General features: G+C 40.4%; 1 long non-coding RNA gene across 1 annotated transcript; it reads right to left on the minus strand.

Moving 5' to 3' along the window:
- Positions 1-7,997: 7,997 nt before the first annotated feature.
- Positions 7,998-35,117, minus strand: LOC126184217 (uncharacterized). The gene is made up of 3 exons (XR_007536828.1): positions 34,941-35,117; positions 34,771-34,866; positions 7,998-8,640 (listed from the first exon to the last, which is right to left on the minus strand). It is a non-coding gene; the product is annotated as an uncharacterized LOC126184217 (long non-coding RNA).
- Positions 35,118-72,089: the final 36,972 nt, after the last annotated feature.

The raw sequence follows: 72,089 nt of genomic DNA on the forward strand, positions 1-72,089 counted from the left end.
ATGGTCAAGTGTTGTTTTTCTGCTGGCAAGTTTTAGGGTTGTCATTTGACCGTCGTGATCAGACAGACCATTTGTTACTGCCCGCGTCATCACTTCATTATAACTTGTGGGATCTAGGAAGATTATCAATCAGGGTCTTGCTGTGCCCATATACTCTTGTTGGGAATGAGATCATGGGAAGCAGATTGAAGGTTAACAGTAGTGATTCTAATAGTTTCTGGTTGTTATTTTTTGTGAGTAAGCTTATGTTAAAGTCACCACATATGATGACATTACTATTGTTTCTACAAAGTTTAGTAAGAACTGTTTCTATCTGAGAGAGAAATTTTTGAATGTCTCCCATAGGTGACCTGTAAACTGTTACTATGATCAGGAACTGTGTTTCAAGCTCTAATTTGACTGCACAACATTCAAAGTGCTGTTCAATACAGTATTTAGATACATCTGTAACTTGTGACCTAATAGTATTCTGTGTGCAGATTGCCACTCTGCCTTGTCTTAAGTTGCTCTGACAGTAAGAAGAATCAATTTTATAACTATTTAAATGTGATTAATTTCTGTGGCTTCCAAGTGATGTTCAGTTAAGCAGAGCACATCAGGAATAATTCCGCCTGTGTCAGATGTTTCTTGCAGTGAAAGCAGCAGCTCTTCTTTTTTATACAAAAGACTTCTTATATTCTGATGAAATATTTTTAAACAATATAGCTTATCAATTGTATTTTTAACTGGTTCCTTAATGTCAGTTTTTACACACAAGTTAAATTATCAAAAGGTACAACATTTACACTGTGTTCTCTTCTGTTCTTTAGCCTAAAAAAGATCTTGAAAAAAAATCACTATTTTTCTTTTCTGTGGTTGGCGATGAAACAAATTTTGTCATTACTGTTGAATTTGTAGTAAAACTGTTGCCTGTGCTTCTTTCAATTAGTTTTTGTGCTAGGAACCTTTTCCCAAGATGGTTCAAATGAAGCCCATGTAAGGTATGGAATCTTCGACCAACACCACTTACATCTAGAACATTTAAATTTTTAAACTGTTTACATACATTTGAGAGCTGTTCATTTGCAAGTTTGATCTCTCTGTTCACACAAGATGACTGACGTAAGCCGTACCTCTATGGAATGTTTACATATATTACATTTGTGTGTCCTAGATAACACAAGCACTTCTTTAGTTCTTGGCAGGCTACTGATGTTTCATTGCAGTACACATCATTAGAGCTGCCGAGTAGTACAATGAAATCCTTGGATGACAACTTACCAATTTCTTCTGAATGTATATACTTACATATTTGAGAGAGAGATGCTCCAGGCTTGACAAATCCTGTTGCCTTCACAGTTTCAGCAGTTTCATTTATACGAGAAGCAATCTCTCGACCATGACTATCAGCAAGAATCACAAGCTTCCTCGGAATACCATAATGCAATTTATGTTGACAGATGGTTTTCAGGACAGGGACAGCAGCATCACACAGAACTTTAAGATCTCCTTGTTGAAGCTCAGAAGCGGTAGTGCTTCCAGGAAGAGTTACTGCAGCATTCGATGATTGAGAATGTTCTGTATGAGCTTCAAGAGCATCGTCATTACTGTCTACATCGAGCACTTCAAATCTGTTTGTTAGAGGGATATTTGCGGCCCTGCTTAGTATATTAGTAGGCCTACACGTATTACACTTTTAATACTTTAATTGCATACCTGAAAAAACATACATTACTGACAATCTGCAGCTGTATGACATATCTTCATATTAATTTGCTGACTTGAATTCTTTAACATCAACTGTATTGGGTATAGATGCACTAACTATTAGTGAAATATGAAAAGTTGTACTGGACTGGGACTCAAACCTGGATCTCCCACTTATCGCAAGTATTTGCCATAACCATTTCAGCTATTCACGCGTGTTCCCCACACTGACCCAAGCCTCCATGTATAACTCTGAGTATATTCTATGCCATAGTCCTGTATTTTTATCACCTAATGTTTGCCAACATTATGAACTTTATTCCCACTCAGGGAGAATGAAACTGTAAGGAATCATGATGAATGTTACTATCGCCATGTACTGCTCTACACTTGTAATGCCTTACTTGGGTGTCTGAAAGACCATACATTACTGATGATCCACAGAGGTACGAGATAATTCTAAATTTATTCACTGAATGTGAAATCTTTGACATCAGCTGTATTAGGTATAGATGTAGCACCTATTACTGGCATATAAAAATTTGTGCTGGACCAATACTCAAACCAAGATTTATAACTTATCGCGAGCAGTTGCCTTAACAACTTCGGCTATCTGTGCATTATCCCTGGACTCACTCAAGCCTCAATGCTTCACCTTGCCTACATCTTATGCCATACTCATATATTCAGCACCTAAAACTCACCAACATTATAATGTCCATTCTTACAGACATGCAAGTGAAGTATTAGAAGCCTATATAACAATGACAGTAGTGGTATTGATTCCATATAGTCTTATTCTCCCTGTGTGGGGATCCAGTTCATAATGCTGATATGCACTGTGTGATAAATACAGGTCCTATGTCATAGGAAGAACACATTGTGATTTATGGAGGCTTGGGTCAGTCTGGGGTATGTACACGGCAGCTGAAGTGGTTAGGGTGATGACTCATGATAAGTGAGAGATCCAGGTTTAAGTCACACCAGAAAAAATTTTCATATGTTACTTACAGGTAGTACATCTATACCTAAAACAGCTGATGGCAAAGAATTTGCTGACAGCAAATAATTTTTTATATAGTGTAGCATTATGACCATGTTGTTATTGCTGTTCATGGTGTTGAGAAAAGTGAGAGGATGAAACATTGTGCTTGCTCATAATTTACTCTGTTTGAGCAGAAAAAAAGTTGGATTATTACTCTCCTCCTCTTGTTGGCCCAATGTTAGGGAAGCAAACTTTTGAACCACCAGAATCTTAACCAGTTTCCTTCTAGTTTAATGCAGCTACCTAAGAGTGTGGTGACACAATTAGTCAAAAACTATCTATGAAGCAATCATGTGTAAAATATCTTTGTTTTTAGACTCTCTGTCTCACTGTAAGTAATGGAAATGATATACGATGATAGTGAGGAAAGACAGAATAACGTACAATGTGAATTTGATCGTTGTTTCTTGGCAAGTTTCATTTGAGTAATTTATGTTGGAGTGTTTAACGTATTTCTCATTTGGTGCTAATAATGTATGTGTCTTCAATACCAATGAGTCCTTACTTTACTTGTTGGTTCATATATAAGAATGCAGGCTTTCTCCACGAATCTTGATGATAAAATCTTCTTGTATTGACAGCTGAGTCAATGCGTTGCTCTACAGCAATGTTTCAGCAAGTTTCTTACTTGCCATCTTCAGGTGAAGTATCAGGTTCAGGTCTCGTCCGGATCTTTATAGCCACTGCACCACAAGCAGTTATTATGCAATCAGTGTAAGTGGCTTCAACTCCTGTTCCTTCTGTGTTACCAAATGATGGGTAATTGTGTCTAGTGCACAGCATTAGATGCAGTTATCCATCATTTGGGAACAGAAAATTTACTGATTAGTTGCATCACATCTTCAGCACCAGGAAGCAGAATTGTCATTCTGCTGTTCATGCCACACCATCCGGACCTGTGGTGCAAACTATTGGAACTTTTGTTTTCTGCCCATAGTGTATGTGATGAAAATCTACAAGTTTTTCAGACCATCAGTTCTATAAACACTCAACCTCTTTTGCTATTAGTCACACACAGCATTACAAGCATTCTGTGTTCATGTACATACACCTTTAAGACCATGTGCTTTGCCATGTCTGAAAATCAAGAGATCTACAAAAGCCAAGGCTGTTTGTGATAAATCACCACTTGAATTCTGACACCAGTCACTGAATCTAAGGGTTCTGAGGCCATGCAAAACCAAGTGTGGTGCAAAAAGTGGTTCAAATAGCTCTGAGCACTATGGGACTTAACTGCTGAGGTCATCAGTCCCCTAGAACTTAGAACTACTTAAACCTAACTAACCTAAGGACATCACACACATCCATGCCTGAGGCAGGATTCGAACCTGCGACCATAGTGGTTGCGCGGTTCCAGACTGTAGCGCCTAGAACTGCTCGGCCACTCCAGCCAGCCAAGTGTGGTGCAGCCAGTGGCCTTTTGCTACAAGAAGTTCTTTGACTTCAAATAACACTATGGAATTGGATTCCCAGTTGCTGAAAGCTGACCAATTTTGTTACATGTTGATGCAGGTGGGGGCCCACAAACTGGTGATGGCATCACAGGTTTAGTTACTTCAGACACAATTGGAGGGCAACAGCTCTCACAATCAAAATGATTTCACTCACTCCAGCATGACCTGAATGCTCTCCCAAGAAACAGTTCAATCATACTACAAAAACAGTGTCAACTCACAAAAGCCACGACACAGTAGCTGGTGGAACTCACATTGTGAGGTGAGCAAACAGTTATGTACGTGGTGTTGGTATCACTTATTCAGACTGTGAACAAGAAAATGCACAACTCCTTGCAGTTACCCAAGTGACAGCAGTGGCTGAGAACATGCTCAACTGTTCACTCTGATTTGAAGTGCCCTACCACCAAAGTCAAAGTACACAACATGTCTACAGCTTCATGTGATCTGGAGTCAACTTTTGCCAATCCAACTGAAAGAGATGAATGCCTGCCCAGTACCAGTAATGTGAATTTCTCAGAAACAATGAATCGACAGTCAGTTATGAGCAGTCTTGGTGGGTCATCTCCCTTGTATGCCAAGAACACTTGCGTTTTGCAAACTTACTTCATCAATTCTGGATCAGATGTCTGTTTTCTGCTGGCAAAACTAGAAAACTGAGCAATTAATTCCTGTGCCACTGCAGCTAATAACTCAAAAATTCCTACTTTTTGCAAATATAATGAATTGGTGAATTTGAATTGCAAGAAACAATTTCAGCAGACTTTCCTGACTGGTGATGTCACCGAGCCCATTCTCAGTGCTGATTTTTTGCACCATTCTGGAAAGCTCAGATTCACATGGATGGTAAGAATGTTATATTGACATACAGATTTATCCAAGAGAAAAATGGATGGATCCTCACCGCTTTGCTGTGACTCTCATGCTCTGAACACATATACAACTCCAAACGGTTACCCTGAGCCTCACATACAGAACTTTACAGGGGCATGAGCAGGTGCCCATATATTCAGCATGATTGATTTCAAGAAGGACTACCACCATATTCCTGTGGTACCTGCGCACATACTGAAAACAGCCACCATTACCCCATTAGGACTATTTGAGTACATCAGGATGCCATGTGGTCTCATGAATATTGGCCAGATGTGACAACCCTTCATCAGTGAAGTGGTCTGCCCTGCTGATTTGCATATTTGGATGACATGTTAGTTTTCTCAAAACCTTTGTCATAACATGACAGGCATCTACAAATGATTTTTGATAGATTTTTAAAGAATGAGTTACGGATCAACAATGACATATGTGTTCTCATGGAGACAAAAATGGAATTCTTAGGCCATTTGGTTATCCATTCTGGCATCACACCTTAAGAGCATAAACTAAATATGATTCAGTCTGTACCTATTCTAGATACATTCTTACAGCTACTCCATTTTCTGGGCATGGCAAACATCTGTAGATGCCATCTTTATCATGCAGTGACCTCCGAGGCACCTCTCACTTCTGCATTGTCAGGACCAAATTCAAGAGGACAACACAACATCACTTGGACTCCCCAAATATTACAGACATTTGACAAGGTCAAATCCTTTTAGCACCCCAAGTCTATTCTGCTACTCTCACCATTGTGGTAGGCGCTAACCTGACAGTCACAGGGGTGACACTTCACCAGCAAATAGGAGGCATGTGGCAACCACTTGGCTTTCTTCCTCACAAACTGTCTGAGATGCAACCTAAATAGAGAGTTATCAACAGGGAACTGTTAGCTATGTACAAAGCCATTAAGCATTTCAGGCTGGATGTGGAGGCACAAACCTTCAAAGTTTTTACTGGTGATAAACCCATTTCTTATACTTTCAAAACACTGCATGAATCCTTTGCACAAAGAGAATTTTGAAAACTGGAATTTACCAGTCAGTTTACAATAACATCCACCATTTAAGGGGGTGGGGATAATGTTGTGGCTCATAATTTTTCCAGAATTGAAGCAGTTTCTGCAAACTCTGAGCAGCTGGTACAGATTGCTGTCATGGAATTACAAGAGCTTAAGACTTCTTGGTTGCAGCTACAGAACCTTCTAATGGATAATTCCTTAGTATGGTGTGAAACTTTTGAAATGCAAATTCCGCCTTTTGTTCTGCTGGTTTTTCCAAAGCAGGTTTTCTATTCTATCCACGGATTCACACTTCTACTGCTGATTGCACAATCTGAATGGTGACCAATAGATATGCATGGCCAGGCATCAAACATGACAGCAGATCGTGGGTAAGACTGGCATGGGTTGCATAAATATGTATTGTATCCATCTTGGATTATTATATTGTAGTTAATGACATTTTTTTCAAGTTTATATTATTGTTATTGTGATAACACTGATGACACCAATTGCCTCAATTGCCTGAAAAAATGCTCAAAGGTGGAATAAAACATTTGTATTCATTTATTTGTATTTGCTAAATGGCTAGGGTGGGGCACCTCATCTGGAACCTATTGGTTCTTTCTGTGAGCCCACACAACAGTTTGCACACATCAATATCAACTTGGTAGGACCTCTCACTCCTCTACAAGGTTCAGAATAATTTTTTTTTCAGCTAAATGCTGCACGGAAGCAGTGCCTGTTATGGGCATTTCAGCAAGTAATGGGATAGTAGAATGACAGCATCATACTTTGAAAATGTTCCCTCATGTGCCATTGCTCTTCATGGCTATCTGCCCTGCCACTGGTGTTACTGAGACTACCGTTGCATGCTGCAACTAAACCCAACATTAGAGGTCCTACAATGGAGTTCATGTATTGTGAATCATTCAGACTTCCTTCAGAAATTTTCAAACAGCAACACGACCGCTCACTGCAGGACCCTTCATTCTTATTGTAACAAGTCAAGAATATCATATCCAAATTTAGTCCTTCTCTGGCATCCTGGTATTTGGACCCTGATATCTTCATATACAAGGATATACGTTCATATTCTCATTTTCTGTTACATACTGACTCTGTCAATGTTTCATTGCAAGCATCTTACATGGGTTCTTATCCCATACTGTTATGGAACAAACTCATTGTGATGAAGATGGTTAATGACAAATCCACTACAGTGCTCTTGGAACATGTCAAACTGCCCTAACTGCTACAAGAGGACAACGCATTGAGCTGGGTTCCCTACCATCACCCAACACCTACAGTCCATGACAATGCTGCCACCAGGAATATGCCATCACCAGACCAGCCTGCATCTGACACTCAACCAGCTTCTCTAGTTTTACTATCAACCTGCTCTAGGACTGCTGGAGTTGCGTGACACAAATAGCCATTCATTCCACCAGGAAATCTACTCAGTGAGGACCGAGGGGGGGGGGGGGGGGGGGCTAAAAACTATCTCTAAAGCAGTCAAGTGTCAAATGCCTTGCTTTTTAGACTCTCTGTCTTCCTGCCTTGTGGGCTGGCATGTTCTGTTTGAGCAATTTCTATTCTAATGTCTCATGCATATCCCACCATGTGTTAACAAAGTGTGTCTTTAATACCAACCAGTACTTACTGTACTTATCGTGGGTTGATGTTTCCCACAAGACTATTAGAATGCTCCACTAAAGACACAGATACAGCATAAAATGAAAATAGGTTTTCTGAGTGACTAGCAAAAGAAAATCTAAAGATTAAGTAAAAATATTAAATAAGAATAGTTCAATTTTGAATTTCCTGATTCTATATAATGTAACTGCATGAGTGCCTACTTAGAATAACCCAGTATCTGCAGCAGTAATACACAGTGACATGAAAATACTTCTGAACTGAAAATCTCTGTAAAGTTTTTTGCTTTATTACTTCCTTTTATAAACATTTCACTTGTTCAAATAAACATAAAGATATTAGATAAGCTATATTGGCAAAAAATTTACCAGCAGCCTATGATTAAATCCAGGTAATTACTGTTCAAAGATACAAATATTAACAGGAATAATAATAATAATAATAATAATAATAATAATAAGCTACAGAAGTTATAGTTTTTAGTTATTCTTATTTCATTCAGAAATTCGTGCTGATCTCCTTAGAATGAATGGATGAATACCTTAATAGTAATTTCTATATTTTCTAAGAGGCTTTATATTTCTGTAGTTTTGAAACATACAAACCTAAACTGTGTCTTTTCACATTTGCCCTCAATTTAAAGAGATTTTTACTATAATTCCACCATGATATGACAGTTTTGGCTCATATGATGCAGTAAACACTGGAACATTGCTCACATCTTAATTAATATTTACTAATACATATGTTTTATTATTACTATTATTATATTTATATTTTCAACATCACTCTTTATTAAGAATTACATATTCACATGTAAATGATTCAGGTAATTACACCTTCTTGTATTTTGGTAATCTGTTAATTGCAGACTTTCTCAAATGCTGCATTTCATCTGCAATACAGTATTCAACACACAGCACCTAAAAACATGTAAATCCAATGAATTTGTGTCAAAATACATCATCCAGTGCAAAATACATTTTGGAATGGATACATAAAATTAAGCACATAAGTCAAAGGTTCATCATATATGTACAGCAGTCCATCAGAAGATAAAATGGGGTAGCTTTCTAACAACCAGTCACATGTACACATTTTGAGGAAATTCTATCAAGTCCTCATCCCCTTTCCTCACCTCATATAATATGTAATCCAAGATACCACAAATATTGGAACAGAGAAAGGGGATGATAGAAGGGCAGGTGCAGTTATATATGACAGACAACTATTTGGTGCCAGGTAAGTCTGGACAGGTAAGAAATGTTTAAAAAAATTGAGTTACTGATGAAGAAACATAGGGAAAACATAGGTAATTGGTATAGATCTCTAGGTGCACATCATACGGTTTCATCATTGGTAAAGCAGTATAGGGTAAGATGGAAAATACATCTTTGCATAAATAGTTCAAAGTTTACTACCTATTATGAACACTACTTAAAATTAATGACTGTCATATGGAGTCATTAGTCTTCAATTGGGTGTCTCTGCAGGTGGCAGATAGGGGAATGTTTGAAGATATGTTTTGTACCAGGGAAATAAATGCCCAGGGTGGACCAAAACTAGCAATTATATACACATTTGGAATGGGGTGCCAAAAGCAATACGGGACAAAGCAGGAGTTTCAAGTATGATAAAGAAAAAGTGATTACTAGAGAATATTCAGTCATGCATGATGTAAAAGATCAGGAGAAAGGTGGTTTCTGGACAACTCTCTGAGAGACTACAGAAAAATTTACAGGAAGAAAGGCACTGATTATTATGGGAGACATAAATGCAAGAGTAGGATTCAAGGATTCATGTAGAATAGTGATAAACATGAAGAAGCAGTATATAATGACAATGGAAAATGACTGATAGGAATTTGTGAAATATCTGATCAAAACATTGCCAACATTTTCTGAACACAAATACATTCACAAATATAATTGGTAGTAACAGCTTATAGAGGAGCCCATTGTGGTTCAGACCACTATTTACTAAAACTGAAATTTTATGGCTACGGAAAACAATAAGAAAACATAATATTAGTGCTATAAAAATGAATTACAGAAGGATGACAATAAATATTTACAAAATATCAACAAGTACATTATAAAAGTATAATAACATTATTTGCTACAAAAATGGGGAGGATATTGGATGAGTCCTTTGAAGGAGATACAAAAGAAATGTATGAATACATAATGACCAATGTTAAAAACATAGCAGCAGAGGTGCTGGGCATACAGGAAAACAACCACAAGCAAAAAGCAGAATTGTGGTCAGAAGAAACAGAAACAGCAATAAAAGAAAAAAAGGAATGCATCCACTCAGTGACTGAATGATAAATCAGAAAAAGTAAGAACAAATTATAACGAAAATAGAATGAGGCTGTTGTTGTGATGCTGACTGCTGCTGCTTAGAACAGCATTGCTCCCTGCAGTGTGGAGGCTGCAGGTGCATGGGTGTGAGATCATCTCTTACCCTGTGATCTAACTGATGGCAGTCAAGGAGGAGAAGAAGCAACAGTGGATACATCACACCACACTTTTATCTGATTTCCTGCTGCCCTAAGTACTTCAAAAGACTGAGCACTGTTCAGAACATCTGTGAGAGAGGGATTTCCCAATTGTAATACATGTTCACAAACTTCCCATTCAGGGGCAGATGTATTATAGCATCACGAACCACTGAAGCAGCATATGAGTCCTGGTGGGCCTCAGTAACAAACTGATAATGATTGCTAAGCCCATGAAGTTCTGCTGCCTTAGATCTGTACAGCTGTTGCAGCCACTTTTGACAAAGGTAGAACTCAACAACATGAGTACATTTGCAGTGATGATTATAGAGTAATTGACACAGTTCATCAGACTAGAGACTGGTAGGTTCCCACAGAGAAGTTAGCTAACACAAAATATGATAAACGAGGAGAAATCAATGACAAAAATAAAGCCTTACACAAGCTGGTGTTGGTGATTCCACAAGCTTGAAATGTTACAGGAGGTGTCTTTGATATGCAACTCAGTCTTCTGCAGAACCATCAAACAGAGGAAACAGTGGGGGCTGCATCAACAACAGTGAAACGGTAGCACTTAAACAATGCTGCCAAATTGTTTAGTGACAAGGCAAGATCATGCTGCTGGTCAGTGAAAGCTCTGTTGTTCAACAAGAGACTGAAGAATTTCTTCCACTGACATGTTGGCTGTATATTGAACCAAAGAAATGAAATGCATGGAGTAGAACACCATCCAACTCACCAGGTATGGTGTAACATTGTACAGACACAATACCAGAAGTAAAACCAGCCTAGTTTTATTCTGTTTTGACATAAAGAAATTCACAGTAACAGTGGATGAAGTATAGAACCATACAAAGTCTCATAACTATAGAACACATCAGTATACAGTCTTGTAGGTGAGCTTGCAATAAGCAAGTAAATATCAGTAAGGCCAAGGGCCTGGCGTGCCAGGCTTATGTTGAGTTACTATGCACATGACACAGTGCAGTCTCTTGAGGTTGTGAGGGCCACCTCCCTAGGCTGGCCAAGGAGGCACATGTATTGTGCACTTTTTGAATATGTGCACCCACACTTTAGGGTTACAACACAAGTATAGACAATATTTTCACATTGCAACAGAAAATTCTCTCAAACTGAAATTGACCATTTGCCTTCCCTATGACACTTTTCACGTGCTTGTCCCATCTCATATTGCTTTGCAACATTATGTCCAGATATTTAAATGACTTGACTGTGTCAAGCAGGACACTAGTAATACTGTATTGAAACATTATAGGTTTGTTCTTCCTACTCACCCGCATTAACTTACATTTTTCCACATTTAGAACTAGCTGCCATTCATCACACCAAATAGAAATTTTGCCTAAGTTGTCTTGCATCTTCATATAGTCACTCAACTTTGACACCTAACTGTACACCATGGTATCATCAGCAAACAACCGTAGATTGTTGCCCAGTCTGTCTGCCAAATCATTTATGTATATAGAGAACAATGGTGGTCCTACCAGGCTTCCCTGGGACATTCCTGACAATACTCTTGTCTCTGATGAACACTTGCCATCAAGGACGACATACAGTGTTCCATTATTCAAGAAGTCTTCAAGTCACTTACATATCTGTGAACTTATTCCATATGCTCATACCTTCATTAACAGCCTGCAATGGGGCACCGTGTCAAATGGTTTCTGGAAATCTGGAAATATGGAATCTGCCTGTATCCTTTCATCCATGATTCTCAGTATCTCACATGAGAAAAGGGCAAGCTCAGTTTCGCATGAGTGATGCTTTCCAAAATCATGCTTACTGATGGACATAAGCTCCTCAGTCTCAAGAAAGTTTATTATATTTGAACTGAGAATATATTCAAGGATTCTACAGCAAATGCCGTACATACACTTTGTAGAATCAAACTGGGATATCATCTGGGCTTGGTGATTTATTTGTTTTCAAATCTTTCAGTTTTTTCTGTATACCAGTTATACTTATTTCTGTGTCATCCATATGGGAGTCCAATGGTCAAATATGGTATGTTTGTATGGTTCTCCTGTGTGAACAATTTCTTGAATGTAAAATTTAAAACTTCAGCTTTCGTTTTGCTATCTTCGACTGCCACATTAGACTGGTCAATAAGGGACTAAGTAGAAACCTTAGAACCACTTAGCTATTTTACATATGAGCAAAATTTTCTTTGGTTCTCTGCCAGGTCTTTTGCTAAAGTGGGACAGTGGTAGCTGTTGTGTGCTTCGAGCATAGATCTTTTCACAGATGCCCAGATCTCTACAACCTTCTATTGTTGTCATTTGTGCATCCACTTCTGAATCTAGAGTACAACAGCCTCTGCTTCCTCAGCATCTGCTGAATTTTGTTACTAAACTGTACACATCCCAGTATATACTTGGCAGGTTAAAGTTACCTCCAACTAGAATTGCATGATCTGGGTATTAACTTCCTATTGATCATAGACTTTCTTTGAAAGACTCTAAAACTGTCACAGCAGAATTGGATGACTGGTAAAAAAATTCCAACAATTAACTTAGTTTCACCTACACCTTTTATATGTGACCAGATGACTTCATTGCCACCTCAACTTTGACCTCAATAGAGACAATATTTTTGGTAAGTGCAATGAACACTCCCACTCCTATGGCCCCTAATCTGTCTTCCCAATATATGTTCCACAACTTGCTTAACATCTCAGAGCCTTCTACTTTGGGTTTCAGCCAGCTCTCAGTCCAAAGAAGAATTTTAGTGTGAGAACTTTCCTGGAGGGCAGTAAATTAGGGGACTTTATTACAAATACTTTGACAGTTTACTGATAAAATTGTGACAGTCAAAGTTTTTTTATTCTGAAGGTCATTTGACTCCCCTTGCTGTGAACGGACTGACAAGTGTCCATCAGAGCATCTCAAACTACAGTCTACCCTAAAAAACCCTCTTGTCCACTCCACAAGTAGTCTGCTAACCAAGTAGCTGCTTCCTTTTTGTAGTGCAAGAGGAATCCTAAGAATCCACACATGATTATGCAGGTCTAGAAATCTGCACCCAAGACAGTCACAGAGTCAATGAAGCCTTTGGTTGAGACCCCCCACTTGGCTCCAAACCAAAGGACTACAATCACCTCTGGGATTGATGCTGCATATTGCAAGCTCTGCTTGTGTGCCACGCATAAGGCGAACATGTTACCACCCGCCACTCACCCTGCTGTGTGAGCAGATCCACCATCTCAGGTCCATTAGGAGATGCCACAGAAGTAGAGCCTATGGGAAAAGCAAGTCACACCTGAGGTGTCACATGAGATATGCCAGATTCTGTACCACTGCTACACCCCAAGGTAGCAGCCTGAAGGTGACCGACCATAGCCAACAGCACATTCAGCCGTTCACAAACTGAAGCCAGTTTCTCCTATGTCTGCACACAGCATGCACACATCCTATCTATCCTAGAAAGATTAATTTGCAAATTAAACATCATCAGACAGAATATCTTACTAATCATGTGGATGAACTGTACATAGAAGAGAAAAAATCAAATATATCAACAATTTTTACTACCTGGGGGTCCATTTTAGAAAAAGAGGGAAATTTGAATTTAGAGATTAATACAAGAATTAGTACTGGAAGCAAGGTTATTGGGATGCTCAATTCAATCTAATGGAGCAGAAATGTGATGAACAGGAAATAAGGCTCTTATTCAAGTCAATATTAGAGATTACAGTCCTACATGGATCAGAGACCTGGACAATTAATCAGAGACATATACACAAGCTGAAAGCATTAGAGATTGATTTCTGGAGCTCTGCAAGAATCTCAAGGAAAGACCCTATAAGGAACACTGAAGTAATGAGGGTAATGGAAGTGGAAGAAGGAATGTGTGATGTGAGGATCAAAGAAAATTACAATGGTATGGGCATGTAAGAAGACTGGATGAAACAAGAACAACAGTAATGATCCTGGGGTGGGAAACTGATGTATTAGGAAGAAGAGGATGACTGATGACTACCTTGCTTCAAAATGTACTTAGACAATGAGATTTGGTACAGAAGAAGAGGATACACAAGACTGAACCACCTGAAGGAACATTTTGAAGAGGTATTCCTTGGTATTTGTGTAATACTCATTGCAATAAGTTCCAAGTGAACTGTTATATTGAAGATAATCATCTGTATTAAGGAAAGTCTCAAAAATAAGAAAGTAATATGATGGGTATTAAAACTGGATTATGAAAAAGATTCATTTTTGAAGCTACATTTTGTTTATTTAGACAACAAAACAAACTGTGAAACACAACTAGCTTTTATTCACACAAAGAAATGAGTGCTATTAACAGAGATCTCAAACTGATTCCATATTTCTAGATTTGCAGAGGCTTTTGATGCCATTTCTCACTAGACACCTCTAATCAAATTGCATGCCTATACAATACCGCTTCAGATGTGAGACTGGATCCTCTCAGAAAAGTCACAGTCTGTATTAATCAATGGAAAGTTATTTAGTAAAACAGAAGTGATATCTGTCACTCCCCAAGGAAGCATTATAGTTTCTCTGCTGTTCCTAGATTACATAAAAAATTTAGCCCTCTTAGATTGTCTGCAGATGATGCTGTCACTTACCATCTACTAAAGTCATCAGAAGATCAAAACCAATTGCAAATTGGAAAGAACATTTTAAACAGGTATTTTGCGACTGTTCAAAAATGCATTAAAACATTAATTTAAAGAATTATCAGGAAATAAGGGACACAATTGTTGAAATTCATTAACAATAATGGTGCCACATGCTGTACTACAGAACATACTCATCCCAAATTTTCTATCAAACACATTATCTCTATGGAAACTTCAAAAGTGTATCCTCTAAAGACCTTGAAGTTATAGGCAAAGTTCTGGGGAAGTGAATAGACCCCCGCCCTTCAAAATCAGACACAGACACACAGACACACACACACGCACAGACTCACTCACACGCACAGACTCACACACACAATGAGACTCACTCACATGCACAGACTCACACACACAATGAGACTCACTCACACGCACAGACACACACACACAATGAGACTCACACACACAATGAGACTCACACACACAATGAGACTCACACACACAATGAGACTCACACACACAATGAGACTCACACACACAATGAGACTCACACACACACATCCAGACTCACACACACACATCCAGACTCACACACACACATCCAGACTCACACACACACATCCAGACTCACACACACACATCCAGACTCACACACACACATCCAGACTCACACACACACATCCAGACTCACACACACACATCCAGACTCACACACACACATCCAGACTCACACACACACATCCAGACTCACACACACACATCCAGACTCACACACACACATCCAGACTCACACACACACATCCAGACTCACACACACACATCCAGACTCACACACACACATCCAGACTCACACACACACATCCAGACTCACACACACACATCCAGACTCACACACACACATCCAGACTCACACACACACATCCAGACTCACACACACACATCCAGACTCACACACACACATCCAGACTCACACACACATCCAGACTCACACACACATCCAGACTCACACACACATCCAGACTCACACACACATCCAGACTCACACACACATCCAGACTCACACACACATCCAGACTCACACACACATCCAGACTCACACACACATCCAGACTCACACACACATCCAGACTCACACACACATCCAGACTCACACACACATCCAGACTCACACACACATCCAGACACACACACACAGACTCACTCACACACACACAGACTCACTCACACACACACAGACACACTCACACACACACAGACACACTCACACACACACAGACACACTCACACACACACAGACACACTCACACACACACAGACACACTCACACACAGACACACTCACACACAGACACACTCACACAGACACACACACAGACAGACACACACACACACACACACACAGACACACACACACACAGACACACACACACACACACACACACACACACACACACACACACACACACACACACACACAGACACACACACACACACACACACACACACACACACACTCTACACTTCTCAGAGACCAAGAGTACCTGTTATTTGAGTGATGTGTTCCCCTTCATACATAGCTTCCATCTAAAGTGCCTTTTGTATCTTGAGATGCAACATTTACGTAGGTAAAGAACAGTTGTCTTAAGGGTTTCATGACACTCTAGGACCTTCACATAATGTAAGAATGCTCAGATCTAATCTATGGGCTAGTATCTTCTGCCATGCATAACAACTCTCCTTAAACCAAAAATATTCCTGTCCTTAACAATTAATTTGCCACAGTATTTTTATTACAATCTGAAATCACAGAGTACCAAATAACTCAACATTTGTAGATACTTTTTGCACTTTTTGAAATGATATAATATAAGTATGTAGAAGAACCTTCAGCTGCATTCCACCACTCACCAAACATATGTTACAGTTAGTCGATGCACTATACACCAACCTCTGATTATGGGGTGTATCCAAATTGATGGCCAAGAGCCAAGAGATGCCTCACATGGTTTCATCACTTTCAGCTCTGTCACAACTTGAGTATTTTTATTTTCTACTAAAGGCAGATCTTCATATGAAAGCAGCCGTGTTACTACAGCTGATCAGCATGTTATACATCCAGTTTCACCCATCATTTGTCCAGCTGTATGAACAAGCACATACAACAGGTTTTTAGAGTAGACCAATTAAAAATACTGCTCAATATCACAATCATAAAATCAACCATTGCATTTGAATTTCTCCAAGCAGCAGCAGATCCCCTGCACTCTGTAAGGGTAAATAGTATCTGCAGAATAAATTACACTGCAATGATAACTCATATCATCCGTCATTATGCTCTTTCCTTCCCTGTATTGCAGTGCCTTTGTGTATTACTTTTATCATTATTTGCAATTACACTACATTTTATATCTTTTACTTTACTGTTCTGGCTATTTGTATTGTTGGTCCACCTCTTATTCTTCATCTGGCTCACAACTTCAACTGTTTTTATTTTTTCTATTTTCTTTCCATTGGGTCACTTTGTGATGTGTCTTTCTTTAGTATACGGGGTTCTTGTCTTATATGAACAGTCCACATCAGCACAAATTTCTCTCTTTGACACCACCTCACTCCTCTTCTGCCCTTTCTTATGCATTCTTTTTATAATAATGACCATTTTATTCTCCCCCTAATAAACTGTTAGAGCTTCTGTATGCAGTATACATACCTTGACCTTAGTGGATTATGTATTGTGACATACAAAATCACTACTTTCTTATAAAGAACAACAAATTTGATGCTACAGTCTCTCTCTACTGCTTTATTTGTGGTTGCTGATAGCAACAATATTAGGGAGACTAGTGTACTTCCCTTATCACAATAGTCTGTGAAATGGATAATTTATTCACTGCGTTTGATGCTTGTAATCTCCCCTGTCCTTCATTCTTCCATCTATTGTCCACATTAAACAATGGCCAGTGCAAGTAATTAAGTCTTCTATGAAGCTTTTAGAGGAGCAAAGGGCTCCAGTTCTTCTTGTCTAGGGGTCGGATTCTTGAAGCTGAAAATCTAACATCAGGTCCTCATGGTTGGTTTGAACTAAATGAATTGGAAGATTGTCGTTGCACAATTTTTTACATAAATATATTTTAGACTGATTTATTCACATTTTAGAATAGCATAGAGTATTAATGAAGCCAAAATTATATTGTTCACACCTATTATTCAAAATTATGCCTAATCACATCAGAGGCAAGCTTATGATTCCCTCGCTCTTCAGAAATAACAACATTCCAAAAGGTTTACAATTTTTGTTAACAAATGAATTCCTACTAGTTTTGTTACATTATTAATTTCAATTATTATTTCAAAAATGAATCCAGAAACAAACATAGCAAACAGTACAAGATTGTGTATTTAATAATAGAAATTTTAAATGTGGAAATGATTCATAATTTTAAATGTTCTTAAAAAATAATTTTAACAGTACATTCAGAACTAGTACTTGTCAATTATAACATCAAAACTAACATATTTTGTAAAGTAATTCCCTTACATAAATTTTAACTTGAAATAGAGCATATTGTGTATAAAATTATATGAAAGTTTTCAGAAAATCAACTGAGATAATACTGACCTGTCCAAAATTTGAAAAATAATACTGGTATCGACAACTACTGTTGAGGAGAAGTAATGCTGGAGTGGGCTGTCCCATTACATGCTGTGCCATGGATTACTATGTAATTAAGTATCATTCTCTGTTTTGAATTTAGTAAGATCCCAATGACTGATTTGATATGGACAGGAAGTTTATTGAACACTTTTATACTTGAATAATTATCTTCTTTCTGTACCATGCTGAGATTTTTTAAATCTTTGTGAAGATCATGTTTTCTTCTTGTATTGTGATCATGGTGCACACTATTCATTTTCTAAATTGCATAATTTTTATTCAGGAAGCACAGTAGTGACAAGACGTATTGACAAGGCATGGTGAGGATTCCCAGCTGTTTGAATAAATTTCTGCAAGTATATCTAGGATGCACTCATAATCCTGATAACTCTCTTCTGTGCAACAAAGGCTTCAAATGTAATGTATAGGCCTACTCCATATCACACGAGAAAATGTGTTCAGAATCAAGCCCATTGCAATAGAATTCATGAAAATATCCATATTTTTAACTATAGAGGGAAATGAAACAGAAAATGAGACTATAAAGGGAATGAAAACTTTAATTACCTCATATGAACTAGGGTTCTGTAAAAATACAGACTAATAGAGCAAAAATACATAATAACAAGAGATTAGGAAAAGACGAGTTCCATGACAAGTATGCCAGTTTGAAAAAGCCAGAACATCTGCTTGGAAGAAATGATTAAATTCGACTGTGGAACACCATACAACACAAGGACACATGCTGAATCTCAAACAAAGTGAATTCACTTAAACTTGTATCCAAAAAGGAAAATTCTTTTCCTAAGTGACAATTGTGGGAGACAGTGTTCAAAACTTCTGAATAATATTCTAGAAAAGAATTACCCCATCATTTCATTTCTAAACCCAGGTGCACATTACTCCAAATTACAGAAAAAATTAATGAAGAGATCAAATGTTACAGTAAAACTAACAGTGTAATAACAATTGCTGGCAAAATGACAGCTACAATGAAGAGAAACAATACCTGTTTTGAAAAGTTGTTAATGAAGTGACGCACAACACAGTTTAGATGAAATTAATATTGTGTACAATCCCATACAGATATAATCTTCCAAGCAAAAACAAGTCCACTTATAAAGTAAACATCCAAATAATGAAAGAAGTAGCCAAGCATGGTCATGGTACAGCAACTGACATAAATATCTTCCTCAGCAGAAATGATCATGTAAGTCATGGGTTGCATCTGGTGTCCAAAGGAAAAATAGGTTTGCGTAACAGACAAAGCCAAAGTGATAAGTGAGACAGAGAAAAGTTCTTCTTCAAGAGCAACAAAATTATATATGAAAAGCAAAACAGTCAAAGAACATTTGTCTGAGAATAATGAGCTAAACTGTGAGATCTCCACAGTAGAAATGATGAAACCAAATCAAAATCTAAAATCTGCTGCAGAAGAAGAAACAATATCCCTGAAAATTAATCCTAAAGCAAAACCAGTTATGAAGATCAGCAGCAAATAGCTAGGCTTAATTAGACTGAGCCAAACTGTAACACACTGGGGTGACAAAAGTCATGAGATACCTCTCAATATCATTTCGAACCACCTTTTGCCTGGTGTAGAGCAGTAACTCAATGAGGCATAAACCCAACAAATCTCTGGAAGTCCACTGCACATATATTGACCCATGCTTCCTCTATAGCCACCCATAACAGCAAAAGTACTGCCAGTGCGGGATTGTGTGCACAAACTGATCTCTCGATTCTGTCCCATAAAGGTTTGATGGGATTCATGATGGACAATCTGAGTGGCCAAACAATTCACTCAAATTGTCCAGAATGTTCTTCACACTAATCGCAGATAATTGTGGCCCGGTGGCACTGAGCATTGTCATCCATAAAAATTTCATTGTTGTTTGGGAACATGGTGTTCACAAATGGCTGGAAATGGTCTCCAAGTAGCCAGACATCCAGAGGATCCAGTCCATTTCATGTAAACACAGCTCACAACATTATGGAGCCACCACCAGCTTGTACAATGCCTTGTTGACAACTTGGATCCATAGCTCCATGGCATCTGCACCACACTTGAACCCTACCATCATCTCTTACCAACTGAAATTGGAACTCATCTGACCAAGATATGCTTTTCCAGTTGTCCAGGGTCCAACCAACATGGATTTGAGCCCAGGAGAGATGCTGCAGATGAGATTGTGCTGTTAGAAAAGGCACTCACATTGGTCGTCTGCTGCCATGATCTGTTAACACAGATTCAATCATTATATGTCCCACATCAGTTTCCACAGTTCTTTCATACAGTGTTATTTGTCTGCTGGCACTGAAAACTCTATGCAAATGCTACTGCTCTTGGTTGTTAAGTGAAGGCCAATGGCCACTGTGTTGTCCATGGTGAGAGGTAATGCCTGAAATTTGATATTCTTGGCTCACTCTTGACACTGTAGATCTCAGGATATTGAATTCCCTAATGATTTCTGAAATGGAGTGTTCACAATAAAAGTCTATTAATTCCTGTCATGTGGCCATAATCATGTCGGAAATTTTTTCACATGAATCAGCTGAGTACAAAAGAGAACTCTGCCAATGTGCTGCCTTTTTATTCCTTGCGTACACAATACTACTACCAACTGTATTTGTGCATATTATTAATCCATGACTTCTGTCACCTAAGTGTATATCCACAATCGAAATGAAGACAATCAACAAAAGCCCAAAATCCACTGCAAAAGAAGGGAATGTACAAGGGTGGTTTGAAAAGTTCTCAGCATCACCACTAGAGGTCAGTGTTAGCGCAACAAGTTGTTCATGTGATATTCATTGGACTGTTGTCTGTAAAAACATGCCACATCAGTGCTCTTGGAAGAGAACTGTGGTGGTGATGTAACTCTGTTGTTGTTCTTGCGTAGTGATTTGCGGAGATGGAAAAAAATCGAGGTTCAAGCAGTGATTAAGTACTACATAAAGAAAGGCATCAAAGCAAAGGACATTCATACTGATTTCCAGAATACATTGAGGGACTCTGCTCCTTCATATTCAACTGTTGCCTAGTGGACAAGTGAATTTAAATTTGGTCATGACAGTTTAGATGATGATCCGCGCAGTGGTCGGCCAAGGTGTGTCACTACTCCAGAAATCATTGCAAAAGTGTGCAAAATGATAATGGAGGGTCACCGATTGAAAGTGCATGAAATTTCTCAGGCTTGCCAGATGTCATCTGAAAGGGTATATTACATTTTAACTGAAGAATTAGAAATGAAAAAGTTATCTGCAAGATGGGTGCTGCGACTCTTGACGCACGCCTGCACATACGAGGAGGGACCCAAAAATAACCAGAATTTCTTTCTAGAAAGCATATACTTTATTGTTTTCAAATACAACCTTAACTCCTTCGAAGTACTCTACATTAGCATTAATACACTTGTCCAAACATTCATTCCTGTGTTCAAAGCACCTTTTAAATTCATCCTCTTTGATACCTGCTAGCACTTTCATGAAACTGCATTTTATGTCTTCCACATCCACAAAACGCTTCCCTCTCAAGACTCTTTTCATCTTTGGGAATACAAAGAAGTCTGAGGGTACTAAATCCGGCAAATAGGACATGTGGGTCAAGGTAGCCATCTTCGTTGAGGCCAAAAACTGGCGAACGCTGAGAGCCGTGTGCGCAGGAGCGTTGTTGTGATGCAGGAACCACACGCCATAATCCCACAAAGCTGAACGTTTTTGGGACAAATTTCTGCGAAGCCATTGCATAACCTCCAAATAGAATTGTTGGCTTACTGTCTGGTTTTCAGGGACAAATTCAGAGGGTACGATCTCTTTGATGTCAAAAAACAGATCAACATTTTTTTCACATTTGATTTCACTTGTCGAGCTTGTTTTGGTCGAGGTGAGCCGGGTGACTTCCATTGTGATGACTGTTGTTTACTTTCTGGATCGTACTCATTGCACCACGACTCATCACCCGTAATGATTTTGTTGAAAAAATGTGGATCATCTTTGACCGTGTCCTTCATTTTGAGACAGGCTTGAACGCGATGATCCCTTTGATCTCCAGTAAGAAGCTTCGGCACTAATTTTGCTGCCGCTCTTCACGTCCCCAAATCAATGGTCAAGATGCACTGAATTGAGCTCCAGGGCAACTCGGACAAGTCCTCGAGTTGGCTGATTGTCCTGTGTTGATCTTCACTGATGAGATCACGGATTTTGTTGATGTTGTCTTCGTTCTGAGCAGTTGAAGGTTGACCGAAATGGGGCTGATCTTCAACCACCATTTCTCCCTTTTTAAACCGAGAAAACCATTCATAAACTTGCATTTTACTAAGAGCATGGTCTTTGTAGGCTGTCTGAATCATCGCAACAGTTTCTGATGCGTTCTTGCAGGGCAAGAAACAAAACTTCACTGCCGCATGTTGTTTGTAAGAACTAGCCATTTCCATGTGTCACGTCTGCACTGTACGCACCCTCAAAGAACTGCCAAAGAAATCACATTTCTCACTGTTGGGTGACACCGCATGGCAGAATGACTCAGCAGAGCTCCTACTATAACACTGGTGGTGCAACCTGCTACTTCAAGTACAACATGATGTGCAGCATTACGATTCCGGTTACTTTTGGGTCCCCCCTTGTATGTGCCGTCGCCATGGCAAAATTACACAATCAAAATTGTTTCCACACCCACCTTATTCATGTGATATGGCTCTGTCAGACTTCCATCTCTTCCCAAAGCTGAATATTTTTCTTGGTGGATGAAGATTCACTTCAAATGAAGAGTGGATAGCCGGAGTCGCAGGCCTAGAGGAAACTCATTTTCAAGATGGGAACAAGACACTGGAACATCGTTGGACCAAATGTATTAATCTACAAGTAAACTACATGGAAAAATAAAAGAAGTTTCAGTGATGTAAGTACTTTTTTTCCTATTCTGTTCTGAGAACTTTTCAAACCACCCTCGTATCACAAGAACTTACTCTGAAAAACAAAACTGACAAAGCTGATGAGCAACAGCAAGCAGCAGTTGCACAAAGTAAGAAAGAAAAGCTAAATGAAATGGTGCCTACAAGAACACCACTAAAAAAAATTGCATATCAACATTTGGTCAGAGATTTGTTTGGTACACTCAGGGAAATAAAGAAATTTGAATTTAAAAATTTGTAGCAAGAAATATGAATGATTATCAAATAGAGACTAGAATTTTTTCATTAAAGAAGAAAATAAAGCTCAGAATTCTGCTTCACACTGTACAATACATGAGGAATAAGAAATTAGGGAAATGAAATATGGCCATACATAATGTGCGTAAGTGAACATCAGTTAAAAGAGAATGAAATATGCAGTTGTACTATAAGTGATTATGTTCTTGCAAACTATTTCTGCAGATCAGAATATAAGGGCAGTGGAGTAGGAATAGTGACCAAATACGAATCAAATCCCATCATAAAGCAGTATGAACAATACGTACAAAAATTTACCCAAAAGTAAAGGAAGATTTTGAAATTACAAGTATTGTACCAATGAGTTAAGAGTATTCCATGTGTACCAATCTCCAAGTGTGAAAATGAATATTTTCCTCATAAAATCTCCAGTGTACTAGAAAAACAAAATGGAAGAGTGTGCGATGTGTGGTAATGCAGGTGCTGGGTTTGACATCCAGTTGATCATACAGCTGGTGAATACTCTCCTGCTTGATCTCTTCATGTAGTTCTGTCAGAGTTGTTGGTTGACAAGTTGCACGAGTCATTTCTCATCCATCATATCCCACATGTGCTTGGTTGGAAACAAGTCTGGATATCCTGATGGCCAGGGAAGTTGCTGGACATCCTGCAGCACATGTTGAGTTTCATGGAAAATGTGTGGGTGAGCATTATCCTGTTGGTACAACACATAACATTCCTGTTGCATGAACGGCAAAAGAATGGATCTAACAAAATTCTACACATATGAAGCACTGGTAAGCATTGCCTCTAGAAACACTGATGGTGAGTGAGAGTTGTGGCTTATTGCACCAGGGACCATAACGCCTGGGGTAGGAACAGTGTGTCTTGGATGAATGCACGCCACGAGACGGCGCTCACGATGCTTACATCATCCACACAAATGACCACACTTGCAAGCAATCAGAATGTGCTTTCATTGTTTAAGACCATGGCGTGCCACTCCATCCTACAAGTGATCCTCTGACAGCACCAGTCGAGTTGTGTACACCAATGCTGTGGTGTGAGTACAAGACAGGATAGAGGTGTGTGTGCCACTAGTTCCACAGCTAATAATCTGTTTATAACAGTTCAATTTGACATGTCCAGGCTCACAAGCCCTCTTATCTGTGCTGTGATAATTGTACAATCTGCCACTGCTGTCCTTGCAATACAATGACCCTGGTGGGCATCTGTGCTGTGTGGACAGCCATAACCTTGTCTATGGGTGTGAGAATATTCACAAGCATTGTTGTACAACTGAAACAGCATGTCTGACTTGTATGGTGATTCTCCAAAAGGACCATCTCACCACTTGGAAGGCCACAATTTGACCCCTTTCAAAATGGCTCAGTTGCCTGTAGGAAGCATGAGTGTATCTCCATTGCATGACTACCTGCCTACTTCACACGCTTCTGGCTGTGAGCATTCATTATTAACAGTAGACACATATGACAGGTGGATGACGCTGAAACCATTATCAATGCAACTATTATCCCCCAGGTGGCATATGCTATCATCTGATCAAAATCAACATTGTCTTTTCCGGTGTAATTTTTTTTTTTTCGGCAGTGTGGGTAGCAATGCATATACAATGGTTTGACAAACAGGGCTCTTTGATAATTTTGGTCGTCTGTGTCAAGTATATGGAAAGCTAAACTCACAAACAGAAGATGAAAATACAGAAAGAGATATTAGCCTTTCCAACCAACAAAACAACAATATATTTAAAGGAATGTTTAAAAAAGAACAGTGGGCAGACACTCTTAAAGCTCAGGGAACAGATAAAAAAATACAAGACATTTCTTCGGTATAGTATTTCCAACAACCAAGAGAAAACAGAAATTCTCCAAACCAAGCAGTGGATCATGAAGGAAATAACAAAACTAAAGGCTACTATGCAAGTAATAAAACAGAGGGAAACCACTGAAAACAAGAGACAGTTGATAAGACAACAACAAAGCCAAATTAATTAATGAGATAATTTAAGAATCAAGAAATAAAATGAAAACAGTCTGGGATATAATTAACTCAGAATGGTGACAAAAAATACACACAGAAAACAAATGAAATAGAAAGTATGAAAGTGAGAAACAAAATCATTGCAGATAAAACAGAAATTGCTAACATCCTTAATAATAACTACAAAGATACAGTAGAAAATCTAAAGCATGGTTGTAATAACCTCAGAAGTCACCAGGTCAATGTGACAGATAAATCAAGCCACTAAATGTTCCTGAAACCAATATCTAAAGAGGAAGTCACAAAGATTATAAGAAAGCTTAAGGGAAAAAGTGCTGAACATGACAAAGTGTCAAACTACCTAATCAAGCAGGTGGGTGCAGAACTAACTACATCACTCATTCCAAAGAGGAGTATTTCTTGATCAACTTAAATTAATGAAAGTAGTGCCTGTAAACAAAATTGGAATTGCAGAGCAGTATCCTTAATATGAGGCTTCTTCAAAATATTAAAAATGCTCATGCTCAGTAGACTAACTGCTTATCTGGAAAAGCAAAATATAGCAACTCCAGCACAGTACAGATACCAGAAAGGGAAATCAAAGGAACAGAAACTGAATCATTAAGAGAATTTATCATACAGGCCTTGAACAACATAATGGTAGCGTATGGAGTTTTTCTTGACTCATCCAAGGCATTTTACACAATTAATCGTGAAGTACTAGGAAAGAAACTAGGGAATAGTGCTATTGTAGACAAGCTGTAGACTGGATAACATCATATCTCAGTAAAAGGAGGCAGTATGTAACCATCAACAACATTCACAGGTCAGTAGTTAAAAGCAATAAATATGGAGTCCTCATAGGCCTGCAATGGAACCCATGCTCTTCAGTTTTTTTGTAAATAATATACAAACATATGAAAACAAGATACTGTATGCAGATGATACAACTGTACTAATTCCTTCCAACAATTTTGAAGCACTTGAGAACAACACTTTCATATCAACCACTAACACAGTGCAATGGCTCATGGAAAATGAGTTTATTATTGATCTGAAGACTATGTACATGGTTTTCAACAATAAACAAAGAGCACATAGATATTTTGTAGGTGAAAAAGAACTGGAAGAGCCATTTCAGTTAAGTTTTTATGTATAACAATAGACAGTGAGCTAAATTGGAAGCAGCAGATAAGTACTGTTTCTAATAAGCTAAGCACAGTGGTACCTGTAACGAAACAATTGTCTCAATATGCACACCAAGATCTCTTGTGCACTGTCTATCCAGGACTTTTTGAAGTTGTAAAACACTATGGATTCACAGTATGGGAGAACTCATCTATCACAGGAATGACAAGAATATTCACACAACAGAGGAAAGCCACTCGAATTATACTGAAAATGAATCTTGTGGAAACTGTTTCATAGATCTTATTATTTTGAAATTTCCATCACTTTACACAGGGTGTTTCTGTAAGAGCATGGAAAAACATAACAGGATATAGAGAATGCTCTGCTGAACAATTTGGGGTAGGGAACCTGGGGTCAGGAAAGCCAGTTTAAGGAGATATAGAAGTAAACTTGTGTACCGCTTTGTCAAGCATTACTGATTTCCAGCTTATTTACAACTAATATGTGTAAAGTCCAAGACACCTGGACACTTCCTTTGTTGAGAGCCCTTCCTGGACAAAGTAACAATGCAGACATGATCAAACTGCGGTATTGACCATCTAGGAATGATTGAACTACAGACAACATCACTCTTGTACCTCCTTCCTGGTGGAATGACTGAAACTTATCAGCTGTCTGACCCCCTCCATCTAATAGGTGCTGCTTATGCATGGCTGTTTACATCTTTGGGTGGGTTTAGTGACATCTGTGAACAGTCAAAGCGACTTTGTCTGTGATACAATATCACCAGTCAATCTTCAGGAGTTCTGGGAACAAGGGTGATGCAAAACTTTTATTGATGTGTGTATTTACAATAGAATTTGTATCCATTATTCCCAAAATGAGCTGCATGATGTTGCTCATCAAAATTGTAGCAAAACACTCTGTGAAATAAAAGATAATCATCCACTTTGCGAACTGCTGCAATGAAGTACTGAAGCAGTTCACTAACACGTTTAAGGATTTCAGATGTTTAGAAACATATTATATGTTGTGAACAAAATAGTTAGAAAATACAAAATTCTTACATACACTGTTAGGAGAAAGGGAAAAAAAAATCATTCTAGTTCAGGGTTGGTAATAAACTGAAATACTCTTTTTCAGAGTACATATAGTGACAGTCACATGAATATGAAGTTGGCAGATTCAGGAGGACCATAGTCAGCACCATACAGTTTCTGAATTTTCCACTGTGACTACTGCCTGATTGGAAAGACATAATGTATGTCATAATACGCAGGATCATCATAAATCATGGGTCATGAAATGGACTTGTTTGCAGCTTGACAAGTGTCCACAGAGACAGTGTAACGACATGGGGACCACCACAGAGTGTCAGCATAGGGACCATCGTTGCAGCTTCCCTTGATGTGCAGCAAAGATAGGTTTGTTGACAGTGGTGCACCCAATTACAATACTGGACAGAGGAGTAGCACCAAGTTAAGCAGAGTTCTGGTTCCGCATATAGCATCATGATATATCTATGTGAACGGTCTCTGAGCCAAAGAACCTACACAGATTACATTCATCGTCATCATAATCATCATCACATGGGCCCAGCACTAGGTGTTATGAGACATGATGCCACTGGATTCACAACACTGCCACTTTGACTTAAAAGAAAATGTAATTTGGTCTTTTAAGTCTAATATGCCTGTGCCCTGCCTCTGAGGTTGTCATGATGTTATGTTTCAGCAAGACAACACACAATAACATGTTGCCCATGCTATTCTTAACTACCATGACACAAAGAGTGAACAACTGTTGCAATGAAAAGCATATTCTCCAGACCACTCACCCACTGAAAACATCTGGTCATGGGTATCTGAGAATGTGGCATGCAACTGTGATTGGTGAACTCTAGCACAGACAGAAGCAGCATGAAATGATATACGTGAAGCTGCCAACCACACTCAGTCCAACCTGATGTCCAGATGGATTGGAGCCATTGCTGGAATCCTAGGTGACTGTTGTGTGTATTAAATTTTACATACTGTCCCTGACAGGTCATTCAGTACTGACCAGCTGCTATGTTACCCATTGCCAAAGATATCATTTGGGTGTGGTATGGAGAGGTATTGGTTGATCACATCACTCTCCTGGTGATCACTATCAGTTTTGCAGCCTCTGCAGCCACTACTTGGTACTCAAGCAGCTTCTCAATTGGCATCATGAGGCAGAGTGCACCATTTCAGTTCTGCTACATGCCAAGTAAAAATCACTGTAAGTAGCACAAATTGAACCCGGGTCATCCATATAGCGATGGAAAATTTTACAGCCAATGTTCCCTAAATCACCTACAAATTTACTCATGTGTTCTTCCTACTATGTCAGCCTCTGTAGTTGAGTGGTCAGCATGGCTGACTACCAGGTGGAGGAGTCGGGCTCAATTTCATGTACTGCCAGGGATTTTTCATTGGTGTGAGGACTGAAATAAGGTCCACCCAGCCTTGTGATGCCAACTGAATAAGTGCTTGAATGAGAAGTAGTGCCTTCACGGTCTGCAATACTGCCAATGACAGAGCATAGACTGCTGAACTCATGCCCATAGATACCACAACCAAATGATGTCATTAGCCGTGAATGACATGGCAGTCAGTGTGTTCCACAAGGCCCATCTCAGCCCATTGGGGCAGAGCTTTGCTCGCTTTTTGTTTCCTACTATACTGTGTATGCACAATAAGTAAAATTTTGTTATTTCTGTTCTTTCCCGGTATCAGTATTTTAAGGCCAGCAATGTGATGCATCCCTATTATATGGGCCTACTGAAATGAATTATTGAATTAACTTGTGTTGCATAAAACCAATGCAATGGTGACAAAGGACTCCAAACCTATCAAGAACATACCAGTATATGTTAACTCACTGCTCCAATAAGAGTTTTAATATTGCAAATTACTTATGTAGATATTTTTTTAAAGGCAGTACTATATAATTCAATGAGTCTACGTGATATTTTATGTTATGTTGGGCCAGCAGCATAGTATACATTGGTATAAGACGTTATGTAAATGAATACTCCAAACCAGCTGCAATAAGGTAATATGTTTTCTAATATTTTACAGGGCAGGCCTGTTTCAGCTTATTGCCATTGTCAAGTGACATCTAATGGGAAGTGACGGCCATATTGCATCTATAGTAAAGTCTTTCTGCCATATCTCGGTAAGTATAATAGTTCTTGTAGTTACCAAATGTAGAAATAGTTTTATCAGATATTTTAGCAGTTCAGTTTTGATGGTTCCTTGCTATCTATATATCTTTACTATAGTGAAGACTGTCAAAACTGAATTCATAAAATATCTGACAAAAATGTATTTTTATGTTTCGTAACTACGAGAACTATTATACTTACCAAACATGACAGAGAGACTTCACTATAGGTACAGTACAGTCTCTACTTTCAACGAGATGTAACTTGATAGTGGCAATAAGCCAAAACAGGCTTTTTCATGTCAAATATTAAAAAACATATTACCTTATTACAGTTGGTTTGGAGCATTCACTTCTGTAATGTGTTATAAGTCTACGTGAGTTACTAAATGTAGTGTGATCATCACAGTACCTCCCAACTACATAAAGTTTGTAGTTTTCATGATAGATGTCTATTAGAGCTAAGATTTGTGACTGAGAAAGTACAGAATGGCTGTTGATACATAGAACTAAATTATGAATAAGAAACTTTTGCTCTTTGTACATATTAAGAGCTATACAGTAACATTAATTTAGTACATCTCATCATAGTATGAGCAGACTATTAATTCTCAAACAGTAATGTGCTGGAGCAAACTAAGTACTTGCATGTACAACATTTTGTCATATCATCATTAAGAAGTTGCAGAAGCTGAACATTTTTTCTAGACAGGGAAAGAAGCTCCTATCGGCACAATTAAGTGAAGAAATGGATGTATAGCTATAGACATAAACTACATATACTGTGATGGTAAAGAATAATGGGATGGTGATATGCACATATACAGATGGCAGTAGTGTCACACACACAAGGGCAGTGCATTGGCAAAGCTGTCTCTTGTACTCAGGTGATTAATGTGAAAAGGTTTCTGGCATGATTATAGCTGCCTGACGGGAATTAACACAGCCTGAACATGGAGTGGCAGTTGGGGCTTGATGCATGGTAAATTCCATTTTGTAAATCATGAGGGAATTCAGTATTCCAAGATCCACAGTGTCAAGAGTGTGCTGAGAATGCCAAATTTCAGGCATTACCCCTCACCACAGACAACCCTTCACTTAACGGCCAAGAGCAGCAGCGTTTCCATAGAGTTCTCAGTGCTAACAAACAATTAGCAATGCAAGAAATAACTGCAGAAATCAATGTGGGATGTACGAAAAATATATCTGTTTCAACAGTGTGGTGAAATTTGGCATTAATCAGCTATGGAAGCAGACAGCCAATGTGAGTACCTTTGGTAACAGCATGATATCACCTGCAGCGCCTCTTCTAGGCTCGCAACCATATTCGTTGGACCCTAGATGACTGAAAAACTGTGGCCCAGTCAGATGAGACCCAATTTCAGTTGATAAGAGGTGACGGTAGGGTTTTGAGTGTGGCACGGACCTCACAGAGCTATAGAACCAAGTTGTCAACAAAGCAGTGTGTAAGCTGGTGCTGGCTCAATATTGGCGTGGGCTACATTTAAACTGAATGTACTGGATCCTCTGTTATGTTTGGCTACTTTGAGACCATTGCAGCCATTTATGGCCTTCATGTTCCCAAACAACGATGGAATTTTTATGCATGACAATGCCCCATATCACCAGGCCACAATTGTTTGCAATTGCTTTGGTGAACATTCTGAACAGTTTGAGTAAATGATTTGGCCACCCTGATCACCCAAAATTAAATCCATCAAACATGTATGGAACATAATTGAGAGGTCAGTTCTTGCACAAAATCCTGCATTGGCAATATTTTTGAAATCATGGATGGCTATAGAGGCAGCATGGACAAGAGGAGGTCCGACACAATATTAGAAAGTATCCCATGACTTTTGTCACCTCAGTGTAGATTTATTACATGTCATGAATGGTAATGAATACTGCACCTGGGGTAATGCTTTAAATAACACACAGTTTCATTACTCAATATTAAAGTACTCAGGACAGTTGTTCTGACTGTGTATATACCACTAACAACAGATTTTTCACACTTGATTAGTTAGATGGTGAGATTATTGACAAACTACACAAAAACAGTGTTTTACTTTGTACTGTAAAATATGATGGGCAGTGTAGGGGATATGGAATATAGTTAAACTCAAACTCAAATGAGGGAAATAGTAATAAGTGTTTTGAATCAAAGCATGCTGTAAGAATAGAGAGCTTTGTGCTATTCTGTACTGTAATTTACAACTGAAACAGCAGTGAACACTGTATAGCAAAATCTTTCATTCAGTATAAAAAATATGAGAGACTTCACTACACAAAATATTAAAAACTCCAAAACTAAAGCAAAATGATCAGTACTGCTATTTAACAGACAACAAATGGAGAGCCTAGAACTAATGGAATTCTCTTCAAAACCACCTACCAGTGGAACTCATGAAGTAAAACTGAAATCACTTACAACAAGTTTTAATTTACTCTTCCTGACAGTAGTCCATAAACTAGAGACAAAAATCATTAGTATGTTTGTTTGCATGAACATCTTCAGCTGACCAATAGCAACAGATAAAATCATTAGATATGGCTGCATTACACTTATTCATGGATACGAAAAATTTACCCGAGAATGCAAAGCACAGCTGCTAAAAACATATGAAAAATATTACAGCTCATGACAGAATTCACCATTCTGTCTATAAATACACTTGCAGAAAATTAATGAAATCTTAGCCAAAATGAAAGTTCTACCTCCTCCATCCCTTCCTCCCACCCCTAGCACTCCTAACTTCCTGCAACACATATTCATATTGTTACTTAAAATCCGTCTTGATTGCAAAAAATTTTTTTATTATTCATATGACCGGTTTTGGTTCATTCAGAACCATCTTCAGATCTGATATTTCAGTTACAGGAGTAACCCGTCCAAATCCAGTAACTTTCACATGCTACGTCACATCAACATCAGTGACGTAGAAATAAAAATATCAGATGTGAAGATGGTTCTGAATGAACCGAAACCGGTCATATGAATAATAAAAAAATTTTTTGCAATCAAGACGGATTTTAAGTAACATTACAAAATCACTGATTGCTGTTATCCCATAAGACATTATGTCTGTTTCTGCAAAACATATTCATATTGCAATTAGATATTGACTCAACCTGTTTTTAGCAAAATTCTACAGATTTTGTAGAGGCACAGGAACTGTACGCCTACCTAATGCACCTAAAACAAAGGTTAGATATGTAAAATTATCTAGTGACTATCTTAAAAGTTACGTGCTGATCTGTGTGAGTCTGTTTTTTGCAAAAAGCCTAAGTTGTTATGAAGCTATACATGCATAACAATATCCCCTTCCCACCTGCTATAATTTTAATAATGTCCATTTGAACCCAAACTTCCTGGACACAACATCATAACAAAGTTTCATTGTATATGAATACAACCTTGGGAAAATTCATTTTATATATTGATTGTTTGTCTTTCAGTGTACAAAATACTTGATTTTTTTATGATTGACAGCACAACATTATCCACAACTGTAGATATATTTTAAATGTGTGAACATAATGTAATTTTTAATCGATGTAAATTGAAATTTATACCATAGTTTACATTCCACAGTAAAACAGTAGTCTGGGTAATGAGTCAGCGTTACAGGATGCAGAGAGGCAGAAGGTGTACACTTCTAACAAGAAAATATGTTCTGAGGGACAGAGACACTGAAATTAATCTTTGAAATTATGGCTGTTTTACAAGTTAAAATCAGCCACGTAAAATTTCCTCTCGTACATATTTTCTCATTCCAGAAACACTGACATTTCACATCAAAAGTCCCAAAAAACCAAGTGCACAATTAAAAATCTAAAGATTAAATTCTCGAAGACCAGTAATGTTAGTATCTGCTCAAAATGACGCCAAGGACTCTAGAACTTAGTATTAATGAAGGAAACAGCACAAGGTGCAATTTTAATAATTGTGTAGTTCCACGAATTCTGGTAATGTGTGTAAGAGTGCACTAACGATAAAATCCATAAATACAAGCTTGAGTTCTATTTCGGTAGGCCTGCCCTTTACTCGTTATTTGGAGTCCATACATGATGAAAGCAGTGAAGCGTAAATTATATTTACACGCGCCTCCTGAGCTGTAAGTACCGTACCGACTTAGAGCATGACAAACAGCAGGGAATGCTTTCCCTATCGCAATCATCAGGCTCTCCAAAATTAAGTACCGTACTGTACTAAACCTATGACAGGAACGGAGCAAAATTTATATTCATAAACTTGGAGCCTAACCTATACGATCTCACACTGAGGTTGCTCTAACAGAATGGGTAGGCCTAATAAAACATTTTAATTGTTTTACGCTGAGAAGTAGCAACGAAGTTCAGTTCAAACAAAAGAGAATCCCAGTTCGATTTCCTATGCTATCAGCAATTTTTTGAACCACACCACTTTTCCGGCATGATTATGTACGCTATGTGGTATATTTCTAAGTTCACAATTTTTTATTTTTTGCCTGATTAGCCGATTTTCGTACTAAGTACTAATTTGTTTCTGTGAATACTTGAAGGTTGCTTAATCTTTTCTCGTTAATGAAGAAGTATTGAAGAAAAACTATCTATTCCTAATGACATTTGTTTACGGTAGGTGAGACTTTTCAAAACCACAAAAATCTAAATCACAGTGACGTAGTACTAATAATGAAAGCAGGGAACTACGCAGTTAGCAAAAGCAACGAGTGAGAGCATGACGCTTTAAATAGTATCACCTGTTTTTCATGCTGAAAAGACGTATAAACTAAAGACTTTCATTTCACAGCACAAGGTTATAAACCATTCTAGTAATAATTACCTCTCCACGTCTTGGAGTCCCTGGTCTTCGCTTCGAAACGCAGTGCAGAACACACATCTCCGAAATATTTCGGTACATGTTAAGCAAGTGCTCAAACTGTAAGGAACAAGTTATTCATAAAAAGGAAAAATAAATTACTCTTGTATTTCCAATCGTTTACAGTTACTTACTGGGTCATCTGTGTTTCCAGCCATGGTGAGAACAATTTGTCTGATTTGCTTTCCCGCAGGACTAGAGCACTCTTAACTTATACATACTTCAGCTATTTCTAGAGTAAATTTCATTTTCAGTTTCGTGAAACACAACCTTGTCGGCATACAAGCGACAAGCGTGTGTTACCAGTTGCGCCAAAGATTTTATTAGGTGACACAAGTACTCTCAGATATTCCGTTGGATTTGACGTCACGGGAAGTACCACCAAATCGTCTACAGGCTATAGATTTGCTACATTTCCGCCGCTTTTACGAACTGCATTTCACAATTTGCATTATTGTGTTATGAATCGCACTCTTGGACACAATGTCGAACTTGCCAGTGAGACAGAAATGCACTGCTGTTTGATACAAGAACTGGTGCAGAAAAACATCGCTTTATTGAAACTGAAAATACTATTTCTCTAACACAAATGCAGAAATACAATAGTGGTGTTTAACCAACTAAATCGTCATACAACACATTTTCCGACGAAAATCTAAAACTAAACTTTCTCATCTCTTCCTCAGGTATGCTACCCAAGCAGAGTGTCGGATTTAATACTTATGCCTATCTGTGAGGCCAGTGGCAACGTAAGGCACTTCCTTCGTGAAATCAACGCCGTAGCACAGCTTTGATGACGTCACGCTTTGAATCGGCGGTGAGGCGGCAGATTCGTAAGCATACGTAAATTCAGTTCGACTAGTGTGATTGTGTTTTCGGTTAAAAATATCAGATTAACTGCAACTCATATGGTTTTCCATTCCCAATATTTTAAACTACCGTTAAATGATTTACACAGGAAATTAAGAGCAGCAACATACAATGACAAACCTTATACCGCTCTCTGTTTGTCATACATAGGATACATGTATATTAACTGCTTTGTAATTAGTTTTTGTGATGGTATACGGTTTAATATTGCATACATATACGTGCATACATGTCCACATTAAAAAGAAATGGTAAAATGCACTTGACAAAATATGATATGCAATAAATATATGGAACAGTCGTTAGCATGTCACTATCTCGTGGTCGTGCGGTAGCGTTCTTGCTTCCCACGCCCGGGTTCCCGGGTTCGATTCCCGGCGGGGTCAGGGATTTTCTCTGCCTCGTGAAGGCTGGGTGTTGTGTGCTGTCCTTAGGTTAGTTAGGTTTAAGTAGTTCTAAGTTCTAGGGGACTGATGACCATAGCTGTTAAGTCCCATAGTTCTCAGAGCCATTTGAGCCATTTTTGAGCATGTCACGTAAATGCTGTGGTGTCACCGCCAGACACCACACTTGCTAGGTGGTAGCTTTTAAATCGGCCGCGGTCCGCTAGTATACGACGGACCCGCATGTCGCCACTGTCAGTAATTGCAGACCGAGCGCCACCACACGGCAGGTCTAGAGAGACGTACTAGCACTCTGCCCCAGTTGTACAGCCGACGTTGCTAGCCATGGTTCACTGAGAATTACGCTCTCATTTGCCGAGACGATAGTTAGCATAGCCTTCAGCTACATTTGCTACGACCTAGCAAGGCGCCGTATTCAAGTGATATTGAGATTCTATTAATGTATCATCAAGAGCAATGTTCTACAAATGTGGAATGAAGTTTAAGTATTCCAGAAGCTACGTACTTTTCTATATAGCATTCATTACGTTTCCTGTTTGAGACCTCACGCCAGCCTGCGTGAGTTTAAGCGCGTGCCTTTCGGCTTCCTCTCATTGTGTCTAGGCTGTCTTGTCTAGGCACAACAAATGCCATAAAACTGAAAAACACGGTTTTTCAGGGAAGGTTAACAAGTATTTATTTGTATCGTTATATGACAAATTTGTTTGAAATTATTTTAGTGGCTTACTAACAGGATTCTGTATATCCTTATAATACGTGTACTCTCCAGTTAAGTGGGATGGCAATGAATGTTTTGTCTGGCATTTAACCATAAACAAAATTAATAGGACATATTATATCATTTATATGTACACACTCGCAGCTGCTATGAACTAACAGACAGTAAACGCAAAATAAAGAAGTAACCACACTGATTCCGTCAGTAAGCTACGTTTAAAATCAGAATTGGTACGTCTACCTATATAATAATCCAAATACAAGCTAATTACTTATCCTTTTCTTTGGACTTCTGAGTGTGCGCATTGAAAAATATCAGAAGAGGAGAGGAGAAATATGTAGGTAAATTTGGAAATCAGCTTGTACGGCATTACCGTACAGAAACAACACTGAATGCTGCTTGGATCTGTATAAAACGTTTTGGAAGCTAGAACCCTATTAATAATTACTTCACATCAGGTCAAGTTGCTCTCATTTCCCGAAAAAATGGATCTTCAGGATAATGTCGGATGCAAACTCCTGTGTTCTTTGTAACTACCAGACTTTCCCTTCGAATTTGTTTTCAGCCATTGCTTCTTCTATCCTTCATTAGAAGAAAAAGAAAAATTGGGACATATTTTCCTTTGTAATAATTAGATTTGCGGCAAGTTTATAAGTAATATACCAAAGGAAAATAACAGGAATGTTCATAGAAATCCACGCTAGTCAGCACAATCCACCAGCTCAATGGAACAGCCAATTGTGTTTCCGCCATCGCTGCACTAAGGTCTGAACGAAGACAGTGCGTAAGACGTCGGCGACCGCTGACAGCCTGTGGAGGCCTCGCACAGAAATTGTTCATGTTGTTAAAATTTTAGCTATTTAGTTATTCGTATTTATCTCCGTACGAGCGTAGTAGTATTTATCTGGGATGGTCTGGCAACATTATGAAAGTTAAGCCCGTACTACACGATGCACCTGAGGTGTACATCCACGCAGCAGCGTCTCGAGCACACATGTTTGGATGACTCTGAGCACTATGGGACTTAACATCTATGGTCATCAGTCCCCTAGAACTTAGAACTACTTAAACCTAACTAACCTAAGGACAGCACACAACACCCAGCCATCACGAGGCAGAGAAAATCCCTGACCCCGCCGGGAATCGAACCCGGGAACCCGTGCGTGGGAAGCGAGAACGCTACCGCACGACCACGAGATGCGGGCACACATGTTTGGAACTACAGACAAGTTCAGGTACACCGATTACAGGACACACGCGGGATATATCTGTTGCGAATCTGCGCTTGTGCATTAGACGGCAAGAACGCGCGAAACTCTGGAGTCAGAGACTAGCATATACAAAACTTCTGACTACGTTTCTTTTCATCACTAAGTGAAAAATTGGTTATTTGCTTATTGTAAATAAGTTATTACTCATATTCTGAAACATTTACCATATGCTGTGATTTATTTCATACTTGAAAGGTAAATCAGTATCCAAATACATTTCTTAGCATGTTTATTTGTCTATAAAACGTCATTTATTTTAATGTAATAAGTTTTAGATAAGTATTTCCCAAATGATGTTTATATTTTAACATATTTTATTCTGACATCGTATATCCTATTCTCTCTATACTATAGCTTTAAGTACACTACTGGCCATTAAAATTGCTACACCACGAAGGTGACATGCTAAAGACGCGAAATTTAACCGACAGGAAGAAGATGCTGTGATATGCAAATGATTAGCTTTTCAGAGCATTCACACAAGGTTGGCAACGGTGGCGACACGTACAACGGGCTGACATGAGGAAAGTTTACAGCTGATTTCTCATACACGAACAGCAGTTGACCGGCGTTGCCTGGTGAAACGTTGTTGTGATGCCTGGTGTAAGGAGGAGAAATAAGTACCATCACGTTTCCGACTTTGATAAAGGTCGAATTTTAGCCTACCGCGATTGCGGTTTATGGTATCACGACATTGCTGCTCACGTTGGTCGAGATCCAATGACTGTTAGCAGAATATGGAATCGGTGGGTTCAGGAGGGTAATACGGGACGCCATGTTGGATCCCAACGGCCTCGTATCACTAGCAGTCGAGATGACAGGCATCTTATCCGCATGGCTGTAACGGATCGTGCAGCCACGTCTCGATCCCTGAGTCAGATGGGAACGTTTGCAAGACAACAACCATCTGCACGAACAAAAAAATGGCTCTGAGCACTATGGGACTTAACTTCTGAGGTCCCCCTAGAACTTAGAACTACTTAAACCTAACTAACGTAAGGACATCACACACAACCATGCCCGAGGCAGGATTCGAACCTGCGACCGTAGCGGACGCGCGGTTCCAGACTGTATCGTCTAGAACCGCTCGGCCACTCTGCCCGGCTCTGCACGAACAGTTAGACGACGTTTGCAGCAGCATGGACTATCAGCTCGGAGACCATGGCTGCGGTTACCCCTGACGCTGCATCACAGACAGGAACGCCTGCGATGGTGTACTCAACATCGAAACTGGGTGCACGAATGGCAAAACGTCATTTTTTCGGATGAATCCAGGCTCTTTTTACAGCATCATGATGGCCACATCCGTGTTAGGCGACATCGCGGTGAACGCACATTGGAAGCGTGTATTCGTCATCGCCATACTGGCGTATCATCCGGCATGATAGTATGGGGTGCCATTGGTTACACGTCTCGGTCACCTCTTGTTCGCATTGACGGCACTTTCAACAGTGGAAGTTACATTTCAGATGTGTTACGACCTGTGGCTCTACCCTTCATTCGATCCTTGCGAAACCCTACATTTCAGCAGGATAATGCACGACCGCATGTTGCAGGTCCTGTACGGACCTTTCTGGATACAGAAAATGTTTGATTTCTGCCCTGGCCAGCACATTCTCCAGATCACTCACCAACTGAAAACGTCTGGTCAATGGTGGCCGAGCAACTGGCTCGTCACAATACGCCAGTCACTACTCTTGATGAACTGTGGTATCGTGTTGAAGCTGCATGGACAGCTTTACCTGTACACGCCATCCAAGCTCTGTTTCACTCAATGGCCCAGGCATATCAAGGCCGTTATTACTGCTAGAGGTGGTTATTCTGGGTACTGATTTCTCAGGATCTATGCACTCAAATTGCGTGAAAATATGATCACATGTCAGTTCTAGTATAATATATTTGTCCAATGAATACCTGTTTATCATCTGCATTTCTTCTTGGTGTAGCAATTTTAATTGCCAGTAGTGTATTAAGTACTGTGCTTATCAGCCTACTTAACAAAAAATATGTTTTAGATCATAATGTCTGGAGGATCCTTAAGGGACAGAGACATAGGGACGAAATGGGAATCCGGCGCATCAAAGAGAGGAAGAAACCCTGACACGGTTATACCCAACCAAACTATGAGTTCGAGTATGATGAAATTTCTTAAGAAACCTTCTTGAGGTGTAACTGGTCCAGAGGCCTCTGATGAATCTCTTCTCCAAGTTTCTTTAGTTTTTGAAACGTAACAGCTTCAGGGTCGAATGAATGTTACCCTACTTATATAGCATCAGAATTGTGAAACTGCTGTAATCCAAGATTCTGGGCCGAGTAAAGAGTTCAAAACTGAAAAGATTTGTGACTGAGAAAATCAAGAGCAAACTGTTCATAAAAGAGAATCATTCATAGAATTAAATCCGGGGAAGTGGGTATTTCCAGTAACAGATCCGCAGCGTCATGACTTAATTCAAAACGGTCCCCAAGAAAACCTAGAGATATCTCATGAAAGTTACCTCAAAGACGCAAATAAAAGATTGTTTACTAAATTTCATTTTGCTATAAAATAGAGTAACGGCGAAAAGAAACATCGCAGATGGTTAGCTGACTCCATATCGCAAGATAAAGTTTGTTGCTTTCCATGTAGACCTTTGTCACATTTTCAGCCACAGGTGGTAAAAGAAGGATGTTTTGACTGAAAAGGTCTGAGCAATACATTGCAAAAACATGAACAAACTCAAGGACACATGGAGTGCATGATTAAATGGATGGATTTCTATAAAGGGATAAAATACGGAAATACAGTAGATAAAGAAAACGAGAGACTGATTACTGAATCAGAAAAGTAGTGGTACACTCATTTGAGAGATTTATCGACATTATCAGCTAAGTAGCCTGACACAATCTGACATTTAGTGCTCATGGAGACTCCCTTAACCTGAACAGCAGAAACATTGGAAATTTTCTTGACATATTTAAATTATTATCCAAATATTATTTAACACTTGCAAGGTATTAATAAAAAGCAGCTTTGTCAACATTATCTAAGACACGAAATCAAAAATGAATTAATTACATTAATATCCAAATTTGTTATTACCAAAATTACAAACAGAGTCAAGCAAGCAAAATACTATGCCTTAATGCTCAATAGTACCGGGGATGTGAGCCGTGGGGAACAAAAAGGCAATAATGTTAAGATTTTGGAATTCCTCAACTGGAGAGATAGAGGAACGTTTCGTTAGGTTTATTGTCGTCGCAGAAACAACGGGAGAGTATTTAACAAATGATATTTTTAAGGAACTACAAAATATTGGCCTAGATATCCAAAACAGTCGAGGGCAGGGGCATGATAACGGCGCCAATATTGTTGGCATTAATAACGGTGTCAGAACAAGAATATTCAATATTAATCCACGAGCATTCTTCACTCTGTGCGGATGCCGTTTTTGGAACTTGCTTTTGATAGATGCAGCTAACACTTCTACAACAAATAAAACGTTTTTCGGCTCCATGAATAAATGAAACTTCCTGGCAGATTGAAACTGTGTGCCCGACCGAGACTCGAACTCGGGACCTTTGCCTTTCGCCGGCAAGTGCTCTACCATCTGAGCTACCGAAGCACGACTCACGCCCGCTACTCACAGCTTTACTTCTGCCAGTATCTCATCTCCTACCTTCCAAACTTGACAGAAGCTCTCGGGCGTGAGTCTTGCTTCGGTAGCTCAGATGGTAGAGCACTTGCCCGCGAAAGGCAAAGGTCCCGAGTTCGAGTCTCGGTCGGGCACACAGTTTTAATCTGCCAGGAAGTTTCATATCAGCTCACACTCCGCTGCAGAGTGAAAATCTCATCCTGGAAACATCCATGAATAAAGTTTATGTGCTCTTCACAAAGTCATAGAAGCGCTGGGCTCTAATAAAAACTAAATGAAATGAACGTAATGTAAACTAAGAAATTTGCTGAATTAGTGAAAATTTCAAAATGGCTTCACATCGAGGCTATGATGCCTAGAAGAGTCTTTACATCCTGCCGACATGAGAATAACATAATCCCCGCGTCAGAAGCTTGCTTCTACTTAACCATTTAATAGACTCACATTTTTTCCACCGTGACTAATTTTGTAAGCTAAGCATATCATCCGTTACAGCACACTCCTAGAGCTGGGAAATGTGGCCACAATGGTCTGGTGGAACGAACTATCATAGGTGCAATGCGTGGGTTCAGGCATTTACTTTTAAGAGGCACAAACAGATTTACTTTACCTCTGGTAACCTCAAAAGAAAGATATTATTCAGAATCCGCATTAAACATCACGTTCCTTCATTACCATCTGGGCAGAGCCGGTTTACGTTGGGAAATGACATAGGCGGAAATCATGGTAAACAGAAATACTGTCGCCAGTAAACTTACTTACATTAGAAAATTTTATTTTATTTGATGAACCGATAGCCATTTAAAGGAACAGGGCTCTTATTTTACTTGTACTTGATTAAAATACAGATGTTGAAAAATTTGGTGCTGGACTGTGATTTGAATTCGTATCTCCTATCTTGAGGATCTGAATCCCTCGGAACAGTATAGTTTGGATTTCGTTCCTTTTCCCGAGACTGCAATCTTCTCTAGGTCTCCTCCAAAGGTAAGTAAGTGGGTCAGAATACTGATCCAGTACAAAAATATTCATAGTTTCACTTCAAGCCCTATCATGTGCACACCGGCCTGCTAGTGAAAATTAACATGCATTTTTAATGTCTGTTCATGTGTTGCCAACATTCGCAATAGGTGTCGCTATTTTTGGTCAAACACGACACATCTTACTGTTGGTGAGTAACCAATTGATACTTAAGCTATATTCGTGGATGATAAAGAAGGACGGTAAGTGTGCGGTTCGATTGTCGCTCAGGCACAAAAATTTTTATCCTTATTTTAGATTCAAACACCTAGCAACTGGTAAGAAAAACCAATACATAACATTTGATTTTACTTCGTTAACAATCCGATTACGTGTTGGGTTCGTATCTCTGTCACAGAACTTCACATCATGCGATTCATCTTTAAATGCATGCACACTATGTTACTTCTGAATGGGCTTATATCAGACATCTTTCGCAGTTAGTTAACAGAGACGAAAGGGTCTTGATAGGAGTCCCGGTTTATTACAAAAACTGTGATCCTTTATTTTCAAGTTTAGATTTGGTTACTGACATTGGTGAAAATTTCGGTAATTCATGACTCTTCATGGCTAGTCAGCAATATGATTAGATTAGATTACATTTGATTCGATTAATATTTGTTCCATAGTTGTTCCAGTTTCTTCACAATAATTATTTACTCTCTCTCTCATTCTTTTTTATATTTATTTCTCTCTCTCTCTCTCTCTCTCCCTCTCTCTCTCTCTCTCTCTCTCTCTCTCTCTCTCTCTCTCACACACACACACACACACACACACACACACACACACACACACACACACACACAAACACACTCACACACAAACATTAATTTTTATTTTTATTTGTTTGTTGTGCTCGACTATCAGCCAGGCACCAAAACGTCCATGAATGAGTTTCTTAGTTTTGAGTACACTTACGAAAGAAATATAAAAACAACTATGAGGGTTACTGATATATAATGCTAAGTTTACTGTCAGTTCTGAGTATTATAATTAAATAAGCTCCAGTCCCCAAACCTAGTTACAGAAATGCGAATCAGACGCATTACGTATTCCAGGCCGTGCCAGCCGCGTCTTTGAGATGCCAGCTTTGGTCACTTCCCAGCCCGCTGTAGGATCACATCGGTTCGTCTTCTTCCTGCTGGTACTGTAACTGAGATTTGGCAACAAGGCAAGGTATGTTTGGCAACTCTGTGATCGACGAGTTACTTCCTGGTGTGCACGGAATTAAGCCTCAAAGTTCACTTGGTATTTCCTGTCATTTACATTGAATAATCTGAGTTATTATCGCTTGAGGTGTAACAAAAGATTGTAAATTTACGGTTTTCAGCCCAGGAAAGTCGTTGCACGTGGAAAACGCAACTAATCTTGTCCTTTAAAAAGCGATTTACGAGTTCTAGTCATTATTGGCCTCGTAACAGGAATCCCAGACCCATACCTCTTCGATAGCTATGTGGCAACATGCTGACCTGTAAAAAAGTGTCTGATCTGGTTCGCGGTTCCAGTGTCGCAAATTGAGACGTTTTTATCCCGTCTGTGAAAGAGCTACAAGCAGTCAGATCAAACATCGATAAGGAGAACGCAAGAAAATACTTTCGGCTCATAGTGCAATGGTGAAAAACTTACAATGCTCCACAACAGGTAATGCCTCTTTCCCTTGCTGACAGGCAAATTTTGGGTTGAAACTTCCTGGCAGATTAAAACTGTGTGCCGGACCGAGACTCGAACTCGAGACCTTTGCCTTTCGCGGGCAAGTGCTCTGCCAACTGAGCTACCGAAGCAGGACTCACGCCCGCTACTCACAGCTTTACTTCTGCCAGTATCTCGTCTCCTACCTTCCAAACTTTACAGAAGCTCTCCTGCGAACCTTGCACAACTAGCACTCCTGAAAGAAAGGATACTGCGGAGACATGGCTTAGCCACAGCCTGGGGGATGTTTCCAGAATGAGATTTTCACTCTGCAGCGGAGTGTGAACTGATATGAAACTTCCTGGCAGATTAAAACTGTGTGCCCGACCGAGACTCGAACTCGGGACCTTTGCCTTTCGCGGGCAAGTGCTCTACCAGTTGGTCCGAGCTCAGCTAGGTCCGAGCAGGCACACGGGGGGAGGGGTTTATTAGTTATTGGGAGCTCCAACGTTAGGCGGATGATGGAGCCCTTTACGGAAATAGCGGAAAGGTCGGGGAAGAAGGCCAGTGTTCACTCTGTCTGCTTGCCGGGGGGTCTCATTCGAGATGTGGAGGAGGCCCTGCCGGCGGCGATAGAGAGCACTGGATGCACCCGACTGCAAATTGTTGCTCATGTCGGCACCAATGACTCCTGCCGTCTGGGTTCAGAGGTCATCCTCAGTTCGTACAGGCGGTTGGCGGAATTGGTGAAGGCAGAAAGCCTCGCTCGCGGGGTGGAATCTGAGCTAACTATTTGTAGTATCGTTCCCAGAACCGATCGCGGTCCTCTGGTTTGGAGCCGTGTAGAAGGCTTAAACCCGAGGCTCAGACGATTCTGCGGAGATCTGGGGTGCAAATTTCTCGACCTCTGCTATCGGGTGGAGAAATGTAGGGTCCCCCTGAATAGGTCAGGCGTGCACTACACGCCGGAAGCGGCTACAAGGGTAGCGGAGTACGTGTGGAGCGCACATGTGGGTTTTTTAGGTTAGAGGATTCCCTCCCTAGGCCCCACAAGACGCCTCCTGAGACACGGCAAGGTAGGAGTAGGCAAAATGCAACAGGGAATAACAATATTAATGTGCTAATAGTAAACTGCAGGAGCGTCTATAGAAAGGTCCCAGAACTGCTCTCATTAATAAACGGTCACAATGCCCATGCTAGGGACAGAAAGTTGGCTGAAACCAGACGTAAACAGTAATGAAATCGTAAACTCAGATTGGAATGTATACCGCAGATACAGGCTGGGAAGTGAAGGGCGAGGCGTGTTTATAGCGATAAGAAGTGCAATAGTATCGAAGGAAATTGACGGAGATTCGAAATGTGAAATAATTTGGGTGAAGGTCACGGTTAAAGCGGGCTCAGACATGGTAATTGGATGTCTCTATAGGCCACATGGCTCAGCAGCTGTTGTGGCTGAGCATCTGAAGGATAACTTGGAAAATATTTCGAGTAGATTTCCCCACCATGTTATAGTTCTGGGTGGAGATTTCAATTTGCCCGATATAGACAGGGAGACTCAAACGTTCATAACAGGTGGCAGGGACAAAGAATCCAGTGAAATTTTTTAAAGTGCTTTATCTGAAAACTACCTTGAGCAGTTAAACAGAGAACCGATTCGTGGCGATAACATATTAGACCGTCTGGTGACAAACAGACCCGAACTATTTGAAACAGTGAACGCAGAACAGGGAATCAGCGGTCATAAAACGATTACTGCATCGATGATTTCAGCCGTAAATACAAATATTAAAAAAGGTAGGAAGATTTTTCTGTTTAGCAAAAGTGACAAAAAGCAGATTACAGAGTACCTGACGGCTCAACACAAAAGTTTTGTCTCAAGTACAGATAGTGTTGAGGATCAGTGGACAAAGTTCAAAACCATCGTACAATATGCGTTACGTGAGCAAGATCGTAAGAGATGGAAAAGAGCCACCATGGTACAACAACCGAGTTAGAAAACTGCTACGAAAGCAAAGGGAACTTCACAGCAAACATAAACATAGCCAAAGCCTTGCAGACAAAGAAAAATTACGCGAAGCGAAATGTAGTGTGAGGAGGGCTATGCGAGAGGTGTTCAATGAATTCGAAAGTAAAGTTCTATGTACTGGCCTGGCAGAAAATCCTAAGAAATTTTGGACTTATGTCAAAGCCGTAGGTGGATCAAAACAAAATGTCCACACACTCTGTGACCAAAATGGTACTGAAACAGAGGATGACAGACTAAAGGCCGAAATACTAAATGTCTTCTTCCAAAGCTGTTTTACAGAGGAAGACTGCAGTGTAGTTCCTTCTCTAGATTGTCCCACAGATGACAAAATGGTAGATATCGAAATAGACGACAGAGGGATAGAGAAACAATTAAAATCGCTCAAAAGAGGAAAGGCCGTTGGACCTGACGGGATACCAGTTCGATTTTACACAGAGTACGCGAAGGAACTTGCCCCCCTTCTAGCAGCGGTGTACCGTAGGTCTCTAGAAGAGCGTAGCGTTCCAAAGGATTGGAAAAGGGCACAGGTCATCCCCGTTTTCAAGAAGGGACGCCGAACAGATGTGCAGAACTATAGACCTATATCTCTAACGTCGATCAGTTGTAGAATTTTGGAACACGTATTATGTTCGAGTATAATGACTTTTCTGGAGACCAGAAATCTACTCTGTAGGAATCAGCATGGGTTTCGAAAAATACGGTCGTGTGAAACCCAGCTCGCGCTATTCGTCCACGAGACTCAGAGGGCCATAGACACGGGTTCCCAGGTAGATTCCGTGTTTCTTGACTTCCGCAAGGTGTTCGATACAGTTCCCCACAGTCGTTTAATGAACAAAGTAAGAGCATATGGACTATCAGACCAATTGTGTGATTGGATTGAAGAGTTCCTAGATAACAGAACGCAGCATGTCATTGTCAATGGAGAGAAGTCTTCCGACGTAAGAGTGATTTCAGGTGTGCCGCAGGGGAGTGTCGTAGGACCTTTGCTATTCACAATATACATAAATGACCTTGTGGATGACATCAGAAGTTCACTGAGGCTTTTTGCGGATGACGCTGTGGTATATCGAGAGGTTGCAACAATGGAAAACTGTATTGAAATGCAGGAGGATCTGCAGCGAATTGACGCATGGTGCAGGGAATGGCAATTGAATCTCAATGTAGACAAGTGTAATGTGCTGCCAATACATAGAAAGATAGATCCCTTGTCATTTAGCTACAAAATAGGAGGTCAGCAACTGCAAGCAGTTAATACCATAAATTATCTGGGAGTAGGCATTAGTAGTGATTTAAAATGGAATGATCATATAAAGTTGATCGTCGGTAAAGCAGATGCCAGACTGAGATTCATTGGAAGAATCCTAAGGAAATGCAATCCGAAAACAAAGGAAGTAGGTTACAGTGCACTTGTTTGCCCACTGCTTGAAAACTGCTCACCAGTGTGGGATCCGTACCACATAGGGTTGATAGAAGAGAAAGAATATCCAACAGAGAGCAGCGCACTTTGTTACAGGATCATTTAGTAATCGCAAAAGCGTTACGGAGATTATAGATAAACTCCAGTGGAAAACTCTGCAAGAGAGACACTCTATAGCTCGGTACGGGCTTTTGTTGAAATTTCGAGAACATACCTTCACTGAGGATTCAAGCAGTATATTGCTCCCTTCTACGTATATCTCGCGAAGAGACCATGAGGATAAAATCAGAGAGATTTGAGCCCATACAAAGGCATATCAACATCTTTCTTTCCACGAACAATACGAGACTGGAATAGAAGGGAGAACCGATAGAGGTACTCAAGGTACCCTCCGCCACCCACTGTCAGGTGGCTTGCAGAGTATGGATGTAGATATAGATGTAGATGGTAGAGCGCTTGCCCGCGAAAGGCAAAGGTCCCGAGTTCGAGTCTCGGTCCGGCACACAGTTTTCATCTACCAGGAAGTTTCATATCAGCGCACACTCCGCTGTGGAGTGAAAATTTCATTCTAGAAATTTAGGGTTTCTAGGAATTCATAACTTTATTTATGAAATGCTACATTTGCATAGCTCTGGAGTATGACACAGCATGTCAATTAAACACAGAACCAATCGAAATCTATGTGAGTAGTATTTTACTAATTAGGTTCGATAGAGGCACACTTGTGTACAGATACTCAGCTCTATTAAAACAGACTTTCGTCGTAAGGCTATCGTGGGTAGTTTTATTTCGTCTCTTACAGTACAGTGCACAATTTTCGTAGGGTTTCTTTTAGTGTTGTTTAAACAATAGTAATAGAGAGAGAAATTAATCATCAACGATATATGCGAATTCTCTGATTTTATCTGTAAAGTCTGACAATGCATGTGCAGTTTATTGATTACATGCATGTAGAAAACATGTTCTGAGTTAAAGCTGTCAAACATGGTTTGAAGAAAAATAAAATGCCACTACCACACGACAGCTAATGTAGAAAATACTTTTCTGACGTATTTTGGCACGATGCGCTCTCCCCATACATAATACAAAAGTTTCGAGATGCATCTGCTGCCTGGCCGTCTATTAAACTTGAAAAGATCAAAATGTTGCCCCTTTTTCCACATGCGACTATTTTGGGTTGAGAAGTGAATGGAATTATGTTCAAAGTTCCATTATATTGATAACTTCAGCAGACAGCAGAATTGCTTTTTAAAAAATGTAGCAGTGAATGTATTTGAACTCATGACGTTTTGTCTATTGGGAACTACACTTACCGTTACACTACTAGCTGAACCGTAGCTACAGCAGCTCCAGAAGTCAACAGTTCCTCCAGAACTTCCGCATTCCACAGTGTTGTGAGATAATGCATATGGTCGGATGTAGACTTCTGAGAGACAGACAGTTACAGCTTTTCTTTTGCAATGCACGACGTTTTCAACAAACAGATAGCGCAATAGAGTAGCTAAAGTGGATAGGAGCACTTCCTATTTAAATTTATGCATCCTACATTGTTGGCAGTTCTGTGTAGGCGGCAGTTACATGATTTTATTTCGGTGATTACAAAATAGAGTCAAATGTATGCACTGGGTAGCCGAGGCAGCTAGTTCATGGCGATTCAGTCAACCAAGTATATGAATGTACTGAACATGCTGCAAACCACTACAGGGAGCCTGTGTGTCAGAAGTCTCATCCAGTGCGGCGCAACGGCGTTACAATAGAAAAATCAGCCACAGAGATGAGGATTTGGTGGTCTGTTGGATTGCTGATAGATTCATATACTCATGGGCTGGGTTCTATTGATAGTGATAGACAGATTCTATTCTCTTCTGGCTATGCCAGGTGAAGAAGGTATAAAGGCATTGCGGTCTGAAATTTACATTAAACATGATATTCCTTCTGTACCAAGTAGACATTAGGTTGAACCACAATAAAGTCAGGAGTGTCGTCACATAGAAACTCTATCAACAGTAACCATTCTCATACTAGTTATTTATTTCTGGTGACGAAACAAACGCTATGTAGGGTCACAGGACACTTATTCCATCTTTTATTTGAGCTTCTGTATGTCGATAAAATTGGTTCTGATCTGGGAACGCAACTCAGACCGCCCTTAACGCGGAATTTGATCCCTTCGTGACTATACAGCTCGACTGCAATTTGTTGTTTCAAAACTGCGGATTCCTCAACATCTCCACATATTGCGCGTGAATGGATTCGAATCCTGGCCCGGCACTAAAGTTTTCATTATGTATTATCAAGCTCTAGCATGAGAACACCTATCTGCTGGTGGATAACAATTTTGATTTTTAATGTATTTTCGTTCGTTGTCAACACTAACGATATCTGACGTTTTTGACTCCCGGTGAGAGACAGAACTATTTGCGAGATCACTGTAAGTTACAGGATGTTATTCCGAGCTGCTGGTGGAGAAAAATTTGGTAGCTGACGTCTCTTTGTGTGTAGTCAACAACGATATGTGTGGGGTTCGATTCCCAGGCAGCACAGGACTCTTAGTCATATTATTTCTAGTTCAAACATGCTCACATGTCGCTTCTTCTGTAAAAAACCCATATTTAACGTTCGTTTTCTCTTGAATATAACAGCGATAGGTGCCGGGTTGGAGTCCTGGGAAGGAAAAAATTAATGTTACTTTACATCTTGAGTTATTGCGATACAGAGCAGTGTTTTCTAGTGCTGAATTGTTGGAACCATTTTCAATAGTCAAACGACTGTACCGAGGAGCGATTAGAGGATCTGCTAGACAGCTGCGATATGAGGGTTGTATGAGAATCAGGCGAAATGCAATTCAGGTCATTCGGATACTTTTGAGCACGACTGTACATGTAGTGTGATCAATATAAGGAAACTATGACAATCCGTTCAAGTGAACTTGAAAGTCGCTATTGATACATTACGTTCATTTCGTGACTGATTTAGAGAATTACGTAATACAAGATTTGAAACAACCGTTGCAGAAGCTCGATTGTTTGTAGAAAAGATTAGTTACGAAATTGAGTCTCAGAAAAAAAAGATATAAACGAATATTCGGCTATGAAAAAACTTATGAGCCTATACAGTCTGTTGAAATTCAGTACAGAGTTAACTTTTTTAACACGATGATACATGCTATAATAGGTGACACTGAATGTCGATTCTAAGCGTTTAACGAATATTTTGAACAATTTGGTTTTATTTACGATATCAGTTATTTGCAATCTTTATCCAAGGAGAACCTTTTGAAGCATTGTAATGTAAATGTAAATGTCGTGTGACTATGGCCTCCCGTCGGGTAGACCGTTCGCCGGGTGCAAGTATTTCGATTTGACGCCTCTTCGGCGACTCGCGCGTCGATGGGGATGAAATGAAGGGTTTATTTCAATAGTGGTACAAGTCCCTTTTTGTTCATTCTGAGATACAGAGTCCTAAAGCTAAATGAGGGCTGAAAAATCTGCAGTTGAGATACCAGAAAAATTCAGGTATATAGAGGGTGTTACAAAAAGGTACGGCCAAACTTTCAGGAAACATTCCTCACACACAAAGAAAGAAAATATGTTATGTGGACATGTGTCCGGAAATGCTTACTTTCCATGTTAGCGCTCATTTAATTACTTCTCTTCAAATCACATTAATCATGGAATGGAATCACACAGCAACAGAACGTACCAGCGTGACTTCAAACACTTTGATACAGGAAATGTCCAAAATGTCCTCCGTTAGCGAGGATACATGCATCCACCCTGCGTCGCATGGAATCCCTGATGCGCTGATGCAGCCCTGGAGAATGGCGTATTGTATCACAGCGATCCACAATACTAGCACGAAGAGGGTCTAAATTTGGTACCGGGGTTGCGTAGACAAGAGCTTTCAAATGCCCCCTTAAATGAAAGTCAAGAGCGTTGAGGTCAGGAGAGCGTGAAGGCCATGGAATTGGTCCGCCTCTACCAATCCATCGGTCACCGAATCTGTTGTTGAGAAGCGTACGAACACTTCGACTGAAATGTGCAGGAGCTCCATCGTGCATGAACCACATGTTGTGTCGTACTTGTAAAGGCACATGTTGTAGCAGCACAGAGTATCCCGTATGAAATCATGATAACGTGCTCCATCACCAACAATGCCTGCCCAAACGTTCACAGGAAATCTGTGTTGATGACGTGATTGCACTACTGCGTGCGGATTCTCGTCAGCCCACACATGTTGATTGTGAAAATTTATAATTTGATCACGTTGGAATGAAGCCTCATCCGTAAAGAGAACAATTGCACTGAAATGAGGATTGACACATTGTTGGATGAACCATTCGCAGAAGTGTACCCGTGGAGGCCAATCAGCTGCTGATAGTGCCTGCACACGCTGTACATGGTACGGAAACATCTGGTTCTCCCGTAGCACTCTCCATACAGTGGCGTGGTCAACGTTACCTTGTACAGCAGCAACTTCTCTGACGTTGACATTAGGGTTATCGTCAACTGCACGAAGAATTGCCTCGTCCATTGCAGGTGTCCTCGTCGTTCTAGGTCTTCCCCAGTCGCGAGTCATAGGCTGGAATGTTCCGTGCTCCCTAAGACGCCTATCAATTGCTTCGACATCTTCCTGTCGGGACACCTTCGTTCTGGAAATCTGTCTCGATACAAACGTACCGCGCCACGGCTATTGCCCCGTGCTAATCCATACATCAAATGGGCATCTGTCATCTCCGCATTTGTAAACATTGCACTGACTGCAAAACCACGTTCGTGATGAACACTAACCTGTTGATGCTACGTGCTGATGTGCTTGATGCTACTACTGTAGAGCAATGAGTCGCATGTCAACACAAGCACCGAATTCAACATTAGCTTCCTTCAATTGGACCGACTGGCGGTGAATCGAGGAAGTACAGTACATACTGACGAAACTAAAATGAGCTCTAACATGGAAATTAAGCGTTTCCGGACACATGTCCACATAACATCTTTTCCTTATTTGTGTGTGAGGAATGTCTCCTGAAAGTTTGGCCGTACCTTTCTGTAACACCCTGTATACTTGAATATTTCTGGTATCTCAACTGCAGATTTTTCAGCGCTCATTTAACTTGGGACTACACAACAGCCAGTCCCTGAGCGGAAAAAAATCTCCGACCCAACCGGGAATCGAACCCAGGCCCTTAGAATTGACATTCTGTTGCGCTGACCACTTTTTTTTAATCTCGTTTTTGTTCGTTGCATCTGCTCGGTGCGGACGTCGCAAGACACCCGTTTTAGTTCGTCGTTGATCCATTAACTCAGTTTTTTTATTTTTTATTTTTTTATTGCAGAGGGCAGCTAACCCTCTGACCGAACTCGCCGAGTTACCCTGCCGGCGCCACTCAGCTACCGGGGGCGGACATTGTAATGATTCAAGTACAATACTTCGAGAAGGCGAAAATAGCGACATACAGCCTTTCGATGTTTATAAAGAACATCAGATTTTAAAATCCAATCCAATGGACTCAATCGAAGACACTAAAAAACTTATTCAGTACATTTTAGAAACTAATTTAGAAGCAGTATATCGAAATGTTTAAATAACAATCAGAATCATACTCACAGTTCCCAGTTCCGGTCAGCACATCTTCGTTTGAGAGAAGCTTCTCATAGTTTACAGTGATTAAGACCTACCTGAGAAGCACGTTGAGCCAAGAAAGATTCTCTACGTTGTAAGTTCTGCAAATTGAAGCGGAAAAAGCGGATGCTATTAATTATGACGTAATCTTAAAAAAATTCAGTTAGGCGGAAAAACGAAAAGTTCGTCTATTTTAATTTCTGTTTGTTTATTGTATTTTTAGTCACTGCAATAATACTTGTATAGTATACCAATAAAATTTGTGTATAACTGTTGTTAGTGTTAATTTAACATTTTCTTTCTGACTGGAAAATGAAAGAAGTCCAGTTTTCGTCTAGTGCCGCCATTGTGTGAGGCACAGTATTTTAAGGCACTGAGCTCTTACTCAGATCCATATTTACGTTTTACGTTACTGAATCAACTACCGGTAAGAGAAACTGAGTGATGGTTTCTTTGCAAGGGCTAGAACCGATTTCCGCCTCCGTCTTTGCACTGTCCGAGCTTGTACTCGGTGTCTGGGGATTTTGTAGGAAGCGGGGCGTAAAAGGCGAAACGTCTTTCGTTCCGTGCTCCAGCCAATTTCGCAGATAGAGAGGAAGGACAAAAATATGGAAACACTAAAATCACAAGACATTACCATACGTATTTCAGTGTAGGAAACCCATTGGTATTCAAAATAGTTTCCATCCGTCTCGGAATGAAAAATTACTGGTCCAGTACGGTTCTCAAGGGAATCTTACACCCTTCTTCCTGCAAAATAGTTGCAAGTTCAGCTAAAGATGATGGAGGTGGATAGCGAACACGCACCCATTTATCCAAAGTTGACGACAAAAGCTCAATAATGTTGGGATTAGGTGACTATGCAGACTAGACGAGCTGTGACACTCCATCCTCGTGCTCACAAAATCAATTGTGGACGATGCGAGGTGCGGTTGGTCCCGGCGGAGGTTCGAGTCCTCCCTCGGGCATGGGTGTGTGTGTTTGTCCTTAGGATGATTTAGGTTAAGTAGTGTGTAAGCTTAGCGACTGATGACCTCAGCAGCTAAGTCCCATAAGATCGCCGGCCGCGGTGGTCTAGCGGTTCTAGGCGCTCAGTCCGGAACCGTGCGACTGCTACTGTCGCAGGATCGAATCCTGCCTCGGGCATGGATGTGTGTGATGTCCTTAGGTTAGTTAGGTTTCAGTAGTTCTAAGTTCTAGGGGACTGATGACCACAGATGTTAAGTCCCATAGTGCTCCTAGCCATTTTTGAACCCATAAGATCTCACACACACTTGAACATTTTTTTGACGATGCCAGGTGTGTGAACAGAGGCCCTGTTGACTTGGACCGCATCATTTCCACTGGGAAACAAACACTGAACCATGGGATGGACCTGATTAGCAAAAATGGTCACATAATCGTTGGCAGTAATGTGACCTTGCAGAGGAACCGTGGGGTTCTTGGAATACGTCGATATAGGTGCCCAAATAATTACCGAACTCTCTTCATGTTTCATTCTTTGGACGTAATCTCGACTAGAACTTCTAAACAGTATGAAACAAGACGCATACGATCAATTGACTTGCTTCCATATCACCATACTCCAGGTTTTATGACTTCAGCAGCGCCGGCCTCTGTGGCCGAGTGGTTCTAGGCGCTTCAGTCCGGAACCGCGCTGCTGCTACGGTTGCAGGGTCGAGTCCTGCCTCGCGCATGGATGTGTGTGATGTCCTTAGGTTAGTTAGGTTTAAGTAGCTCTAAGTCTAGGGGACTGATGACCTCAGATGTTAAATCCCATAGTGATTAGAGCCATTTGAACCATTTTTTAATTTCAGCAGCACGTTTTCCTGGTATGGGCATTAGCATCACTGATAAGTAGTTTTGGGATTCCAGCAGACCCAGCACTTCCCTGCCTATGTTGCACTCTTCCTGTTGTTTTGGTGCTCATAGGGTTCGCAAATGCTATATTCAATTTTGCAGCGACCTTTGCAGTTTTCGTCCTCATATTTGTCGTCGCAACTCTCTTCAATGACCGTTCAAAAATGGTTCAAATGGCTCTGAGCACTATGGGACTTAACATCTGAGGTCATCAGTCCCCTAGAACTTAGAACTACTTAAACCTAACCAACCTAAGGACATCACACACATCCATGCCCGAGGCAGGATTCGAACCTGCGACCGTAGCAGTCACCCGGTTCCAGACTGAAGCGCCTAGAGCCGCTCGGCCACACCGGCCGGCTTCAATGAGCGTCTCTCACTGTCATACGACAAACAATTTAGTCCGTGTTGTGACTTAGCGGATGGTGTTTTTTCGCTTTCCCATATATTATATGAGTCTTCGGTACGGTGCCTCTTGAAACGCCAAACACTTCGGCTCTCTTGGTTACGGAAGTGCCCACGGTACGAGCTCCAACAATTTGCCCAAGTTTGAATTCACTTAGCTCCGACATAATGCATTCACAACTACATATAACACTGTTCTGTTCACGACTGATACTTTCAATGTATTGAGGACTTTAAACAGGTGCCGTTCATGAACAAATACGGCAGTGCAATCTGCAGGCTTGACTAGCATCTGCATTTATGTTGAAGCATGCATTACTTCTGATGTTTTCATATATTTGTCCATCTCCTGTACGTATCACGGCATGCCTGCGATGGAAAAACCAATCACAAATCCCATTGATAAGTACTAACTTCAGAGCGGCCTCCTTCATGTCTCATGGAAAAGGAAAGCACTTGAGTTAAACATGAGAACATAGTTAGCTTCGTGTAAACATGGTGGACGGGAACATTATCCGACAAAAGCACAAACGATTATTTTCCCTTAATTATTATAGTGTTTGACAAAATAACATTTCAGCTCAGTGGTACGTCGACAATATTTTCGTCCGTTTTATTACCCTTCATGGCAAGCTGTCTGGGCTTACCTTTCAGCAAAATAATGCCCGCCCGTACGAGGTGAGAGTCCCTACTGCTTGTCTTCGTGCTTGCCAAACCCTATATTGGCCAGCAAGGTCGCCGGATCTTCCTCACTTGAGAACGTTTGTAGTATGATGGGCCGGGCCCTCCAACGAACACGGAAATTTTACGATCTGACGCGTCATATCCCTCAATAGTACATCCAACAACTCTATCAACCGATTCTAAGCCAAATAACTGCTTGCATAACGGCCAGAGGTCGACCAAATTTTTATTGACTTTCTCATTTTGTGAAATCCTTTCTCTTAAATAAATTATCCAATTTTTCTGAAGTTTTAATTGTTTTGTCTTCGAGTGCACGAACCAGACACCTCTGACCATAGCGGTCTGACCAGACACCTTCACCACATTATCAATGTCGGAAACGTGGTGGGTTCGAATAAAGGACACAGGACGAATATTCTAAATTGTACCAAAAATGATGATGGCGTCCTCTTGGGTAAAATATTCCGGAGGTAAAATAGTCCCCCATTCGGATCTCCGGGCGGGGACTACTCAAGAGGATGTCGTTATCAGGAGAAAGAAAACTGGCATTCTACGGATCGGAGAGTGGAATGTCAGATCCCTTAATCGGGCAGGTAGGTTAGAAAATTTAAAAAGGGAAATGGATAGGTTAAAGTTAGATATAGTGGGAATTAGTGAAGTTTGGTGGCAGGAGGAACAAGACTTCTGGTCAGGTGACTACAGGGTTATAAACACAAAGTCAAATAGGGGTAATGCAGGGGTAGGTTTAATAATGAATAGGAAAATAGGAATGCGGGTAAGCTACTACAAACAGCATAGTGAACGCATTATTGTGGCCAAGATAGATACGAAGCCCACACCTACTACAGTAGTACAAGTTTATATGCCAACTAGCTCTGCAGATGACGAAGAAATTGAAGAAATGTATGATGAAATAAAAGATATTATTCAGATAGTGAAGGGAGACGAAAATTTAATAGTCATGGGTGACTGGAATTCGAGTGTAGGAAAAGGGAGAGAAGGAAACGTAGTAGGTGAATATGGATTGGGGCTAAGAAATGAAAGAGGGAGCCGCCTGGTAGAATTTTGCACAGAGCACAACTTAATCATAGCTAACACTTGGTTTAAGAATCATGATAGAAGGTTGTATACATGGAAGAACCCTGGAGATACTAAAGGTATCAGATAGATTATATAATGGTAAGACAGAGATTTAGGAACCAGGTTTTAAATTGTAAGACATTTCCAGAGGCAGATGTGGACTCTGACCACAATCTATTGGTTATGACCTGTAGATTAAAACTGAAGAAACTTGAAAAAGGTGGGAATTTAAGGAGATGGGACCTGGATAAACTGAAAGAACCAGAGGTTGTACAGAGTTTCAGGGAGAGCATAAGGGAACAATTCACACGAATGGGGGAAAGAAATACAATAGAAGGAGAATGGGTAGCTTTGAGGGATGAAGTAGTGAAGGCAGCAGAGGATCAAGTAGGTAAAAAGACGAGGGCTAGTAGAAATCCTTGGGAAACAGAAGAAATATTGAATTTAACTGATGAAAGGAGAAAATATAAAAATGCAGTAAATGAAGCAGGCAAAAAAGAATACAAACGTCTCAAAAATGAGATCGACAGGAAGTGCAAAATGGCTAAGCAGGGATGGCTAGAGGACAAATGTAAGGATGTAGAGGCTTATCTCACTAGGGGTAAGATAGATACTGCCTACAGGAAAATTAAAGAGACCTTTGGAGATAAGAGAACCACTTGTATGAACATCAAGAGCTCAGATGGAAACCCAGTTCTAAGCAAAGAAGGGAAAGCAGAAAGGTGGCAGTAGTATATAGAGGGTCTATACAAGGGCGATGTACTTGAGGACAATATTATGGAAATGGAAGAGGATGTAGATGAAGATGAAATGGGAGATACGATACTGCGTGAAGAGTTTGACAGAGCACTGAAAGACCTGAGTCGAAACAAGGCCCCCGGAGTAGACAACATTCCATTAGAACTACTGACGGCCTTGGGAGAGCCAGTCCTGACAAAACTCTACCATCTGGTGAGCAAGATGTATGAAACAGGCGAAATACCCTCAGACTTCAAGAAGAATATAATAATTCCAATCCCAAAGAAAGCAGGTGTTGACAGATGTGAAAATTACCGGACAATCAGCTTAATAAGCCACAGCTGCAAAGTACTAACACGAATTCTTTACAGACGAATGGAAAAACTAGTAGAAGCCGACCTCGGGGAAGATCAGTTTGGATTCCGTAGAAATACTGGAACACGTGAGGCAATACTGACCTTACGACTAATCTTAGAAGAAAGATTAAGGAAAGGCAAACCTACGTTTCTAGCATTTTTAGACATAGAGAAAGCTTTTGACAATGTTGACTGGAATACTCTATTTCAAATTCTAAAGGTGGCAGGGGTAAAATACAGGGAGCGAAAGGCTATTTACAATTTGTACAGAAACCAGATGGCAATTATAAGAGTCGAGGGACATGAAAGGGAAGCAGTGGTTGGGAAGGGAGTGAGACATGGTTGTAGCCTCTCCCCGATGTTATTCAATCTGTATATTGAGCAAGCAGTAAAGGAAACAAAAGAAAAATTTGGAGTAGGTATTAAAATCCATGGAGAAGAAATAAAAACTTTGAGGTTCGCCGATGACATTGTAATTCTGTCAGAGACAGCAAAGGACTTGGAAGAGCAGATGAACGGAATGGATGGTGTCTTGAAGGGAGGATATAAGACGAACATCAACAAAAGCAAAACGAGGATAATGGAATGTAGTCGAATTAAGTCGGGTGATGCTGAGGGAATTAGATTAGAAAATGAGACACTTAAAGTAGTAAAGGAGTTTTGCTATTTGGGGAGCAAAATAACTGATGATGGCCGAAGTAGAGAGGATATTAAATGTAGACTGGCAATGGCAAGGAAAGCGTTTCTGAAGAAGAGAAATTTGTTAACATCGAGTATAGATTTAAGTGTCAGGAAGTCATTTCTGAAAGTATTTGTATGGAGTGTAGCCATGTATGGAAGTGAAACATGGACGGTAAATAGTTTGGACAAGAAGAGAATAGAAGCTTTTGAAATGTGGTGCTACAGAAGAATGCTGAAGATTAGATGGGTAAATCACGTAACTAATGAGGAAGTATTGAATAGGATTGGGGAGAAGAGAAGTTTGTGGCACAACTTGACCAGAAGAAGGGATCGGTTGGTAGGACATGTTCTGAGGCATCAAGGGATCACCAATTTAGTATTGGAGGGCAGCGTGGAGGGTAAAAATCGTAGGGGGAGACCAAGAGATGAATACACTAAGCAGATTCAGAAGGATGTAGGTTGCAGTAGGTACTGGGAGATGAAGAAGCTTGCACAGGATAGAGTAGCATAGAGAGCTGCATCAAACCAGTCTCAGGACTGAAGACCACAACAACAACAACAACCAAAAATAATGATACATTAACAGCTAATTCTTTAGTATGCTTTAGAAAGTGGTAGCCATTACTACTTAAAACGATTAACAGCGCGTAAGTACCGTTCAAACTGAGTGAAGATGGATTGTATTTTTCTAGACTGAGTGTTTTCTTGCTACAATGCCAACGGATCTCACTCATTGCTACTCATAAGTTTCGTACTTGCTGAAGGATTGTCACGAACATCATTTGTGTTTTTAGTACACGCAGGGGCCAGAACTCTGTCACTGCGCCGGCCGGTGTGGCCGAGCGTTTCTAGGCGCTTCAGTCTGGAACCGCGTGACCGCTATGGTCGCAGGTTCGAATCCTGCCTCGAGCTCGGATGTGTGTGATGTCCTTAGGTTAATTATGTTTAAGTAGTTCTAAGTTCTAGGGAACTGATGACCTCAGATGTTAAGTCCCATAGTGCTCAGAGCCATTTTTCTGTCGCTGCGAGCACCCAGGCTCTGCACTCCTCAGTCGCCGACAATTGTTAAACAACGACCCTTTATTCCCAAAATCTTAGACTCGTATTCTTGCATAAATGATATTCCAACCCTGTCGATATTTATCAAGTTGTTACGCAAGGGATGACTATTCGTTCCTATCTTCTTGTTCCCATTCCTTCACATTTCCCAGACAAATCCACCTTGCATTCCCAATTAGTCATTCAGCTTGGATTAAGATAAACGTCATATAGTTTCCCACAATAAATGTCTTACAGAATAAGCTGTAAAAATAATTACATTGGCTCTTGTGACATTGTTTCTGAACTAGACACACGAAGAAAAAACACCACAATGAAAAGTAATCGAAACGGTACGATATTTACCTCACCTCCTGCAGTAATGCAGATCATTTACGTCGGAATATGATTTAAATTCCTCACATTAGTATTATCTGAGACTCTTTCGATCTGTGTTCGCAGCATAAATAGCTTAACGTATAAAAAGATTCAAATGGCTCTGAGCACTATGGGACTTAACTGCTGAGGTCATAAGTCCCCTAGAACTTAGAACTACTTAAACCTAACTAACCTAAGGACATCACACACATCCATGCCCGAGGCAGGATTCGAACCTGCGGTCACGCGGTTCCAGACTGTAGCGCCTAGAACCGCTCGGCCACTCGGACCGGCTATAAAACGGTCTCAGTTGCTTTCGGACTTAATTGTACAGCAGTCCACAAAAATGTTAGGTGCAATACAACAATAACATTGTGCCAGTTAAGGTACAGTGAAAAGCATCAGAATGCAGCAAATACCATATGATTTTTGTACATGCATGGTACAAAATACCCTCCTGGGAACAACCAATGTTGCTGGAAGAAGCCGCTAGCGCCTTTCCGTGCTGACAGTTATTCCAAAATATGATGACGCAGTAACCGTCGAAACACGTAGTGGATAAAGAAAGAGTCACTGACGCAGAAATAATAATACTTTAATTCAGACTGGCAGTAATAGTTCCCAAAGAAGAGCCCATAATGAGCGAAATATTTAATAAAGTTATTATACGTGTTACTGTAAAATTACAATAACAGTGTGCAAACACAGTCAACATAAATTACTCAAGAATCTATGTCGACTGTGTCGTGACTTGCATTTCTTTTACAGGAAACCACAGCGGGTGTGATGGATATGTAGATAAACATGTATTCGCAGTGCATGCTGTAACTCAAATCATGAACAGGAGAAATCGGCTTGTGTACCCTGTTCTGTTTATCAACATGCCTCACCAACATATCCCTGACTACTCTGCAATTCACAGTTAAGTGCCTGGCGGAGAATTCATCGAACCTCCTTCAGACTATTTCTCTGCCGTTCCTCTCTCGAACAGCGCGCGGGAAAAAGAAACACATCTTTCCGTGTGAGCTCTGGTTTGTCTTGTTTTATTACGATGCTCATTTCTCCCTTTGTATGTGGTCACCAATGAAATATTTTCGCATTCGGAGGACAAAATCGGTGACTGAAATTTCGTGAAAAGATTTCGCCGCAACGAAAAACGCCTTTGTTTTAATGATTGCCTCCACAGTCCGCGTATCATACCCGTGACACTCTCCGTATTTCTCGATAATAAGAAACGATCTGCCTTTCTGTGAACTTTTTCGACGTCCTTCGTCACTCCAAAAGAGGACGACAAAACGTAGTGCAGACAGACATTTTTATAGACCTGTTGCATCTTCTTAAAGAGGCCTGCCAGTATAACGCAGCTTTTGGTTCATTTTCCCCACAATGTTATCTATGTGATCGTTCCAATTTATGTTATGCATAACTATAATCCATAAGTATGCAGCTGAATTGACAACCATTAGATTTGCGCGATTTATCGTGTAACTGAATTTTAACGGATTCCTTTTAGCACTCATGTGGATGACCTCACATTGTACATTATTTACAGTCAACTGCCACCACACAGCCGGCCGGAGTGGCCGAGCGGTTTGCCGGCACGGTAGCTCAGCGTGTTCTGTCAGAGGGTCAGCTGTCCTCTGTAATAAAAAACTGAGTTAATCGATCAGCAGCGAACTTAAACGGATGTCTTACGACGTCCGCCCCGAGCAGATGCAACGAACAAAAGCGAACAAAATGAGATTAAAAAAAAAAGTGGTTAAAGGCGCTACAGTCTGGAACCGCACGACCGCTACGGTCGCAGGTTCGAATCCTGCCTCGGGCATGGATGTGTGTGATGTCCTTAGGTTAGTTATGTTTAAGTAGTTCTAAGTTCTAGGGGACTTATGACGACAGCAGTTGAGTCCCATAGTGCTCAGAGTCATTTGAACCATTTTTTGAGCCACCACACAGATTTCCTGGCTAAATCATTTTTCAGTTGGTTATGATCTTCTGGTGACTCTACTAGAGGGTACATTAGAGCATCATTTGCAAACAGTCGAACATGATTGCTCAGGTTGCCTCCTAATTCGTTTATAGCGATTAGGTACAGCAGAGGGCTATGTCGCCTCCTTGGGGAACGCCAAATATAAAATTTACTTTACTCTATGACTTTCCGTCAGTTGCTATGAACTGACACCTTTTTGACAGGAAATCACGAACCCCGTCAACTGAGACGATATTCCACAGGCCCGCAATTTGTTGTTCTGTTGTTTGTGAGGAACGGTTTCAAAAGACTTTTAGAAAGCAAGAAATATGCAATCAATGTGAGATCCCTTGTTGATAGCACTTATTACTAGAGCTATTTGTGTTTCACAAGAACGATATTTTCTGAATCCGTGCTGATTGTGTGTCAATAAATTGTTTTCTTCGAGGTAATCCCTAATGTTCGAACACAGTATATGTTCCAAAATTCTACTGCAAATCGACGTCAGTGATACTGGTCTGTAACACAGTAGATTACTCCTATTTCCTTTCTTGAGTACTGGTGTGCCTATGCAATATTCCAGACTTTAGTTACGCATCCTTCGTCGAGCGAGCGATTACTAAGTAAGGGCTATCGTATCAGCATACTCTGAAAGGAACCTAATTGATATACAATCTGGATCTGAAGACCTGCTCTTACTAAGTGATTTAAGGTGCTTCGGTACATCGGTGACATCTACTTCTAAGTTACTCGTGTTGGCAGCTGTTCTTGATTCGAATTCTGGAATATTTACTTCGTCTCCTTTGGTGAAGTAATTTCGGTAAACCGTATTTAGTTACTCCGTTTTAGTGCCACTCTCATCATTAACATAACGACTGCTATCGTGCAGTGAAGATATTAATTGTGTCTCGCCGTTGGTGTACTTTACATACGACTAGAATCTTTTTGGATTTTCTGCCAGATATGGAGACAAGAGTTTCGTCGTGGAAACAAAATATTAAAAGAATATCGCATTGAAGGCCACTCCAAGTTTCGTGCATCAGTAAAATATCGCCAGTCTACGAGATTTTGCGTTCTTTTAAACTTGGCATGCGGTTTTTTCGATGCTTCTGAAACAGTTTTCTGACCAGTTTTGTTTACCGTGGGTAATCAACTCCGGTCTAAGCTTAGATAGTTATTTTTGAAGGACTGTAGACTGTCTCTTAGGAATGTGTCAAGCGAATTTCTATCTGCTTTTTTAAATAGGTATACACTGACGGCGAAGGAATCATGACACCAAGGAGTTGTGCGAGATGAACGAAACTTGGTAGGCGTGTTTCTACATCTGAAAGGTGAAGTCTACTCACACTTCGCATCTATCGCATAAGAGTGGTGCTGGTAGCGCCGCTATAAGGATGCAAATAAGGTTTGCTTTAAATACACGCTGAAACTGTCGTGGGCGTCAGTTATCTGTGAGAATGAACGTAGTGAGTAGGTGTTAGTCAAGGAATCCTTTTAGGCGACAAAGCCGCCATTGTAAATAACTCACTGAGTTTGAGCGAGGTCGTGTAATAGAGCTACGAGAAGCTGGATGCTTCTGCAACAGTTTTCTGACCAGTTTTGTTTACCGTGGGTAGTCAACTCCGGTCTAAGCTTAGATAGTTATTTTTGAGGGAATGTAGACTGTCTCTTAGGAATGAGTCAAGCGAATTTCTATCTGCTTTTTTAAATAGGTATACACTGACGGCGAAGGAATCATGACACCAAGGAGTTGTGCGAGATGAACGAAAGTTGGTAGGCGTGTTTCTACATCTGAAAGGTTAAGTCTACTCACATTTCGCATCTATCGCATAAGAGTGGTGCTAGTAGCGCCGCTATAAGGATACAAATAAGGTTTGCTTTAAATACACGCTGAAACTGTCGTGGGCGTCAGTTATCTGTGAGAATGAACGTGGTGAGTAGGTGTTAGTCAAGGCGACAAAGCCGCCATTGTAAATACCTCACTGAGTTTGAACGAGGTCGTGTAATAGAGCTACGAGAAGCTGGATGGTCCTTCTGTGATATTGCAGGCATGTAGCCACTGTATATGATTGGTGGCAGCAGTGGTCACGAGAATGTACGGTCCGGAGAAGACTGGGTTCCGGGCGGCCACGTGGCCCTACCGAGAGGGAAGACCACCGTTTTCGGTGTGTGGATCTGGCGCACCGTACTGCATCTGCAGCAGCAACTTGAGCAGCAGTTGGTACCACAGTGACAACGAACTGCTACAAATGGGTTACTTCACGCACGGCTCCTAGCCAGACACCCCATATGGTGCATTCCCCTGACCCTAAATCACCGCTTTTTGCGACTTCAGTGGTGTCAAATGAGAGCTCATTGGAGGGCGTGGTGTAGGTCTGTTGTGTTTTCTGATGAAAGCTGTAGTGGACTGACCCGACAGCCAATCCACTAGGACGGGTAGCCGAAAGACACGCGTTTAAGCACACGCAGGCTGGCGTGAGGTCTGGAACAGTTATAGGAGTTGAGTCTAGTAAAAAAAGGAGGTAACTGGTAGAATACTTAACTTTAATCCATAATTGGTGTAAATCGGTCTGACGGTACAGGCATGACAAGATAAATAACCAATGTTAATGGCGCCTTGCTAGGTCGTAGCAAATGACGTAGCTGAAGGCTATGCTAACTATCGTCTCGGCAAATGAGAGCGTATTTGTCAGTGTAGCATCGCTAGCAAAGTCGGCTGTACAACTGGGGCGAGTGCTAGGACGTCTCACTAGACCTGCCGTGTGGCGGCGCTCGGTCTGCAATCACTGACAGTGGCGACACGCGGGTCCGACGTATACTACCGGACCGTGGCCGATTTAAAGGCTACGACCTAGCAAGTGTGGTGTCTGGCGGTGACACCACAAAAGCTGATTCTGCCTCGGTGCAATTGATGGCCAAGTGGAGGTTAATAGGAGGCAAGTTGAGGGTCTGCATCAACCCGTCTGAGTGCTAAACAAACTGGACCTACACCTGGATTTATGGTCTGGGGTGCGATTTCGTATGACAAAAGGAGCACTCGTGTGATTATCCCACGCATCCTGACTATAAATTTGTACGTCAGTCTGGTGATTCGACCTGCTGTGCTGCCATTTATGAACAGCATTCCGAGGCGTGCATTCGGACAGGATAACGATCGCCCACATACCGCTGTTGTAACCTAACATGTTCTATAGTGTGTCGACATGTTGCGTTGGCGTGTTAGATCATCAGATATGTCTCCAATCGAGCAAATATGGGACATCATCAGACGATAACTCCAGTGCCATTCACAACAAGCATTAACCGTTCCCATATTGATCGATCAAGTGCAACAGGCATGGAACTCCATCCCATAAACTGACATACAGCACCTGTACAGCACAATACATGCACTTTTGCATGCAATATGAAACGTCCCCTTTGAAAAATTTATGAATTACTGTGCCGATAAACCTCTTACATTATTTGCTTTTCAAACAGCTGAGCAAAACTGAACGTGCTCAAACATTCACTAAAGTGACACACAATATTTTTAGCGCAACGCAACCTGACTTTCAAAAATCCCTACAAAAGAATGGCCCTGACTAACATTAACCTATACCTTTCACAAATCACTTACCTCACAAGAATCTTCTTTACTCGAACTACTGCAATACAGCGAGCGCCACTACTGCCAGCTAAATAAAAGATTCAAACTACGGAAGGCACTAACTACTGATAGGCATAGTTAGCAAATGAAAGATTTTAATAGAGAACAAACAATGTATTTACCTCAATAGTGTTCAAAAGTCATAATGTATATAGCAGTTCATGATATCCAGTATTACAAATTTCAAAACTCCGCCATCTCTCTCCTCACATCCACCACTGCTGGCGGCTCACCTCCAACTGCGCAACGCTACGCGCTAGACTTGGCCACTGTTTCTATGTTTCGATACAGTGTATCGATACGTGGAACTGTTTCAATGTTTCGGAACGGCTGTGATTCACTATTTCGAAACAGTGGTGTTTCATTCTGCCCCTGTCTCGGATATCCGGACCAGATTCGATCTCGAGCCAGACACAGAAACTGTATCGTTGTTTCAAAATAAGGCTGTTTCAGTCCACCTGTGCTTGGAACGGACTGATTGTATCGAAACAGTGATGTTTCATTCCGCTCTGTGTCGGACGAGATTCGGGCTCGGCACAGGTACTGAAACACAACATACCACTTCGTGAAACACTTTCAAGAGTGTCGAAATCGTTTTGACAAGCAATAGCATGAAGCTTAAGATATCCGAAAATAAAGCTTCGTTTCTAGATGACTGCCCTATTCCGAAATAGCGTAACATTTGCTTTATAAACATTAACCAAACAATAAAACAACGCATACTATTCACATTCAAAATAATAAATATGTGAAAATCATTCAGTTAAATTACACTTTTTTTTATAACATACGTTTCTCTGTTCAAGTACAGTAATCATATTAAGAAACGCAAGTAAGCCTAGAACAGTTTGAATAAAAACAGGCGTAGAGTGACAGTTACTATACATATACATAAATTTAATGTAGGTATAATTGCAAGCAATCTGTTTGACATATCACTGATAGTGTAATGGTGAACTGGAAGGGCTGGGAAGCATGGTGAATTTCTAGTAACAGTTCGAAACGCCTTGAAAGACAAAATTTTTTCTGTTATATTTCGTTATTTATTCGAATTATTTGGCATTATTTGTGAGTCTATAGTCACTGTGCCTATTATCCACAACGATTCCCTTTGTGTGTATGGGAATTAGCAGGATGGGTATATTCCCATACTAGCGGAATGTGGGAATCCCAGTACCATATCCGTTGTTTCTGCAGTTCGCTCCCACCTCCAGTTCCGTTCGTGGTGGTTCTTCTGTCATCAGCTATGTCTGTCCTCAGCCAATTGAAAAGTATGAAAGTCACACGACACGAAAGCAGCGTATTTGCTGCATGAAATACGAAACTGCCAAGACGCTTAAGTGATAGTTTCATACTTTCTGCGATATGATTAGCGCTCTCGCACCTCATTTGTGTTTATATGGACATACCTATACAGTTGACATTCAAGATGATAAAATGTCTAGGTTTATTAGATTACAAAACACAAACTGTTTCACTGTTTCGAAACAGCGTATCGAAATATTACATTGTACTGTTTCATTTGTTTCGAAACAGTTACGTGTTTCAGTTTGCCCATCTCTACTACGCGCTGTTAACTTCAACTGCCCAACACTACAATAGCCAACAACAATGCAAACCAGCCACAGACTGCACACAGCACAGCCAGTGATTTTCATACAGAGCGCTATGTGGCGTTACCAATAAGAAAACATAAACAACCTACTTACAACAACAAGCATTAACCGTTCCCGTATTGATCGATCAAGTGCAACAGGCATGGAACTCCATCCCATAAACTGACATCCAGCACCTGTACAGCACAATACATGCACTTTTGCATGCTTGCATTCAATATTCTGGAAGTTATACCGTTTATTAATGTACCAGCATTTCACATTTACAATGGCTTATCCCATACTTACATTAACCTGTGACCTTGCAATGGTAATCACATAAAGACGTTACCTAGGCAAATTTATTTCAGAAATTTCATTACTCCACATTTTCCGTCAAAGTATTTTGCGTTTATTTTTGGTGGATTTGGATGTTGCGGTATTCAGCCTCACTACCTAACTATGTGGTCACTAATTCCTGTATCCCTCATTATCACCCTATTTGCTCAACATTATTTCTTGCTAAGAGTGCAAATATGTTTTCACAACCGTTTACATTTCGAGTGGTGTATGAGTGGGGTACCTATTTGAAATGAGTTATCTTTGAATTGTTCAGCAACTGTATCATCTGAGTCAGTTGGTCGGTAAATGGAACTAGTTATTTCATTCCGGTTGTGTAGTATAAGCTCAGCCCATACTAACTCACAGGAGCTATCTTCTTTAGTTTCACTACACGGTAAACTACTTTTGAAACTGCACCATCAACTGTATTTCAGCTATCTTTATGAACACTGTTAGGTCGTTTGTAAAAATTTCTGATTAACTTATCTCACTTCAAGCTTAGACTGTTCACACATGTCACTTCACAATAACAAAAGTTTCTCGCCGAATTGGCGTACACCATAGAGGCGTCATTCGAATATTCATACACTGTCGCCGGCCGGTGTGGCCGAACGGTTCTAGACGCTTCAGTCTGGAACCGCGCGACCGCTACGGTCGCAGGATCGAATCCTGCCTCGGACGCGGATGTGTGTGATGTCCTTAGGTTAGTTAGGTTTAAGTAGTTCTGAGTTCTAGGGGACTGATGACCTCAGATGTTAAGTCCTATAGTGCTCAGAGCCATTTGAACCATACACTGTGAAACGTTCCCTTAGAAAAATTTATGAATTACTGTGCTGATAAAACTCTTACATTATTTGCTTTTCAAACAGCTGAGCAAAACTGAACGTACTCAAACATTCACTAAAGTGACACACAATACTTTTAGCGCAACGCAATCTGACTTTAAGTAATCGCTACAAAGAATGGCCCTGACTAACATTAACCTATACCTTTCACAAATCACTTCCTCACAAAAATCTTCGTTACTCGAACTACTGCAATACAGCGAGCGCCACTACTGCCAGCTAAATAAAAGACTCAAACTACGGAAGGCACTAACTACTGATAGGCATAGTTAGCAAATGAAAGATTTTAATAGAGAACAAACAATGTATTTACCTTAGTAGTCATAATATATATAGCAGTTCATGACATCCAGTCTTACAATTTTCAAAACTCCGCCATTTCTCTCCCCACATCAAACACTGCTGGCGGCTCACCAACTGCGCAACGCTACGCGCTGTTCACATCCAGCTGCCAAACACTACAATGGCAGACAACAATGCAAACTAGCCACAGACTGCACACAGCACAGCCAGTGATTTTCATACAGAGCGCTACGTAACGTTGCCAATAAGAAAACATAAACAGCCTACTTTCAACTGTCGTTTGACAACACCAGCTGAACACCGCTACATAAAATTTTTGGCTCGTAGGTACTCTGAAGAGAACAAAACAGAACTGCTCGCTGTCATTTTGGGGGTAAGGCTGGGATAACTGTGTCAACCCAGACAGGAAACACTAGGAATGGAACATGAATGAGGGGTAAAAACAGGATTCGTCGCCCAGGTATCGTCGCAAGTCTCAGGCATGCTGTCCCGTGGTATAAGCAGGGAGGTGGTTCATTCCTGTTTTGGGCCGATCGTGATCGGAACGCATTTCGAACGCCTCTCATGGCTATCAACGATAACTTGAGGTCTGTAGAGTATCGGGACAGATTCGCCAACCTACTGTACTTCCTTCAAGTCACCATTTCGACGATGGGCTCGTCACCAAGACCACCTCATGAATACCTTCCAACAGAAGACTGGAATCAACCGAAAAGTCTAGGGCAGTGTCGTCAAACTTTTTTGCTCGAGAGCCAATGCCGACATTGTAGGCCACACACATACTGAATTTATTATTAATTTGTAACGTACGTAAATTAGTGTATTATGAACCCTCAATAGACTATCTATAGCAAGTGGACGATAAGCTGGCAGCCGGCCCCCACGTACTGATCGTTAAAAGTCGGCAGCATTCGAAACACTTCTTGTCGATTATTCGGTTTCAGATTACTGCCACACTCAAAAGCCCAAAAATTGTGACACTGTTATATCCTGTCCGTCTGAGCGCATAATTGAGTGATAACACTAACTGCATTTTTATTTAAATCCATTAGGCAATACGAGACACATTCACAAATGTTATGAATGTCATTTTTCTTTCATTGAGTTGTATTATACTAGCTTTAATTTAAATTCGTATTCCTTGCTATGAATATATACTACATTTGAAGAAGACTGTCTATAGTGAATATTCACGAATCCGTGGTATTTCAGTTTGAAATTTATGCCATAGCAGTTAATAAGTACGAGGCACACACGCCCAGCATTGGAAGACAAACGGGAAAACATTCTCCTTTACCTCGTAACCACAGATCTATCTGCCCCTTCACTCAGTTTCGTCCCTTAGAGGACCGGACAACTTTTCTCGCACCTACTACGATTCCTTCAGTATATTTTTCAGTCGACAAAGTAGTCAGGTACAGCCAACAGTTGCAAATGCTAAGTATGTAATTATTTACCGGTTTCAGGTATACGTAAATTATCCGTCTTCAGAAGTTATTGGACATGAACACCTGTTACTAATGGAAATGTATCTTCGAAATTGGTAGAGAATAAATACCTACAATTGACAGTCGTTGGCTGAGCCTGACTCTTCAGTCGTATAAAACTGTTGTGCATTTTCTGACAATGATCCACCCTGTCTGTGATATTACAATCTTCCAATAGGGAATAAGAATTTTAAATTGCCGTGAGCCATTTTCACAATAGTTAGACTTTTTGTGATGTATTCACCGGAGTCGAATGTTGGCGCTGGCTGGAATAATCGTGGTAGCATGGGCCAACGACGGGGATTCGCCACTGACAGAATTTCACAAAATGACTGCCACCATGTACGCGAGCGTGTAAAATAACAAAATGCCGCTCACTAGTTTTCAATGAATTAAAAGGAAGAATAGAATGAGCCTGTCTAATCGAGTCCAGGCTACCTCGTCCCTGTGAAAATAAAGTTCACCTATCGTGCACAGTCTTATAATGCTTATGTTGCTTGACAAGTGCGTGTGAAATGTGCAGGAAAAGAAGGGATTCATTAGTAATTTGACAATTTGAATCGCTATCAAAGCCGAGTATGAGATCAGTCTATTTTGTCCCTTACGTTGGCCGGCTGGTGTGGCCGAGCGGTTATAGGCGCTTCAGTCTGGAACTGCGCGACCGCTACCGGTCGCAGGTTCGAATCCTGCCTCGGTCATGGATGTATGTGATGTCCTTAGGTTAGTTAGGTTTAAGTAGTTCTAAGTTCTACGGGACTGATGACCTCAGATGTTAAGTCCCATAGTGCTCAGAGCCATTTGAACCCTTACGTTGATTTGAAACTACTTTTATGCAAGGTAAGTCATCAGTATCGTTAAAAAATCATGTTACGTTCTTCTAACGGGCACATAAACTTTATTCTGTTGCCATTAGTCTAAAACTTTCAAACCAACAAACAGCTGATGAGTCCCTCTCATTTACGATAGGCTTCACATACCAAAAGCCATAAAAAATGCTACAGTGTTCGAAACTGGATTTTTGTGTATTCTGACTGCAAAGCAAACTGAAGTACAAAATAAAAATGTTATTTAATGCGTATTTTCCAGCTATTTCGCCTTTACACTGAGGTGACAAATGTCATGGGATGGCGATATGCACAAATACAGATGGGGTTAATATTGCGTATACAAGGTACGAAAGGTCCAGTACATTCACAAAGTTGTCATTTGTATTCACTTGATACTTGTGAAAAGGTTTCAGATATGATTATGACTGAAAGAAGGGAATTAA

The sequence above is a fragment of the Schistocerca cancellata genome, chromosome 4 (genome assembly GCF_023864275.1).
Source record: "Schistocerca cancellata isolate TAMUIC-IGC-003103 chromosome 4, iqSchCanc2.1, whole genome shotgun sequence".
Classification (NCBI taxonomy): domain Eukaryota; kingdom Metazoa; phylum Arthropoda; class Insecta; order Orthoptera; family Acrididae; genus Schistocerca; species Schistocerca cancellata.